At 43.3% G+C, this 72089-nt stretch overlaps 1 protein-coding gene across 1 annotated transcript; it reads right to left on the bottom strand.

Annotated features, from left to right (window-relative positions):
- Positions 1–44941: 44941 nt before the first annotated feature.
- UBN2 (ubinuclein 2) lies at positions 44942–71813 on the bottom strand. The gene is made up of 17 exons (XM_069967326.1): positions 71163–71813; positions 64666–64758; positions 64288–64389; positions 62848–62985; positions 61991–62100; positions 60763–61252; positions 60610–60680; positions 58360–58489; positions 58133–58251; positions 57106–57219; positions 56866–57009; positions 56724–56774; positions 55801–55843; positions 53401–55023; positions 50846–51089; positions 48578–48667; positions 44942–47243 (listed from the first exon to the last, which is right to left on the bottom strand). Exons 1-17 carry the CDS (start codon positions 71568–71570, stop codon positions 47194–47196), a joined length of 4020 nt encoding a protein of 1339 aa, XP_069823427.1. The 5' UTR covers positions 71571–71813; the 3' UTR covers positions 44942–47193.
- Positions 71814–72089: the final 276 nt, after the last annotated feature.

The following is a 72089-nucleotide window of genomic DNA, read 5'->3' as shown; positions in this document are numbered from 1 at the left end:
GATAAGAAGATACTCAAACTCACGGATGCCAATAGTGGCTCTGAACCACCTTATGCCTCCTAGTTGCGAGGTATCTGTACTAGGTGAGTAATACGAGCCCCAGTTGTGGGTTATCTGGGTGTAGTACACTTCCGAGGTTTCCCAGTCGTCCTGCACTGCGCAGTAGGATATGTAGACCTTGCACGGTAGCTTTGTCCTACTGGGGTCAGTTTCTTTTGCTTCAGGATAGTGCCCTGCACTATTTGAGCGGTTCCTGGCGTGAGCAAGGGTATTCTTAGGTTGCTTCTCTCCCCTAAGTTGAGCTTAACACTGCAAACTTGCTTTAGTGTCTAGTAGGGAAACTTTGTAAGAGAGTATTGTCTCACACATCCATCCGCTTGGACCTCCAACTACTAACTACCTCGCTTCCACCCACCAGGAACTAACACCTCCTACAGGGGCTAAAACTAAACCCTTCTGTGAGTGGTGGGGCTAAGTTTGTGTGAGAAAGAGAAGAAAAGAGATACGACAAGGGAGATGAAGCATCTCCGATTGGTCAGCAATGCAAGACATGGCACAAAACAATTAACCCTTGACGATTTCAGCTGTGCAACAGGTTAGACAAAACAGTAGTGACACCTAGTGGGGAAAAAACAGTACTACATCACCCACTCTTGCGAACCTGAGGGAATGACTTACTAAGGTACTCTAGACAGCACCAGTGGTGGGACACCACAAATATAAGTTTAAAGTGACACTGTCACCCCCTTTGTTCATTTTGACATCTCTACACAGGTGTAAAGGGTAAATTTAGTGTTTTTCATACCTTATTTCATATCATATGTCATGGTGCTTGTTCAAGTAAAAAGTGTCCTTTTATCAACTGCAGATTGTATTAAGTGGGCGTGGCCTCGCGGCATTAGCGCCACATAACCCCGCCCACAACGGCACAGTTGGCCCCGCCCCCTCGCCGGCCATTGGAACAGGCTGGCCGAAAGGTCTAGACCCCACCCCCTTTACGTTGGACAACCAATGGGCGTCAAGGGGGCGGGGTCAACCGGGCCAATGTGGGCGGGGTTAAGTGGCGCTAATGCCGCGAGGCCACGCCCACTTAATACAATCTGCAGTTGATAAAAGGACACTTTTTACTTGAACAAGCACCACGACGTATGATATGAAATAAGGTATGAAAAACACTAAATTTACCCTTTACACCTGTGTAGAGATGTCAGAATGCACAAAGGGGGTGACAGTGTCACTTTAACATAAAAACGATTTAAACTGTTGTTCTATGAAAGATCCTCCTCGAAGCTCATTATATGAAAAAATACTGTTTTTGTCAAAGTTTTCTTTTAAATCCCCCCCCCCCCCCCTTTATTGCATTTTAAGGCAAAAAAAATTCCTATAAATTAAAATCAAGAAGATGTATTTGCTATTAAAAGAACAGCTAAAAATGCAAGGGAAAAAATACCTAAATGCCACGTGTGAATCTGGAAGCTAATAGTTTAGATGACCTAACATATAATTAGGTTTGCTATACTAATGTGAATGCAAAAAATGCTGAAACTACAGACATCTCTGAGCGTAATCCATTTCTGAGTAAATAAAATTAATAAAAGTAACAGAACATCCTGGTCCATTCGGTATACGCTCTGTACCTCGAGGGAAATGCAATATTCCGCTTTGACTTTCATCAACATCTGTCCACTGAATGCCAGACCCTTATGTCACTAAGAAGGTTAGATCCCTGCTGCCAAACTTTCTTGTCCATTTTTTTTTTTTTTTTTTTTGCAAAAGAGAAGCTCTTAATGTTTTTCCATCAGGTCATCCAAAGTCAGTGGCCCTGGAATGTATAGCTATCCATCTGTGAAATAACCCTTCATGAGAGCCGGGATGGGAACGTCCACCGCAGCTTTGGAATAAAATAAAAAACGTTTTAATCATTTGGTATGTTATTATTATAGCACGGTGATATAAGAAAACAAAATTGGCACAAAAAGTGAGAGTTGCGCAAAAATTGTGCAGACAATTTGCTAAACTTTGCCACTTTTTGCTGGTACAGAGAATAAATACTGTCCTGAATGTAATCACTTCTATTCGCTGTATGCTTTTAAGAAGAAGCATTTTACCAATATCTCTGTAACAGGCGATGGGTATGGACTGACTATGCAACCCAACTGGTTTGGCTTTGGGATATTATCTTTGCTGCTAGGGTCTACCAGTTACTTCTAGTGGTTATAGCATCGGTGGCAGCTGTTCCAGTAGACCGAAAGACACTGTGATAGGACACGAGGGGTCAGGCTGAAGTAAGTATTGCTGCAAGATGGAAGCTTGAGCTGGCAGTGAAGAAATATACCGTATTTTCTAACGTATAAGGCGACTTCTTAACCCCAAAAAATCTTCCCAGAAGTCGGGGTCGTCTTATATGCCTGGAATGGTCGCCGCATATGGTGGGAGAGCTCAAAAGCAGCCGCATACCCACTGTATTCGGCGAAAATTTCACCTGTCACCTGTTCCCGGCAACCACGCATCTCCCGTCATCTTCCTGGAGCAGGCAGCGTAATGTAGACACTTTGCCTGCGCCGGAGGTCCCCAAAGCATCTCCAAGCTTCTCCGATGAGATGCTCGGCTGCCCAAGAGAGCTTTGAGGACCTCTGGCGCAGGTAGTGTCTCTACATCACGCTGCCTCTGTAAACCCTGATGTGATAAGGCACAGGCGTATAAAATGAACCCCTGAAAATCTTCTTAAAAGTCGGGTTGTCTTATGCGCCAGACAATATGGTAGTTAGGAACCGGCAAACAGGTCATAGCGGAAAGCACAGGTTGTAGTAAACAGTCACGCAACAGAGAGGCAAAACAATACAGGGGAAGAACGAGAAGGGTAGGTAGGGAGCACACGCAGTATATCAAACACTTTTGCAAGAAGGACTTCACTGGGAACACTAGTATGCTATTGCTTTGGTGAGGTGGAGCAGGTGTGGCTGCCTGATATAGCAGGTGATTGGAATGGGATGAATCTGGATGTATGCACCGGTCCTTTAAGAATCTGGACGGAGAGCATGTGCACCCTATGGGCAGGAGTAGCAAACAAAAGCTAGCGCATGGCAGTGAAGAGGAGCACAGACCAGAAGGCATGTATAGGAGGTAATCTTGCGGTTGTGTGTACTAGGAGTAGTACTATGCAGGAAGCATTATACCCTTTTATAATGGAGACCGGCAAACAATGGCGGGAACCTAAGGACCTTATGAAAAGGGGAACATCCGCTGATCGATCATTTTTATCAGTGGTACACCTGTGAAATGAGTGGGCACATTTCCAAAAGTGCCTCTGTCCTGACTACTATAGGTGGATACTACATGGAGAACATATCGATTAAGTCTATACACCCTAATAGGAAATTTCCAGGAATGTTGGCCAAAGAGGACAACCTCCTAAAATAGCTTCATTCATGTTTTGGAGACCAGTCCACTATGATGATACCGCTATGACGGGACATGTTGCTTGGTGATTCTCAGACATTGTCCTCTCTACAGTGTACTGCCAGCCAGAAATGAAGTACCAATTGAGATCTCTCTCTATGTGAGTGTCTATTCTTGTGTTGTCATCATTCTCTTATATAGTTATATATATATGAGATAAGTGTTACCATTTATACTAACAAATCCCAGCTGATCCAGAGAGAAGCTAAAACCAGCAAGTTCTTGTGCCTATAGTACTTTAAGAAAACTATAAGGAGAATGGAGACTTGCAGTGTTTCCTGTTATTGTTGGACAGGACATTGGGCCTCAGATTATGATGTTTCTCCTGTTAGGGGGGGGGGGCTGTCTGTAATATAGAAGAGGGGGGGGGAGTATTTTGTACTATTAGATGTAGTTTTCAGGCAGCTGCTGTAGGCACTGAAAGATGCGGATTGTAGGTGACTAGATAAGCCCTTATAGATATTGTCAAGGAAAAAATAATTCATAGCCTATGCACAGGAAAACCTTTGGCGAGTGCCGACACCAGCCGGTCAGATGTTCAGCACTTGCACTACAGGGAGAATGGGGCCAGGGCAGAAGCAGTTAGCTGTGTACAGGGGCATAACTAGAAATGGCTGGGCCCCATAGCAAACTTTTTATTAGAGTATAACTATATTACCTGTAAAATACTAAGGAAATCCTCAAAACATGACCTATTGGGAGAATTTGAGGACTGGAGTTGAGAAATACAGGTGTAGACCACCAAAGATCTTTATCTCATTATGATGATTACTTTCTTTCAAAAGCCACCAGGGATGCGGAGATTAACCCCTTCACTGCCCTAGTACACTATGAGCCCTAGACCTCATGAATGTTACCACAAACCCTTATTATCTTATGGTGGCCAATTATTTGGTGCTACACAGTAATATTTATCTCTGCTGTTTTAGATGGCCCAGTTTAAAAGGGAACAGTGTCCAGGCTGTATCTGGCATATAAACTATTTGTTTTGCAGCTTTCCTTCTTTTATCATTTGTCATGTGACTTTACTGTAGGAATCTGCCTTTTGCAGATGTTGCTATAATGAGGTAATACAGAAAAAAATAAAGATATGTCGGGCAGTGACCTTATAGAGAAGATTTAGTCATAGTCACGGGTGACCTGGCCATTAGTAACATGGCTCAATATAGAAAGTAGAAGAAGAGAGCTCTTGCACAACCAAGTATTAAGGGGATATAACATTGATGGCTGATATATATATATATATATATATATATATATATATATATACACTACAGTATATATATATATATATATATATATATATATATATTTATTCAAATATTCTCCTAAATACAGTAAGGCCCTATGTGCACTGCCATCATAAAGTAACAGTAGTGTTCTAATTCAAGTACATTGGGCTTCTTCCTTCATTTTAAAATAGCTAATGTTGGGTTGACAATGAGAAAAAACATAGCCCCCTTCAGTGCTGTTACCTGTTGCTGTTTGTTTCCTGATCTTTTCTTAACGCAAAGTAAATACCCCCTAAGCTAATCACTGATCGAGGCGGGTCACTGCTGTACTCGGCCAATCACTGATTGAGGCGGGTCACTGCTGTACTCGGCCAATCACTGATTGAGGCGGGTCACTGCTGTAGTCAGTGATTGGCCAAGCAGGAATTTCCTGTGTGTCAGTAACAGAGCAGGATGTGTTCAACAGCGGCAACTGGTAGGAACAGAATGGCACCAGCAGGGGACTGGTGGCCATAAACAATGACTTAGACTTTCAGTAGATCAAATATTCAAGAAGTAGAAGTCTAAGTCAGGATCTGAAGCTGACAGATAAGTGGGTAACACACTGGATGTAATGTGACACAATCTTTTAAGGCTCTGTTTACATCTTACATTGTTGGTATAGGACAGACCAGACGTAGTAATCAATGTATATTTCTCATCTTTTCCGTACAGTTAACAAATGTGGTATATTTGTGATGGTATATATATTGTACTTGCTATAGCTCAATGTATAGAAAAGATTAGTCTATTATACTTTCCTTTACAGCAAGAAAAAAGTATGCGGACACATACCAGCCAAAAGGACACCGGGGGCCTATGGTTAGTTCAGTAGATGCGGTGGGGGCAGAACGCGCTTACATAACGCGATGTGAACATAGTATAAGTTGCTCTTAGGTTTTTTCTTTCATCTAGAAGCTTTGTGTTGTTGCCATAGAAACTGCTTCCCAGACGGAAGGCTAGTTATCCTATTTCATGTATTCACCAGCTCCGGGAGGTTTATTAACTATTATCCGTCTTCTTTCCTCTAGAGAAAAAGAAATATAAAAAATACAGCAAACGTTTCTTGCTTCAAAGAATTGTGTCTATCCCTAGCCGAAGAGTCCTGATATGGTCAGCTTGTTTGGGACAGTGTTAGAGGACTGCTTAAAGGGACTGCAAATATTCAGAGGGGAATTGAGCCCTGAGAGGACTGTGCATTCCTGGGCATGTACTGTGTCCTCTTCAACGTGTACACTGCTCCATACATGCAATACAATCACTAGTGGCTGTGCAGGGTATTACATCTGTAGCGGCTATGCAGGGTATTACATCTGTAGTGGCTGTGCAGGGTATTACATCTGTAGTGGCTGTGCAGGGTATTACATCTGTAGTGGCTGTGCAGGGTATTACATCTGTAGTGGCTGTGCAGGGTATTACATCTGTAGTGGCTGTGCAGGGTATTACACCTGTAGCGGCTGTGCAGGTATTACATCTGTAGCGGCTGTGCAGGGTATTACATCTGTAGTGTCTGTGCAGGTATTACATCTGTAGTGGCTGTGCAGGTATTACATCTGTAGCGGCTGTGCAGGTATTACATCTGTAGTGGCTGTGCAGGTATTACATCTGTAGCGGCTGTGCAGGTATTACATCTGTAGTGGCTGTGCAGGTATTACATCTGTAGTGGCTGTGCAGGTATTACATCTGTAGTGTCTGTGCAGGTATTACATCTGTAGTGGCTGTGCAGGTATTACATCTGTAGCGGCTGTGCAGGTATTACATCTGTAGTGGCTGTGCAGGATATTTCATCTGTAGCGGCTGTGCAGGTATTACATCTGTAGCGGCTGTGCAGGATATTACATCTGTAGCGACTGTGCAGGTATTACATCTGTAGCGGCTGTGCAGGATATTACATCTGTAGCGACTGTGCAGGTATTACATCTGTAGCGTCTGTGCAGGTATTACATCTGTAGCGTCTGTGCAGGTATTACATCTGTAGCGGCTGTGCAGGTATTACATCTGTAGCGGCTGTGCAGGTATTACATCTGTAGCGTCTGTGCAGGTATTACATCTGTAGTGTCTGTGCAGGTATTACATCTGTAGTGGCTGTGCAGGTATTACATCTGTAGTGTCTGTGCAGGTATTACATCTGTAGCGGCTGTGCAGGTATTACATCTGTAGCGGCTGTGCAGGTATTACATCTGTAGCGGCTGTGCAGGTATTACATCTGTAGTGGCTGTGCAGGATATTTCATCTGTAGTGGCTGTGCAGGTATTACATCTGTAGCGGCTGTGCAGGATATTACATCTGTAGCGACTGTGCAGGTATTACATCTGTAGTGGCTGTGCAGGTATTACATCTGTAGCGGCTGTGCAGGATATTACATCTGTAGCGACTGTGCAGGTATTACATCTGTAGCGTCTGTGCAGGTATTACATCTGTAGCGTCTGTGCAGGTATTACATCTGTAGCGTCTGTGCAGGTATTACATCTGTAGCGGCTGTGCAGGTATTACATCTGTAGCGTCTGTGCAGGTATTACATCTGTAGCGTCTGTGCAGGTATTACATCTGTAGCGGCTGTGCAGGTATTACATCTGTAGCGGCTGTGCAGGTATTACATCTGTAGTGTCTGTGCAGGTATTACATCTGTAGCGGCTGTGCAGGTATTACATCTGTAGCGGCTGTGCAGGTATTACATCTGTAGTGGCTGTGCAGGTATTACATCTGTAGCGTCTGTGCAGGTATTACATCTGTAGTGTCTGTGCAGGTATTACATCTGTAGTGTCTGTGCAGGATATTACATCTGTAGCGGCTGTGCAGGGTATTACATCTGTAGTGTCTGTTCAGGTATTACTTCTGTAGCGGCTGTGCAGGTATTACATCTGTAGTGTCTGTTCAGGTATTACTTCTGTAGTGGCTGTGCAGGTATTACATCTGTAGTGGCTGTGCAGGTTATACATCTATTGTGGCTGTTCAGATATTACATCTGTAGCGGCTGTGCAGGATATTACATCTGTAGTGTCTGTGCAGGATATTACATCTGTAGCGGCTGTGCAGGTATTACATCTGTAGCGGCTGTGCAGGATATTACATCGGTAGCGGATGTGCAGGATATTACATCTGTAGTGGCTGTGCAGGTATTACATCTATAGTGGCTGTGCAGGTATTACATCTATAGTGGCTGTGCAGGTATTACATCTGTAGTGGCTGTGCAGGTATTACATCTGTAGTGGCTGTGCAGGTATTACATCTGTAGTGTCTGTGCAGGTATTACTTCTATAGTGGCTGTGCAGGTATTACATCTGTACATGCATGGCCCCATTCTACATTACACTTATTTATTACTTATAGGTCTATGGTTATGTTCCCACTCTACCCTGTTTTTTCTCTGCTCCTCCCTTCCTGGCACACAACCCCATATAGGATAGGGGTTTACTGTGCAGTTAGTTTAGTTACAGTCAGGGAAGAGAGAGGGGGCCTGTTTTCCCTTGAAAGACTGCTATTACACAGTGTTAAGCCCTTAGAAGTGGGGTAACCATGACCTGGGACAACTCTTATATACGCCCTGGATCTTCTTAAAATGTCAGGACAGACACCCCCTAAAGGAGAGGAAGAGGGACAGATCCCCAGTAAGACAAAGCTGCTAAGTTCCGAGGTATCCTACTGACAACTCTCGTCCACTTGGGGGAATCTTCATTGGGAGCTTAACCTAGAGACAGAGACCTAGGACTCATACTATCCTACCTGGCGGTCTCCAAGTTGGTGGGGCAGAAGGCGGTAATATATGCAAAGCCCATATATATACATGAGTACGAGAAGTTCTTCTTTTTACAGTACAATCCCGGCAGAGTACAACACTAGTTAGGCAAGGGCCCCTACACTACCCTCACTACACAAATTCTTTTTCTACTTTCTTCACCTCTACTTAAAGTTTTCCCTTAAGAGTTGTATTCTTTTTGCACTAGCACCTGTGAGCAGTTTTCCCTATTGTATATCTTTTATATTGCACTGAAAGTTTACAGGTAAAGTATCAATTACTGGTTTAGTGCTGGGCTCTGCCATCTGCCGCACCTGCACCTACACTTAGTGCTAACCCTTCAAGCGCAGTACACGTTTCTGGGGGTGGGTATCGCCACTCCTGGCCGTCATGACAAAACAAGCCAAATGCCAAAAGCCCGCCAGCAGCGACAACACCAGTGTGCAGCAGCCCGGGCCATGGCACAGGGAGCCTAGACAGGTGCTGACACTACTATACCTACACTAAATTCTACCCATGACTTATGGATCAAGATACATGGGACTCCATGGTCAGCATCCCACCATATGCTGCAGGTGTCCGGGTATCAAAACAGGAGATATGGTAGAATGGCGCTGTGCCTAGAAAAACACCCGTCTGGCCAGCCTTGTATCCTACCAAATTACTGTACCTCCTTCTCTGCCTCGCAGATCTGATGTTTTTTATAAATTTTTATTTGGTGTGCGTTGGAAGAGGGGTAGTCTTATATGGCGAGTATATCCCAAACTCTATATTTTATATGGAAAAGATGGAGGGTCGTCTTATACGTCCAGTCGCCTTATATGCTGAAAAATACGGTATTTATATTTTTTCAATGAAGCAGACTGCAATCTCTATACGCTATGATGCACTATTACAACCAAGCTTGTGGGAAACAGACAGTCTAACACAAAAACGTCATAGCGGCTCCAACCAGACCCACAGCCAGCTGTTTCCACAACATCTGCCTGACCTTTACCCCCAACCCTTTCATAGTTGGGCTATTAACCTTTTAGCCTGTTTGACTGATTTTCATACTCTTTTTATTTTTCTTAAAAACAGCCCATTTTAATTAGCTTTTTTCATGGTATTTTTTTACTGCAGTAAAATGGCGAAAATCTATAGAAAAATATTACATGTACGGCTTGTAAAATGTTCTAGTTTATTTTTTTTTTACCTTTATTTAATTTTAAGGGGGGGTGTTGTAGTTTTTGGTACTTTATGGCAAAATCTGGGCATGACCTTTTGTGTGATGTTTTTGGAGAGGAACAATTTCTTTATTATTTGTTATAATGTAGGAACCAAGGGGGGAATTATGAAACCCAGCGTTTTTTTACGCCGGGCTTATAAATGTCCCGCAGCTCCGGAGCTCAGGGGATTTATGTAGAGGCGCATTGCCTCTACATAAATCCCGATCGCACGGAGCTTGTCCATGCGAAAATTTTTAAACCTACCCCAGCTCAGAGCTGGCTTAGGTTTCAGTATCATTTTTTCACAGAAAAAATGATAAATGTGGTGTGCGCAGAGGCCGTGACCCCTCTGCGTGCAGCCGCACCCCTCGTAACGCCCCCTCTCAGCCCAACTGGCGAAGGTATATAGGTTTTTAAGTTAAAGTCCGGTGGGGCAACAAAAATTCAGTTAGGGCCGCATTGCACCGTGTCCCATTTCAGGAATACCCGACAGCATTCTCCAGCTCTCAGCTCTTCAAAGTCACAACCCACTCAGCCACTCAGCCCAAACCGGCGAGGGTTTTGGACGTTCTGACACAGCGATTTGCGGGCACGGGAAGAGGTAACTAGTTGTTGTTTATTAATCCCACCTGCCCCTATGAGCTAGACTTTTCCTTTAATCCCTACATTGCTTCACTTTGTAAACTGTCCTGTGGTTAGTGTAAAATGTTCTAAATGCAACAATCTATTAGCAGAGACATTTTCAGCATTCCCCAGAACAGATTTCCAAAAAAAAAAAAATGTTTTGTTACCATCGATACACAGAGGATTGGCAAAAAAGTGTGACATTAGTCATATAGGCCAAATCATCTGTCTCTGTTTTTAATTGTAAAAACAATAGCGCAAGTAAGTCATCCGCATTCATCATGTAATAGTCACCCCCGCTGTTATACTGAAGCAAACTTGGATTCATAGTTCTGTATAACGGTATAAGTTTGATGCAGGAGTAACTTGTAATATCATAATGTACCACTATGGGTGGTTCGTTTGTCTTTACACATCCAGGTAAAACTAATTCACTCAGGTGCCACAGCTAGTGTAGTTAGTTGCTGTGCCCTACTTAAGCCACTAGGTGTCTCACTCTCCCTGTGCACAGCTGCAGTTCATGTAGAACTGCAGCTCTTTGCTCATACACTTCCTGTTTAGAGTTAGTTGTAGTTTGGCTTCAGACCAGTTAGAACCAGTTAGTCAGAGTAGTGTAGTTCCAGCTCCAGTGAGGGAGACTATATCAGCTATGCACTGCTGAACTTAAACATGGGGTAGCTAGAGAAATAGGAAACACCTTTGCCAACGCCAAGGATCTTCACTTTAGGACAGTCACCCCCTGAGAGAGACAAGAAGAGGGACTGATCCACAGTAGAGCACAGATGCAAGTAAGCTGCTCTCTACTGACAACGCTCGACTACATGGGAAAAGGTTCACTAGTTAGATTCATGCAGAGAGAGAGGCCTGGGACTCATACTACCTCACAAGGCGATCTCTGAAACTGTGTGGGCAGAAGGCGGTCAGATAACACAGATCTATCTAAACATGAGTACGAGGATTACTTTAAGAAACACTTCACACCCACTATCCTGGCAATATCACACATATTTACTGCTTAAATGAAGCCTGCCAACACTCTCATGCTACTTGAACAATGAGTCATGAGAGTGATTATTTTTGCCTTCTTGTTGTCAAACCAGCCTTGATCCCTCCTTGTTTGGGTATAGGGAGAGTTCTAATAAAGTAGTAGTCCGGCAGGGGGTGGGGCAAAAAAATATTTGGGGGCGGGGGAATATAAAAAAGAAGTTTAAGTCACCTGTCCGGTGCCTGCGCAGAGGGCGGGACACCGCTGCAGTCACTGATTGACTGAGTGGGCTAAATCCCACCCATCTGTGAAGTTGAACCTGGGTCGTGACATACCCGGAACCTGGATGAAGATGACAGTAGACAGAGTTCGGGGGCTCCATGATTCGGCGCAGCACGGGCACTGGGAGCAGTAAGCATATTGTCTTTTTTATTTTCCCCCTACTCCCTGGTCGTAATGATTTTTTGCCCCCACCACACTTCTTTAATTAAGGCTGACGAGAAAAATCATCCCGATTACTTATGGTTTAGGCAGCATGAAAGCGATGAGAGGTTCCCTTTATATTAGAAAAGTACATGTAATATCGTACATGTGTTAACAAATATCTGACTGAGAAACACCTCCCAGTTAAGACAAGGAAAAATTGGGAAACTTCATTCTTGGAGCAAGAACTGATGACTATGACATATTCTATCAATCCAGGGTTTGTTTGTTTTTTATCTAAAAACAACATCACACCTGTCCACCGGTCATGTGGGGGGTATTTCAACTTTCCGTTCACGTTAGTGGAAATGAGATGCAGTACCATACACAAACTGGGGACATGAATGGTGCTGTTTCTTTTTCTTTGTTTCACAAATAATTACAATAAACACTAAAATTTATCATTTAAAATTATTGTGCATAATTAAAAAAAAAAAAAAAAAAGGCTACATTTACAACCATAATAACCTGAAGACAGGTTATGTGGATACCTAATGACAGGTTATGTGGATACCTAATAACAGGTTATTTAGTTTATTTAGTTTGAACTCTGAATCATAGAAAACAAAAATGAATTTGCTGTTTTCTATCATTGTGGCAACAAACAATTACATACAGTAAAATATAAAATAATTTGTATGTATTATCAATGGTGCCTAAAAAACACAAGGCCTCCACATAACACAAAGCCTCAAACAGCGACATGCATTAAAAAAATTGTGGTTGATGACATTTTCAGAGGAAAGTGTCCACCTTATTGAGTCCGCTTAGGTGGTCGCACATGCTCAGTTCGACTATAGCCTCCTGCTCTGTCCTGGAAGTATTGGCAGTTGGTCTCCACTGCGCATGCACACAGGGGGGATTGTGGGAAGGTGTGTGCAATGTATCACAATTCAGTGATGACTTTGATTGGGCAGAAGAACAATACAGTGATTTATGTTATTTTACCTAAAAATCTTTGTACTATGTACCTGTCACACAGCTGATTTTTAACAATGTTGTTTAGTGGGAATATCCCTCTAAGGGGTTAAATATCAAAAAGAACTATAGAAACAAGTGAACTAAAACATCCATAGTTAAAATCAATGTCAATGTCATTGTAGTAGGACACGTCTGTAAAAGAAATCACATTAGTCACATATAACAACTGTCTTAGTAATTGCGGGTGGATAATAATACCACTCTGCAGCGGAGTTGATTTGTTAAGTACAGTAATGGTGGTGCAATCGCTTCACACGTTCATGTAAATGTATGTCAGATCTTTTGCAAGTAGAGCAGGGAAATGGCATAATAATGGAGACGTGATTAACTGCTAGTTATCTCCTCCATGAGAAATCCCGCCATTTACCTTTATAGTTTAATTGTTGTGTTTCGCAGAACAGCAGGTGAGGAACAGAACCGAGACTCTGTAAATCTTTTGAAGATTAATTCAAAGGTGTTATTGATTTATTTCCATAGATTTTCAGCGTATTATACATCCGGAAAAGTGAGATGGTTATATGATGATATTCTAATTATTGCAGCGTTCAGTCCTGTTTATTTTCTTTGCATTGAAGAATCTAACAGGTAATAATTGGAGAAAAAAAAAAAAGGAAACAGAACTTTTGCTTACACTAAAAGTGTGGACACTTTGGGGAAAAAAATTTTTTTTTAGAATTGCTTTATACTTATTATGGTGCATAAAAAACATAGGTCTTCATAGGTTTTTATTAAAAATATTGCTTCGTTTCTCTTCTACAGCCCCTGCAGCTTGCTGTGTTAGCTCTATTTTCCATCTACACTTGTATAAAACCTAAATTATGCTTCCCTCCCTGTGTGAGCTATCCTGTGTGAGGTGTCCTCCAAGGATTCTGTCCATCCTGTCCACAATCTGAGCTGGTGTGTATTTGAGAAAGCAGAAGGACCATCTATTTTTTTCTCTGAGTAATGGAAAAATGGTAGAAGATTGTTAAAGTAGACTATTTAAAACGTTTAGAAAGTGCATGTGTGTCGGCTCACCTGGTGGATTAAACTCCGGGCCACATTTAATAAGAGGATGCACGGACCCTAGGTTGTCAGCCTATGTTTTAAGCGAAGGTTAAAAAGAAGGAAAGTGTAGGTCAAGCACTCCAGTAGATGGTTAAAACTTTATTCCATGTCAAATGTTAAAATTTCTATGAAGGCACAAACAGGTAGCAGATGTGTTTCGCGCATTTGCACTTAGTCATGTCATGTCATCCACAACTGCGCAAAATGCGTTGTCCGCTACATGTTTGTTCCTTCATGGAAATTTTATTATTTACCGAGACGCTTAATTCTTAGACCAAGTAAACTTATGCTGCATTTACACGGAACTATTATTGTTCAAACTTTTGCAATAACGATTGCATTTGAGTGATAATCGGCTCGTGTAAACATAGCGAACGATCAAGCGACGAGCGAGAAAACGTTAATTATGATCGTCCAACGTGTTCTCAAATCGTTGTTGGCTAAAAATTCGCAGATCGCTTTGTGTAAACCGTCTTTCACCGATTCACCCTATGTGTGAGATAGGCTTGAACGATCTTAAAGCAATCGCAATAACGATTTTTCTAAACAAGATATCATTCCGTCTGATCGTTCTAAAAAACACATTGTTATTTCGAAATCGTTAATCGTTCGATTGGGGGAATTATCGCTTTGTGTAAACGCTGCATTAGACTAGACAATCTAGGAAAGTGTTAGATTTATTACAGTAGCTCAGGCTGTATAATAGTTTGCCACATCTTTAGATTTTCTAGTCTAAGTGTCACATTTTTTTTCGGTAAGCAATAAGCCTAGTTGAAAAAAATAATGCAAAAGTTTTGAAAACATATTAAACAAGTTTTTTTATATACAAATTGCACCAGTATTTTTGGTACAGGTAATTTTTATTATCTGTTCCCCTATCGTACAGTGCTTTAAGGAGTACTCTGGAGAAAAAAATGTTTTTAAATCCACTGGTGTCAGAAAGTTATACAGATTTGTAAAAAATCTTGTCTTCCAGTACTTATCAGCTGCTGTATGTCCTGTAGGAAGTGGCGTACTCTTTCCAGTCTGTCACAGTGCTCTCTGCTGCCACCTCTGTCCATGACAGGAACTCTCTCCTGCTCTGGACAGTTCATGAAAAGGTCAGAGGTAGCAGCAGAGAGACCTGCATTAGACTGGAAAGAATACACCACTTCCTGTGGGACATACAGCAGCTGATAAGTACTGGAAGACTGGAGATTTTTTTTGCTCAACTTGCAACCTGACTGGAAGATAAGTGTGCAACCGATTGAGTAGAAATAGATTAACCCATTGCAGTCACATCCATATCATGTGCTGTGAGCTGCATACTGTATGTGACAACAGGTTAGATGGAAGCACGTGGCGCATCAGCGTGCGCCCGCATCAGAACCTCCCACAGCACACAATGAAGCAAGCGGCCGGAGCCGCTCGCTTCATTGTGTGAACTGACAGGTCTTTCTGCGGCCGCAATTCACTGAATTGCGGCAGCAGAAAACTGACATGTCAGTTATTTGCGGCCCTGTACGAGATCCCGGCCGGAGCGTATACGATCCCACAGAAGATAAGGCTATGTCCACACCTCACCGATGGCAACAACGGCCGTATTTTTACGTAGTGTGAACATAGCCTAAGTGTATGTATTGTCATGAAGTATTGCACCAATATGAAGTATTATATAATGCTATAGAGCTGCAGGGAAGGGAACTCTGCCATGTGCTCAGGACCTTCTTGGCACCATAGTGGGCTACATACCGGTACCCTACAACGCCAAAAAAAATCTAACTCTTCATGTAACCTCGGCTAGAGAGGACACGTTTACTATATTATTACAGGACACATCCACATGGTAGATACACGGGCTCAGTGTTTTTTCTCATGGAACCTCCTGCCAAAACAAGTCTATTTCACATTGCGGAGCAGCAGCTGGAGAGAGACTGCTGACGTTCTCGTGTCACAGACCTCTTGGTCCTCTGGCAAATTTCCAGTGGGGATTAGGAATACAGATACTAGGATTGAAGGAGCGGAGCTTTTATGGCAGCTGGATTTCCGAGCCTGTGCCATATGAAAGGGAAGAGCTAAGAGGGATAAGAGCAGAGAAATCAATTGCGAGGAGGCAAAACCATAGAGTAGAAGGAGAGTTAGCGGCTTCCTAATTTCCCTCGCATCTGTTTCCTAATGACAGTTCTGTTGGGGCGATGTGCTCTGGTTTCTAAGTGAAGACTATGCAGCCCGGCTGAATCACTCCGCAGCCTCCTATAACCACATTATAATGAAATGGAGACAGCGACGAGTGTAATCCACGCTATCGAAGGAAAGGAAATCTATGAAATGTAAAATCGCTTTTGTGATAGCGAGGAGTTCACCTTGACACCGCGCGGCCAGAATCATGCGCATCACGCATTTCAGCATGCGACGTGGGAAATATTTTTGTCCATCATTGTCTGCTTGTAGTAAATGGATTGGGAGGTGAAACGTGATTATGTCGCTGTGATGACATTACACAGATTACACAGGAAGGGAAGGACATACATCTGGTAGCTTCTCTCCCTAGCTGGGGTTTTTACCAATTTTTTTGAAGACACAAACAAGATTGAATGTAAAAAAAAAAACAAAAAACGGATACATCCAGATTAATGCAGGTTATTTTTGTTGTTGTTGTTATTAGGAATTTGCATCCGGATGAGGTTTTGCTGAAATGTCCGCAGAAATGTAACATGTGTAAATATGAGCACCCTGCAGTATGGCATGTCTGAATATGGCGTTAAAGGGGTATTAAAATAGCTTGTTCCCTATCTACAGGATAGGGGACTAGTAAGAGATCGTGGAGGTCTAACCTATGTACCCCCCACTGATCTCCGTATCAACAGTACGGCACATGACCCACAGCTGTATTCAATACAAAGGAGCCACGAGCTGATACAGAGATCGCCAAGGGGTACAGAGGTTGGACTCCCCCAATCTCTTACTTGTCCCCTATCTTGTGGACTCCTATCTATTGTGAGACTAACAATTCCTTCCATAATTGTTATTATCTATTCAGTCTCTGTCCCCCAGTTCTGAGCTGCTGCTTTCTGCTGAAGACAAGAAAATTGTATGTGAGTTTCTCTCTCTCCGCCCCCCCCCCTCCCTTCTGAGATGGATGATGTAAACAAATCGCTGGCAGGCTTTATCTACAACTTTGTAGCTTCTTTGTAAGGCTGGGAGGGTTAATCTGAGGTCAAGTTATTGAAATCACTGTGATTAATCCTCCCGGCATTATAAAGTTGCAGATAGGGACTTGTTTACATCAGCCGTCTCAGAAGGGAGGGGGGAAGGGTTAAAAGTAGATACAGACTGAACACCTCAGTCCATCTCTTGTGTCTTTAGCAGAAAGTGGCAGCTCAAAACTGGGGGAAGGAGACTGAATGTATAATAACAAGTATGGAAGGAATTGTTAGTTCTCACCATGGGCAGCAACATATCAAAAGTTATAATTGAATACCCCTTTAATTACACACGGTCAGAATTCCTACTGATGGTGGGGCTCTAGGGGAGCGCCTTTTCCTATTTGTTTTATCTCTTTACATAATTAGGCTTGAAAAGGGACAGACTTGTTTTCTTAATACAACTCCTCTGTATGTCTCCAAGTAAGGCAGAGCAAAAGAAACATGGGTGCAGCACTGACCCGCTATGGTGGGTCACTCCCTTGAAAACAATGCAAGATAAAAGACAAAGGCAACAGCATAAAGACATCACGCCAAAAAGGCAAAAACTTCCTATTTTATTACTTCTAAGCTTATACTACACCTGTATGCGGCTGATTATAATAAAGGGTATCTGTACTACTGCCCAAGTTTTTGTTCTTGGGGGAGGGGGGCTGAGGACTATATCCATAATACTCCACTTTAAAGCTTGCATGCTAATGGGGATTACAGGACACTTGCTGCAGCTCAGACCCTCCCCTATGACTTTTGAGCTTAGAAAGAAAACATGATTTTATACCTTTGTAAACAGCCATCAGCTAAGAGACAGGTCTCAGTTGTTTTATCTCCCATGTCTGCAGCTCTGAGCATGATACAGACATGACAATATACAGTATAGCAGTGTCAGCGACTAATCCCAATCTAATGTGCCGTTTGTGAACTGTGTCAAAGACTACTTAGTATATGTCAGCTCCTCCGGGTGCAGAAAGCATAAGGGGGGGGAACAATGAAGACAACAGAGAAGACTCATTTGCATTGTGAGATGTAAGGAGGATACCCCCCAGGGAGGTAGTAGCACAAGCAGAAGACATTGCTGGAAAGGTATGTGTGATGGCGTTCCATCTGCGCTTCCAGGACTTCTAGGGAATATGCTGGATGAGCTTTAATTTGGTTTGCAAGTAGCAATTGAAGCTGCGCAATGAATCATCAAATGAATAGGGAAACAGAAGCTACGAAGCGCCCGTAGGGTAAAATATATCCTGTACGATTTATGCTTGCTCTGGGTGGTAGTGATAAACATTAGAAGAATAACATAGAGGTAGTAAATATTCACCGCTGTGGGTAGCGGTAGTTTTTATGTCAACTATAGTCTCTGGAAGCAGCAGATTCATAGGGCACATAAATGAAATACACAGATTTATGTGGACTAGGCGGTGGTGCAAGCATGCACAGCACGTTCATAAAGTGTGTGGAAGTAAGTAATAGTAGCATAGCAAGTAGTGCTCCACATATAAAGTGAGCTCTACTATGAGAACTTGTTGGCCAGTGTGTACCATGCCAGATCACTCCACCACTAACATATGTAGAGCAAGGATGGGGAACGTTTCACCCTCTAGTTGCTGCAAAACTACAATTCCCATCATGCCTGGACAGCCAACAGTGGAAGGAAGAAAGACTGGGTGCGGCGCCGCTAAGCTGAATCAGCTCGGCATCACTGTCTCTCCCACTGAGGTTATACACATGGCCGTTTCTAGGGGCGGGCGGGCCGGGCGACCGCACGGGGCGCCGAGAGGTTGGGGGCGCTGGTGGCACCCCCAGGACCTCACTTAGCGGCGTGTACTCCCGGCCGTCAGCCCGCCTGCCCCATCACCTGCTCCGACCCCTGTACCGCCCGCTGGACTGCAGCTCCGCCCCCCCCCCCCCCGAACAGCGCTTGGCCGAGCCGAACGCTCATCACCCAGCTGGCTGCTGCCGCCCCCTCCTCTGGGTCCTGGCCTGACCTCCCCATCACCTGCTCAGACCCCTGTACCGCCCACCGGACCACAGCTCCGCCCCCCGGATTGCACTTGACCGAGCCGAGCGCTCATTACCCGGCTGGCTGCTGCCGCCCCCTCACACATCATCTCCCTCCAGCATATGACGTCATCTGACTGTGCTGGAGGGAGAAGATGCGTGCAGGGGCGGCGGCGGCGGCCTGCTTGCTCCTCGCAGGCCGGAGGAGAAGAACAGACAGGGACCCGCTCTATCTACTGAGGTGAGTATAATGTTGTTTTTTTTTGTGTGTGTGTGTGTGTGTGTTTTGGGGGGTGGGGTGCAGAGCACAGGGGGAGATTATTTATATGAGGACAACATGGGGGGATTTTTTACTATGGGGGACAGAGCACAGGGGGGGGATTATTAATATCAGGACAGCATGGGGGGAATTATTAATATCAGGACAGCACAGGGGGATTATTAATATCAGGACAGCATGGGGGGATTATTAATATCAGGACAGCATGGGGGGATTATTAATATGAGGACAGCATTGGGGGGGATTATTAATATGAGGATAGCATTGGGGGGGGTTATTAATATGAGGACAGCATTGGGGGGGATTATTAATATGAGGATAGCATTGGGGGGGATTATTAATATGAGGACAGCACAGGGGGATTATTAATATCAGGACAGCATGGGGGGATTATTAATATGAGGATAGCATTGGGGGGGATTATTAATATGAGGATAGCATTGGAGGGATTATTAATATCAGGACAGCACAGGGGGATTATTAATATGAGGACAGCATTGGGGGGGATTATTAATATGAGGACAGCATTGGGGGGATTATTAATATGAGGACAGCATTGGGGGGATTATTAATATGAGGACAGCATGGGGGGGATTATTAATATGAGGACAGCATTGGGGGGGATTATTAATATGAGGACAGCATTGGGGGGATTATTAATATGAGGATAGCATTGGGGGGGATTATTAATATGAGGACAGCATTGGGGGGATTATTAATATGAGGACAGCACAGGGGGATTATTAATATGAGGACAGCATTGGGGGATTATTAATATGAGGACAGCATTGGGGGGGATTATTAATATGAGGACAGCATTGGGGGGATTATTAATATGAGGATAGCATTGGAGGGATTATTAATATCAGGACAGCACAGGGGGATTATTAATATGAGGACAGCATTGGGGGGGATTATTAATATGAGGACAGCATTGGGGGGGATTATTAATATGAGGACAGCATTGGGGGGATTATTAATATCAGGACAGCATTGGGGGATTATTAATATCAGGACAGCATTGGGGGATTATTACTATGGGGACAGAACGGGGGGGGGGGATTATTACTAATTTGGATGCAGCACGGCGCATACAGGGGGCAACCCACATACCTACTCACTTTACTGCACATGACACAAAAAAGTGGAAATTATAAAAGTGCGGAGCCTAAAAATGTTTGTCCGGCAGGTTCACAAAAGATCATCATGGTGGTCCGGGCCAGAAGGGGAGGAAAAGGGAACAAAGAAGACGTCACCTGTGAGTCACTGAATGACTTTTTTTTGCCCCACGTAGAAAAGGGTTGAATAACACTGCTGTATGCCATGATACACACACTGCTTCCCCCTAGTAACACCCGCACCCCCCTCCACATATCACTTTGGGGGGGGGGGGGGGGGGGGGGGGGGGGGGCGCTTTCAGCAAGATTCGCCCTGTAGTTCAAATTACCTAGAAACTGCCCTGGTTATGCATATATACATATATATCTCTAGGAGACGTGTGTGGGAGACAGAGGTACAGGGAGTACATACTTACCACTCCTGAGGATCATCCCAGACACCGAGGGGTGTCATATCCCGGCCACTGCTCTCAGAGCTTAGAGCAGTGGTCAGGAATCTAAGAAACAAGCCGTTTACAGTACAGGGAGAAAAAAGGGCCAAACTACAAAAGAAAGCAGTTTTGGTATTGCAAAGCATTGCATGCTTTTGCATTCCCTATCACTTAACAAAAGTTTACCTTTAGGGGTGCGCAGACTTGTACCGAGCTTGCAGAGGACTTTACGCTGCAAGTTTCACAGCAAATCCACTGCAATACTTGGTACCATTATAGTCTATTGCTGGGTTTACACGGAGCGATAATTTGCCCAATGGTACGATTCACGATTTCTAAGTAACGATTTTTCTTTTATAACGATCAGCATTTAGATGGAACGATATATCGTACAGAAAATTCGCTTTCCGATTGTTTTGCGATCGCTTAAGCCTATCTCGCACATAGGTAAAATCAGTGAACGACTGTTTACACGGAACGATCGGCGAATTTTTTGCGAACGACGATTTAAGAACAAGTTAAAAGATCAAAATGAACGATTTCTCGCTCGTCGTGCGATCGTTCGCTGCGTTTACACATACGATTATCGTTCGAATTCGATCGCTATCGTGCAAATTCGCACGATAATCGTTCGTGTAAACCCAGCATTAGGCAGTGCAATTTCACAGCAGGATGTAGTGGGACCTTGCGTAACTATTTAACTGCCGTGGGATGTAAAATAATAAACCGCTCATACTTACCCTCACCTCCCACGATCCCTTGTCAAGCTGCTGCTCCCTGCTCATTGACAGCCTACTCAGCCAATCCCTGGCTTCGGTGGAACAGCTCAGTGATTGGCTGAGCAGGCTGTTAGTGAGAAGGGACCCGGAGAATGAAGCAGTGGCGTGACAAAGGATCACAGGTGGGTAGTCACTAGCTGTTTATTATTTTTACTGGCGGCTAATTCGTTAAATCTGGCTGTCACTACATTCTCACAGTGGAATAAAAATCCTCTTCGAGTATGCAGGGTCATAGACCGTATTGTTACCGTAGCACATTTTTATGGAAAAATGAAGGGTGTAAATGGTCCTGTGAAAAAAAAACAACAGACCCTTTATTAGTCTGTGAATAAAAAAAAAAAAATATCCAAAGGAAAAACACAAATGAAAATTCAAAAAGGAATCTAGATTGTGAGAGAAAAAAGAACCGCACTGCAATTAAACAGAAATGTAGAATAAAAAAATAATAGTCCATAGGAGGAAAATGTCACAAAAATGTCACCGCCCGAGCATGCCGCACTGTGTATTTTTGGGGGGGACTGTCAGTGAAGCAATAAAACCCATTCCAGTCTGCCTCTGTGAGCGGCTTTGAATCCAGAGCTGTTGTTATATATGACAGGTAGAGTCTAAATTATAGAGCTATTTATTCCGACATGCATTTTAGGCTTGTTACGCTCCCACTGAGTGTTATGGTGTGGCGGAGAAACCAACCGAGAGGGCTGGGGGCAACCTAAAAGGTACAATAAGCCATAATATGTGCAGGATTAAAATGTCAAATGTGATTGAAATATATACACCTTGTACACATTCATGTGACAACTGGAAAATGTAACTACTGCAAAAACATACAAGAAAAAAATCATAAAAGTTAAACTTCGGCGAGTATTCCCCTTTAAAGAGGTTGTCTAGAATTATAAAAAAAATACAGCAAGGTTCTTGCAGAAACAGCACCACCCCTGTCAATAGGTTGTGTGTGGTATTACAATTCAGCTCCATTCACTTCAATGGAAGTGACCTGCAATACTGCAAGACAGTGGGCCCTAGGTCCCAACCCACCCACTGTCCCTACCTACTTGCTTCAGTCGGCCCTAGGCAGCCACGGACAACCACAAAGGCGTTCCCTATGCTGTATATGTGGAACACAGAACAAGACAGACAGACAAACACAATATGGGATAGTAAACAAGCCAAGTCAAAACCAAACGGGCAACTCAGTACAAAATCAGCAACCAAATCGGATAATCCAAAGTCAGGCGGAAGGTCAGATAACGATAAGTCGAGTAATCAGAGGGAGTTAGGAAGGGAATCCCAGTAATAGACACGGGGGAGCTGGGATCAGGGTGTTAATCTAATAGCCAGCTCTGAGATACCGCCTCAGCTTATTTTTATTTTGACCAAGAGCCCGATCTGAATCCTCATTGGACCGGCGCTCTGATCCTCCAGGCTGCAGACAGGTAGAGGAACCTGTCAATCAAACAGACCACCCAGCTGTGTAAATCAAGTCTCACAGCTTCTCAGCTTAACTCCTGCATTGCCAGGAAGCTGAGAAGCAAGCGGGTGTGTCACACAAAAGCAAAACAGGCCCAGTTCACACCAGGTTACTGCACAATCCTGACAACTACGTTCAAACTGGGGACAAGAGTAATGTTGTTTCTAGAAGAAGGTGGACATTTTTTTATGGGCCTGGAAAACCACTTTAGCGCTTAGAAATGTTTGTCGTCCTCATAGGGCAGGGATGAAGAACCTTTGGCCCTCCAGCTGTTACAAAACTACAATTCCCATCATGCATGGACAGCCGAAGCTAAAGCGTCAGCTGTCCAGGCATGATGGGAAATGTAATTTTGCTGAAGGGACGCAGGTTCCCCATCCCATAGAGCACTAATCATTGTGGGGACAATTTTGTCGCTGTACTAAAGATCAGTGTAGGTCCCGATGGTCAGACCCCTATTGATCACCTTGATAATATAATAATATTATAATATAATAAATTATAATCTATCTAATCTAGTCTGATTTCACTGAAACATCAAGGGGGAGATTTATCAAACTGGTGTAAAGTAGAACTGGCTTAGTTGTCCCTGGCAACCAATCAGATTCCTTTTTTCATTCCTCACAGGTTCTATGAAAAATGAAAGGTGGAATCTGGTTGGTTGCTAGGGGCAACTAAGACAATTCTACTTTACACCAGTTTGATAAATCTCCCCCATTGAGATAATCAAAACTGCCTGGACCAACAATCTGGTGCAATTTGTGCCAAAAAGTAAACAAAATGGCTTCCATGACTTTTTTAAACCTATGACTTTTTGGGCATTTTTGCATCTCGCTCTATAATTGACTGACACTTAGGCTGTGGTTACACATGGTGATTTTTATGATATATTTCCGCAGTAGTTTACCAGCTATTTTACATCGATTGCTCAGTTGTGGCACTATGCAGCAAAAACACATCATAAATGCAAAAAGAAAAAAAAATTCATGTGTGAGTCAAGTCTTTCTAAAAAGTAGGTGTGACATCTATTTAAAGGGTCTGGCTGGTATACGTCATACATGTGCCATTTTGGTGCACATTTTTGGCATAAAGCTACGCCAGTACTGTTGTCTAGATTTCATCATGCCCGGTCCTGGGCTCTGATTTTCACAAGGGGCTAGTATTCTGGCTAAAAGCGAGGCGGGGTGTCAATGAGCGGGTGTCTTCTTTTACAACATGCCCCTGGGCTGGATGAAGGTGGGGAGAGAGGCGCTGAGGGCCTTGGGCATGGCTACTCTAGGCTCCGCCTCATTGACACCCGTCTTGCTGCACAACAAGAATAAAACAAATTTTTAGTCAGAATACCGACCCCAGGAGAAAGGCAGACCCCGGGACCGGACATGGTGCCGGTATTTGGTGAAAAAATATCTTTTATTCTGGCAGCTCTGTGTCAAAGAGGGCATAGAGCATCCGCACGTCTCTATCTTCTTCTTCCCTACCTTTCTTCATTGTAAGAACCTCCCTCAGCTCGATTTCTATCTTCGGCAGGCCTAGGGCTCGGTTGCTCTAGGCCACACCTCTTTGACACAACACAAGGAGGGAGATTTATCAAACATAGTGTAAAGTGAAACTGGCTCAGTTGCCCCTAGCAACCAATCAGATTCCACTTTGCATTCCCCACAGACTCTTTGGAAAATGAAAGGTGGAATCTGATTGGTTACTAAATACCGTCACCAGGAGACCCTGTGACCAGGCATGCATTGGGGGAGGCTACAGAACAGTGCTTTTTTTTTTTTTTTTTTTTTTACATTGTACTGTAACTTGCTGTGAATTTTAGTTTTTTTGTGCAGAATCCACACTACAAATGCTGCATCATCTGAATGTACCTTTATGCCTTTGATTTACTGTCCATGTAAACACTCACTTCCCTGCATGTACAGAACAAGAACACCTCGTGAAAAATGTATAAAGGCTCTCAGATATTGACGTCAACCAGGTATATAAAAAAAAAACAACTCTCCTGCCTTTCCAAAGCAATTAACATATCGCACATATCTAATAGAAATAAATCCAGGAATAGCATAATAAATTATAACCAGAAACAATGTGGTACAAAGAAAGAGACTTCACCAAACTATATTGAAGAACTGAGCCATTATGAACGTCCTTGAAAATCCGAGGACCGTTCTTCTGCAGGTGATTCTGAGCAGCAAAAAATGGTGACAATAGTGACCGTGCTGCTTCATACAAAAATATCAACTGAATGTGTCATCAGAAAATAACATTGTTTAAATAAATTTTTTTTTCCTAATTTTCCATTTTTCTATCTATATTACATAAAATAATTCTGAAATCTTGCAGTTTTCATTCTGACCACTGGGGTCGAAAACTAAGCTGAGACTTCCTGTTCTGTCTGTAGTGATAAGAGGCTGCTGTAAAGTGATCTGTACAGCATTTCAGCGTCATATGACACCAGTAGATAGAGGAGACAATAGCAGCTCCCTGTAAAAGGATGTCTTCACATTCATCCCAAGGGGACAGACTTTCTATTGTTGTCTATGTCCATGAGTCTTGCTGTAAAGCATGTCACTAAATACTATTAAGAATAGCCCAGGCAAGATGGCAGCCTCCATAACAATGTACAAAAAGTGACATTAAAAGAATTAGAAAATAGAAACTGATTAGAGTAAAAGAACAAGTTTTGTATCTGACTCTAATCAGTAAAAGAAAATTTAGGTGACACAGGGATAAGGATGATTAAATCAGGAATGGGAAAACTGCAGCCCTCCAGCTGTTGCAAAACCAAAATTCCCATCATGCCTGGACAGTTGAAGCTAAAGCTTTCAGAGAGGTGCACTTTTAAGGCTGGGTTCACACTACGTATATTTCAGTCAGTATTGTGGTCCTCATATTGCAACCAAAACCAGGAGTGGATTAAAAACACAGAAAGGATCTGTTCACACAATGTTGTAATTGAGTGGATGGCCGCCATATAACAGTAAATAATTCAATATAACAGCCGTTGTTCTAAAATAACAGTAAATATTTGGCATTAAATGGCGGCCATCCACTCAATTTCAACATTGTGTGAACAGAGCCTTTATGTGTTTCTGTGAAATATACGTAGTGTGAACCCAGCCTAAGGGGTATTCTGTCTGGGTCCCCTTTTCTGGTAGAGGCAGTACACTGCTACAGCTGCTGAATGGCTAAGCAGACCTGCAACGTCATGTCTAATGATCAGGCAGCCGCCACGCACCAGGGGACCGGAGCGGCGGAGTGCAGGTGCCAGGAGGTAAGTAGATGCTATTGTTTTTACCCACCCCCTCCCCGGTCATTACCAAAGAAGGGGTCCAGGTTGGAATACATTAATTAATTTTTTGCAATGAAAATCAATGTATGCAGTATGTACTGCATTGATTTGTATTTGAGTGATAAAATTAATGTTTTATTATACTGCATATATATATATAGGTTTGTGTGTGTGTGCTTAAAATTGTTTTTTTTTTTTCCTCAGGCAGATAGTCAAAAGCATTGCTTGTGCAGGGGTCTGGGACAAGTGTCCTGGATTCCCCAGCTAGTGACCACCAACAGTTTATTTTTACTGGCTATTATTATTGCTGGTCAAAATAAAATAAAAAAACAACAAGAACATTTACTGGTAGAGTCACAATATAAATCCTGGCTAAGTGAGTGGTCTAGTGTCTGGAGGGTAAGAACATCAGGCGGCTGCGGTGCAATAAGTTGCAATGTCAGTTGTAATGGAGGCGAGTACTTTCTGAATTTTCTAGGGCACAGTGACCTGGGCAGTAGCCCCAATTGCCTTCACTATAGTCCACCCCCGGGGAAATGAGATAGTTCTCTTCCTTCTGGAGGAGAGTGAATTTGAATATTTTGAATGAATAAGTCTCTGTACTGCAGAACTCTTCAATGAGTATCAGTAACCCCTCCCCGACCGCACAGTATGGAAAACTGACAGTATATCATAGGGGATTGTCCCTAAGATTTATTGATTAACTTATTAACCACTTTTGTATTTCAGACTGACCATGTACCATGTAGAAGGAACATACCATACATAATAATAATCCATACATTGTTGTCTGTATACAAAAGCAGAAACACAGGCGTGCTCGATGGCGATCCTGAGCTATGTGATCATGCTGTTTCTATACAGCCACCGTTACAGAGAAGACCCCGGGGGCCAATCATAGTGGTCTCCGAGCACGTGATCACCGTGACAGCTTGTCACCACGTTCACTCAAAAAGTAATAAAGTTTATAAAAGGCAGCAGGATGTCTCTCCTCGGAGATTGTTACTGTCGCGTGAGATGTCATGCTGGCTTTTGTGTTATCACAGATTAATTTGATGGGATCCCTCCCTTCTTTTACCCCTTCCTGTCCTGACTGTGTCTCCACAAGTAGTAGACGTTCTTACTCGTTCCAGAGGTTTCCGATAGGTCCAGGCTCTGGACAGGCCAGTCCATTCAATAAACTCCACTGTCACCATACCAAGCCATGGTGGACCTTGCAATATGACAGCTGGCGTTTCCTAGAAGTAACATGGGTTCACCCTATAAAACTGCCACAACATAGGACGCACATGGTCATTCAAAATAGTGCGGTAGGCATCAGTGTTGAGCCTACGAGGATTTGCGACCAAGTTTCTGAACTTCACTGTTGGCACAATACACCCTGGCAGGAGGAGTTCTCTAGGCTGACGCAAAACCCAGTCCCTGTCATCTGAACAGTAGAGGTTTAACCTGGATTCGTTGCTCCAGAGAACCTTTTTCCACTGTTCTACTCTCCATTCTTGACATATTTTGCCCCACGTTATCAGAGCAGCTTTTGGACTTGGTGATCAGAGACTTGTGAGCAGCAGCACATTCATAATAACCAAGCAGATGGCCTTCCTTAAGGATGGTATTCATTAAAAAACAGGCTAGAAGATGTGGGCCATGTGATGTGAGACTACACTTCCTCTCCCCATGTGACAACTTCCTACAGGGTGTGTAACAGCTACTGTGAGTGGTGGAGAAGAGAGTGCAAGAAGAAAGAAGGATAGAGATAGGTGGAAGAGAAGAGCAGCTCTCATTGGTGTGCACATCATAGACAAAACAATAACCCTTAGTTCACTACAGCTGTGCAATATACATACATGAATACACATACTACTGACATCTAGTGGCAAAACTTATACATGACTTCATTACCTCTTGACTTTGAGTTACAGGCTTTTGTGAGGGGTGTTCAAGCTAGCAACACCCGTGGTTGGACACCACATGTGGTTCTTACGAATTTCTTTGGACAGCACCCATTGGTCTCTAACTTCCAGTTTCTTGGGTCTTCCTGGACGGGGCAAGTTCTGACAGTCATTGCTTGGCTTCCACTTGCGAATCCAGTAGCCCACTGTCGATTTTGGGTACTTTGGATCATTGGATATGACATGTATGGATTGGCCATTTCTGTGATAGCCATGGCATCTTGCATGTGACTGATGCCGATGTTCTTTTTCACACAATATTTATCAGCTGCGCACGTGACGTGTATCAGGAGCGCAGATGTTGCAGATTGCATGGGTGTCCAATTATTTTCTAGTATATAGTGTATATGTCTCCTTTATTATTATCTATGGTATATACCAGTTGTTTATGTAATATAACCCCATACAGCCAGGATGAGGAACCTGCGGCCCTCCAGCTGTTTCAAAACTTCAACTCCCATCAGGGCCGGGACAGCCAAATCCGTGGCATGATGGGAATTGTAGTTTTGCAACAGCAGGAGGGCCGCAGGTTCCAAATTACTGACTCAGGGTGCGTTCACACGTTTGAAGTTGCAGATTCAATGCAAAGTAACTCTGGGCCATCAAATCTGCTGCAGATTCAAATCTGCACCATTAAATCTGCTGCAGATCCTGTACGTGTGAACGCACCCTTAGGGTCCTATTAGACCAAGCTATTTTTAACGATTAACAATAAACGAAAGGAAACGAGATGGTTTATCGTTAACCTGAAATCATTCAACATATTACACAAAACGATAATCGTTAGTTACATTGATCGTTAGTATGATTATTAGCTCCATCTGATCCCAGCAAAAGAATGAACGATGTTCATGTTGAGGATGTTTCCATGTTGAATATTCAGAAGACTTAGCTCCCTAGTACACAGGACGATTATCGTACGGAAAATCGTTATGTAGTTCGAAATTAAACAATAATCGTTCCGTGTAATTGCAGGCAACGATCGAAAATTTGTTTGTGTGTCGTTGATCGTTCATTTAAATCTGACCCTAAAATCATCGTTAATCGTTCGCTATAAGGGTCCTATTAGACAAAGCGATTGTTAACAATTAGCGATTAACAATAAGCGATTGCAAACGAGATTGTTTATCGTTAATCTGAAATTGTTCGCCATATCACACAGAACAATGGTCATTAGTTACTACGATTGTTTACTCCATCTGATCCCAGCAAAAGAAGGAACAATTTGGAATTACACAGAACGATTAGTGAACGAATGCGGAATCACAGCGAACGATTAGCGATGATTTCAGGATCAGATCTAAATCAACCATCAATGACACACAAACAATTTCTCGATCATTGCCTACAATTACACAGAACGATTATCGTTTATATTTGAATAATATGACAATTTTCTGTAATAGGGCCCTTAGAAGCCATTTATGACCCCTGAGTTTTCATTCGACATCTTGAGAGGAGCAGAAAGCAGAATTAAACAATTCCAATATAGAAACCATTCATTTCAATAAGCTTTTTACGTGTTCAGTTGCCCTGGGGTCTGTTCTGTACCATCAGGTCTCCGATGTTCTGCCGGATAGAATAGCGCACTATGCTATAATACTGTTTTTGGGGGAAATGATGGTAACGCAACAGAAAGGAGCTCTCCACATCCAACATAAGAGATATAAATGATAATTGTTCTGTTTGTTACAGTCAGCATCTGCTTATTGTTACATCTGACAGATTCATCTGATATCTGTGCATGCTCACAATCCTGGACGGGGGCCATAACAGAGTGAGCAGGCGACAGAGCCCTAGTCACTGACTAGAGATTAGAGACTGCAGTACAGCTTCAGATCTTCATACTCTGGATCAGCAGAGAGAACAGAAGAGCTGGTGCTTCACAATGTGCCCCCTACTGCCATAGTATCCTGTGCAAGAGACCTTGGTGCTTCACATTATGCCTCTACAGCCACAGTATCCCAGGCCATGGGTCCTTGTGCTTCACATTGTGCCCCCATCACCATAGTATCTCTAGAATGGGTCTTTATGCTTCACATTGTGCCCGCTATAGCCATGGTATCCAAGACCACAGGTCTTTGTGTTTCACATTGTGCCCCCATCACCAAAGTATCCTGAGACAGGGGTCTTTGTGATTTCCATTGTGCCCCCTATAACCACAGTATCCCTGGCAATGGGTCTTGGTGCTTCACATTGTGCCCCCTATAACCATGGCATGATCCCTGGGAAGGGGTCTTGGTGCATTACATTGTGTCCCTTTAGTGTCCCTGGCAAGGAATTTGTATATTGTGTTGTCTATATACATGTAGGGGTCTGTCCTGGAATCTTATTAATAATGCATAGACCCCTGAATTTCAGGATCTAGTCTGGAATTATTATCTTTCTAGGGGGTCTGGTTCTGAGTAAATTTATTTAGGGCTTAATATGTTCTTTTTTTCTTACCTGTTTCAATTTACTATTTTATTTTTAGTACATTATAAGGGGTGGCCATTTTGCCTGAGCTGTTTTTAACAGCATTTAGAGATATGCTTTACAGCATAGACAACAATGGGCAGGACCTGTCCAATTCACATGAATAGTAAACAATACTGGGTATACTGTGTGACCTTTAAATAAGCCATTCCACAGGGAGAGGGAGACTGAACTGTGAGCTTCATCTAATAAAATTCCCATTACCTTTCACTGTACAGATCACTTTCCAGCAACCTCCTCCTTATCATCACAGACAGAACACAGAGTCTTAGCTTAGCCTTAGGCCTAGTGGTGAGAATGAAAACTGTGAGGTTATAAAATTATTTTATAATATATAACAGGATGGAAAATAAGAAAAACATTCCCTTTAATTTTATACAATATAAGGCTGGGTTCACACTACGTATAATTCAGTCAGTATTGTGGTCCATATATTGCAACCAAAACCAGGAGTGGATTAAAAACACATAAAGGCACTGTTCACACAATGTTGAAATTGAGTGGATGGCCGCCATATAACAGTAAATAACGGCCATTATTTCAATATAACAGCCGTTGTTTTAAAATAACAGCAAATATTTGCCATTAAATGGCGGCCATCCACTCAATTTCAACATTGTGTAAACAGATCCTTTCTGTGTTTTTAATCCACTCCTGGTTTTGGTTACAATATGAGGACCACAATACTGACTGAAATATACGTAGTGTGAACATAGCCTAAAGAACATTATATAAATCTATTGAAACTCCTTTTAATTTTCCTTCTTCTCTTTCCTTCTGTTTTGCTCCGGCTCATGAAGGGAGTAATAGAAGTAACAAAGCTATAATAGGGACTTTATGCCATAGTGCAATATAAAATCATGGGATCGTCAGATTTTTTTTTTCTTTCAAATCAACTGGCCAGAAAGTGCCAGATATCTGTTATTTACTTTTATTAATAAATCTCGTCTTTCAGTACTTACAAGCTGCTGTACGTCCGTCAGGAAGTGGTGTATTCTTTCTAGTCTGACACAGTGCTCTCTGCTGCCACCTATGTCCATGTCAGGAACTGTCCAGAGCAGCAGAAAATCCCCATAGAAAACCTCTCCTGCTCTCCAAACTGGAAATACCACCACTTCTGGCAGGACATACACCAGCCGATAAGTACTGGAATACTTTTTTAATAAGAAGTCAATTACAAATCTCTGGCACTTCACTTTCTGGCACCGATTGATTTGAAAGATTTTTTTTTTTTTTTAAACTACCCCTTTAATTCTTGCAGAGTAGTTCTGAAAGATAAATGACCCTGTCACCATCGAATATTACTTGTAGTGAAAACAGTAATAAGGGTCAGTCTGGTCAACCATGGACTCTAAGCAACACTGACCAAAATGAGAAAAACAACATTTAAGATCTTAATACTTCTGAATGTTTTTCCTGGACTGTCAGGGATATCTGTTAATCAATAACATATACATGAGCATGAGCACCCAACTGGAACATTCTAGAAATAAGCTTCTGATTAATAATTTCAGTAGGAATCATAGAAATATGAGATGACTCGAAATCAGAGGCTAGGTTCACACGTCCGTTTAACGTGTGCGTTTTTAAATGGTTGCTTTTAACATCCACAAAAACGTGCTCAACCACGTTTTTGGGTATGCTAAAAAAAAAAAAAAGGGAGCACATCCATTTTTATCAGTTTTCTTTTTTTTACATGAAAGTCAATGGAAACTGATCTAAACGGATGTTGGGGTTTGCAAAACCCCATATGCTCGACATTTGGCTCTCAGTGTCTTCAAAACATGTAGGCAGCCATAGGGTCGATTAGCTCATCTCTACTTAAAATCTCAAGGTAAAATACTGAGACTATGCATATTATCTACAACTATAACTGACCAGTAAGGTGTTGGACCCTACATGTCCCTGCCAAAAACTGTACAATTCTAAATCTAAAAAATAAAAAAGTAATATACATAATATTAATGATGTTAAAGGGGTTAAGTCTTAAAAGTGCTCTATAATGCGGATTCATACATAAACAAATACATTTCAGTGTCAATAGTTTAGGCAGTCCTGCCCTACTCCCTCCCACTACTCCTCTGAGCAATTTGCATCCCCAACCTGCTCACTCCTCTCTTTCTCCTAGCAGTCTGCATCCCCACCCTGTCCCCCCTTACTCCTCCTAGCAGTCTGCATCCCCGCCCTGTCCCCCCTTACTCCTCCTAGCAGTCTGCATCCCCACCCTGTCCCCCCCTTACTCCTCCTAGCAGTCTGCATCCCCGCCCTGTCCCCCCTTACTCCTCCTAGCAGTCTGCATCCCCGCCCTGTCCCCCCTTACTCCTCCTAGCAGTCTGCATCCCCGCCCTGTCCGTCCTTACTACTCCTAGCAGTCTGCATCCCCTGCCCTGTCCCCCCTTACTCCTCCTAGCAGTCTGCATCCCTGCCCTGTCCCCCCTTACTCCTCCTAGGAGTCTGTATCCTCGCCCTTTCCCCCCTTACTTCTCCTAGCAGTCTGTATCCCTGCCCTGTCCCCCCTTATTCCTCCTAGGAGTCTGCATCCCCGCCCTGTCCCTCCTTATTCCTCCTAGCAGTCTGCATCCCCGCCCTGTCCCCCCTTACTCCTCCTAGCAGTCTGCATCCCCGCCCTGTCCCCCATTACTCCTCCTAGCAGTCTGCATCCTCTCATTTACAATATTGGTACTGAAGTGCATGGTGAATTTTTTGCATTCAGGTCTGATTAACAAAATAAAGAGGGCGTCCATCCAACATAAAAACCTCCTTAGTCTAATTTATGGCAATGAAATAACTTCTAATTGTAAAATTAATAAAGTAATATGAACAAGGCTCAACGATTACATTATGCATTATATATTCTGTACATTATATATTACATTATACATGAGTCCTTAAAGAGTTTAGTTCAGTTATTTCCCCCCTTAATAAGAATCTCTAACGCTGGCAAATGCAAAAGCAGTGCAAATCTTCAGTGAGGATCCTTCCTCGGGTAAATATAGAAATAGCTAAGTAGCTATTTACAGTGGCACAGTCATCACAGAAACGTTTGACATGTCAAACGTTTTTATCAGTCAGGGGTCTGAGTGTTCAGACCCTGATTGCCGCCCGCTCTTTGCCAGTAAAAAAAGACGTGGCTCATAGAATTTCGTTATTATATGTTTCTGATATGTCAATAGTTGTTTGTGATGTCAGTGCCTCTTCATATCAAGCTTTTGAGTTAAACATATTTTTGAAGACTTTTTTGTCATTTTTTTTTCCACTTTACTATCTATTAGGGATGGTCTGATTCCCGCTGTCTGCCCGCTTCGTGGAGAGGGAGGATACAGCCTGAGGACTGCCTGGAAAACTGGGATACAGCCATAGGCTATATCCCAGTTTTCCAGGCGGTCCTCCCACTGTATCCACCCACTGCACGGAGCGGGCAGACAGCGGGAATCTGATGCCGAGCGTTCGGGTTCATACGAACCCGAACCTAGGCAGGTTCGGACCATCCTTACTATCTATATTTAAAAATAATCAGAAAATGTTGCTGTTTCTATTCTCACCACAAGGCCTAAAACTAAGTTCAATTCAGTCTGTGATGATCAGGAAGAGGCTGCTGGAAAGAAATCTGTACATTGAAAGATGACAGTAGTAGATAGATGATACATGAAGCTCACTGCTAAGCCACCCCCTCCATGTGGGAAGACCTCTTTAAAGGCTCTTTTACATGGGCTGATAATCGCTAACAAACATTCCTAGAAACACTAATTCAGATGATAATCAACCCATGTAAGTGTGTCAGCAATCAGCCGACACACAGCAGGCGTGGATCTTTTGTGCAGCTGTAAATTTTATTATTATCGGCCACACATCTGGAAACAGGAGATGTGAGGTCGATAACAATGAATGTTAAAGCGTACCTGTCACTACACCCACTGCCAGATCAGCGGTGAATTTCTCTTGTAATCTGAAAGTTTGGGTATCCATGACCTCTATTCTGATCCTATGGAAGTCGTATGCATTTCCATCACTGTGTGGTTCATTGTCATAGATTCCAGAACTTCTGGATTACAAGAGAAATTCAAATCTAATCGATCAGCAGGTGTGACGGACTATCCAGAATCCTGCTCCACACTGATAAGGGGCAACACCCCAAAACAGCTGTATGTGGATGGATACCTGGCCTTGGTTTTTCCCTTGTCATTACATTGACTTATAGAGCCACTTAATATGGTGGTTTTACTACAGGAGTCACCCCTTGGCTGGGTCCTTCCCGGAGGGATATCTGGCTAGTCCTGTGTTTTGAGACTCTTTAATTAGGCTCTACGGCCTCTTCTTTTGCATATTCATGTTTCCCAGGGAGCAATGCACCAAGGACTTCACTGCATTGAGCGCTTTAACCAGCAGCCAGCAGTATTATCGTTTGGCTGGTCTCCCTGAGATCAGCAATCTGTTTCTCTTATGGATTTACTAGGCATTGCTCCCACTTAGCCAGAATCCTACTCCACACTGATGAGGGGCAACATCCCCAAACAGCTGTCTGTGGATGGATACCTGGCCTTGGTTTTTCCGTTGTCATTACATTGACTTATAGGGCCACTTAATGTGGTGGTTTTGGTGGTTTACTTACAGGAGCCACCCCTTGGCTGGGTCCTTCCCGGAGGGATATCTAGCTAGTCCTGTGTTTCAAGACTCTTAAATGGGGCTCTATGGGCTCTTTTGCATATTCATGTCAGCAGGTGTGGTGAGAGGTACGCTTTAATGGCCACAGGAATGATACGGGCGCACCTGCCTGCTTATCGAGCTTTGTAGAGTCACTGCAAAAGAGCACCGATCTCATTGATTGGCGCTCATTTCGGTCGGTACACTGCCCTCTTATCAGGCCGTGTTAAAGGACCCTAAACGTCACTCTAGTAATGTTTCCTACTCCTGTCAATAGGATAGCTCCTGTCCATTGATGCCTACGCCCATGGGGACTGCTGCAATGTATAATACTGTTAAAAACAGCTTGGGCAAGATGGCTGGCCTCATAATAATGTACAAAAAAATGAAATAAAAAAAAAAAATTCAGAAAATAGAAACAGATTAAAAAAAAAAGAAAAAAAAGGGAACATATGATAAAGGGGTACTCCGAGCAAAAACAAAAAATTTAGTGCGGGCAGGGGGTGGAGGAACATAATAAAAAATGTATACTTACCAATACACATGCATTCTCCTGCAACGTCATGACATGGCTGATGGATGTCCCATTCGACCAGTCAGTGACTGGGGCAGAACACCCCTGCAGTCACCGAGTGCTGACTTTTTTCCAGGCCTTGAAGCAGCAGGAAGCCGGGAGAAGATGATATCCGGCAGAAGTTAAGGAGTCTGTTGATTGGTGCTGTGGGGGCACAGGGATGGGTAAGTATACATTCTTTATTATGTATCTCCCCACCCGCATTGTATTTTTTATTTTTGCCAGGAGTTCCCCTTTAAAGAGACCCACATAAAGATCAAGAACCTCCATTATACTTACTGTATTCATCACCATTCTCTCTCTATCCGCTCATGGCTGGCACTATTCAGGCTCACTAAGGTCAGAGGTTTAGTATAGAGCTTTGTACTTTGTATTATAGGAATACTTACAGTATTATAGGAAGCTTCTGTTTGCACTTATGATGCACCAGGTTTTGTTTTTTCTTTTACGTCGGTGATGTGATGTTATAACCAGAAATTGTGTCTTTTTGATTTCGCTCAGAGTGACATCTCATATCGCTATAATGACACAGTATTACAGCTGCTTTATATGGAATAAATCATTGAACTATTACTAGAGAATATATTAAATGCCTCTCCATCACATGTGTATTGTACAGGAAAATACAGCTAGAACCAAGATGACATCTGTAATAGTTGTTCAGGAAACAAGGTCATCTCAATGCATTATTACAAGGCGGTGACAAGATTTATCCATTTTTTTTAGGGTAATGTACCCGCTGATGTATATGCTGCCTCGCTGTCTGTTCTATATAAGAAACCATGTCATTTGTATAATTACATTTACATCATTGCAGAAGAAATAACAGCAATGTGCTACTGCCACCTATTGCACATAATAGCACAACACAGTCACTACTCTATAGAACATGCTCACTGCCATATCATCCTGGCTGTAATACGGTGCTGCTCACAGACATGTATGGTGTCTTACTAAACCTTTGTTTAGTGTATAAAGCAAATCTGCCTTAAATAAGGGCAACAAAAACTAGTGACAGAAATGCTGAAAAGACCAATGTATTACATACATCATTCTACCCGGCCGTTCTCCTAATATGCAGAATGGGCTTTGTGCCACATCACTCCCTCCGCCTTCCAGCTGCTTGACAGCTGTCTGCCTATACAGAGCATAGATAGACAACTGCCAATCAGTGGCCAGTAGGCAGAGTGCTGGGGCTCATGAATATCCAGGACTGCTGAGTGCATGCACGCAATGGAGAGAACTACTTATTGTTCATGTTATGTCTGAATTAACTGCACAGGAAAAGGTAAGTGATACATCAGTCTGTTCAGCTTCTCTGTCACTAGTTTATGCTACTCTTAGATTGGACAGTATAAACCTACTGACAGTCTCTTTAAGACTTCATAGAGGAGATTTATCAAACATGGTGTAAAGTGAAACTGGCTCAGTTGCCCGATGGGGATGGGGAGATCTGAACCATCGTGGTAAAATTTTGGACAAATTTTCTTGGGTGGTAATGGAGGTTGAGGAGCCGTGTAAATGGTAGAGTATCGTTTTGACATCTTGAGGGGTTAGGGAAATATTTCATTGATCTTCCCAAGCAAGGATGAAACTAGATTTAGTTGAAATTTTAGCTAGTTGGAATTTTTAGGGTTAAGTGTTTTGTAGCTTGTGGGTGTTCTCAGGTCATCTGAAGACATCATGGTCTTTATATAAGAGATAAAGTCCTGGAGGTGCAGAAAAGGCAATTCTCGGTTTCTGCTAGTTCCAAAGGAATCGATTGAACACCGATTTTATGCTCCTCAGAAAATTTTAAGGGATTCTAATAGGGATCATTTGCATCACATATAACAATTTAGGGAGTACATGTGACTTAAAGTGACACTGCCACCCCCTTTGTGCATTCTGACATCTCTACACAGGTGTAAAGGGTAAATTTAGCGTTTTTCATACCTTATTTCATATCATACGTCATGGTGCTTGTTCAAGTAAAAAGTGTCCTTTTATCAACTGCAGATTGTTTTAAGTGGGCGTGGCCTCACGGCATTAGCGCCACTTGGCCCATTGTCCCCGCCCCATTGGTTGGCCGACGTTAAGGGGGTGGGGTCTAGACCTGCCTGTTCCAATGGTCGGCGAGGTGGCGGGGCCAACTGTGGTGTTGTGGGCGGGGCTAAGTGGTGCTAATGCAGCGAGGCCCCGCCCACTTAACTTAATCTGCAGTTGATAAAAATTACTTTTTACTTGAACAAGCGCCATGACTTATGATATAAAATAAGGTATGAAAAGCGCAAAATTTACCCTTTAACCAGGAAAGGAAGGGGATACAGAGAGAGCTAAGTTGGTTCTTAATGTAAACGGCTAATGGAGGAAAGTTGGTTGAGTACAGGTTTTTTTAGGGTCTTAGGGATATGAACTCCCAAGAACTTAATATACTTTGCGGGCCATTTGAGCGGGGTGGACTTTAGTATGTGCAAGAGAGTGACATTGTTCAATGATATATTGAGGGCTTTTGATTTATCATGGTTAATTTAAAATTGGACACTCATCCAAAGTCTTCAAAGATTTGAAGGGGGGAAGGAAAAGATGTTTTAGAGATGGTGACAAAGACCAAGAGGTCATCCGCAAAAGCAGCAGTGTAGGGTTCAAGAGTGGTCAGGAACTTCTTATAGTAGAATGCCAGCAGACCTTCTGGTCCTGGAAGCCGCTAGACGGCAGAACGCATGGGGTGATTCCTTATCCCATCTGACTCTCATTCTGTTGGACTGTATATGGTGATCTTTTCCAATTTTCTTTTTTTCCCTATGCTCCATTATTTGTGGTTATATTTTGTTTTACTGGGTCTCTGTCTAGGTAGAGATGTTGGATTTGTGTTATTGTACATACAGTCCAGAGTCAGAGTGGTAGATTAGTCCCGGCTGGAACACCAGCAGGACTTATGGTGACATTTTAGTGTTTTTAATGTAGAGCAGTATTTGGGGTATTGTCTCCCTCATTTTACTACTCCTGTATATTCATATATTTATGTAGTACTTTTGTATCTATGTCAGTGTTATAATAAAGATTTTTGTGATGTGCTACCATTTTTTGTGCAAATGCTTTTTTTTTCTTTTGAGAGGATGATAAACATAAATGTGGCAACACAGAACTCTGCCCCTGAAAGTGGGACACTTTAGCAGCAGGAAGGGGGTTGTTCGGTAGGGTGACTAGTAACATAGTAAATAAGGTTGAAAGAAGACAAGAGTCCATCAGGTTCAACCTAGGGAAATCCTACTGTGTTGATCCAGGGAAGGCAAAAACCCCCATGAGGCAGACGACAATTGCCCCATCACAGGGAGAAAACTCCCCGCCCGCCTCCAATGCTTCAGCCCAAGCCTGATGGTACATTCCCTTTAATAACAAACGAGTTGCAGCTTGAACAATCCACCAGGTCACAGCTCTTGGGAACAGAACAGATTCCAATAAGGTCTAAACTGTGATTCTTTATTTGTCACTGTCCAGCCACAGCTTCACCAGCCAGGATACAAAGGGTTACTCACTCTTTTGCTGCTGATCTACACACCAGCGTCACTCAAGGTTTCCAACATGGAGTAGCAGTAATTAGGAAGGATCTCAGAGGGAGTGGGTGGCAGGATCCTCCTAACTGGACACACAGGAGCTGTAGGGTCCTGTCTGAGCTCAGTCCTTCCTCTCTCAGCTGTCAGGTCTCTCTATTACTTGCACAGGAGGGGATCTCCTCTCCTCAGACCATGTTGCCCACCAAGCACTGTCTCCCGCTGGCTTTCTTCCTCCTTCGACATGAACAAGTGACAAACGACTAACTGAGTAAACAGGCGGAATTCCGCCTTAGTGTTTCATAGCCCGTCTATTGGAGAGCGCGTGCTCCTCCGGAGCGTGCGCCCTCTCATCCACTCACAGCGGGACACTGAGCACGGCGGCATTCCGCAGCTGAGAAATCCGCTGTGAAATTCCGCTGTATTTGCTCAGTGTGAATATACCCTTATATACTGTAGCAACGATCTGCTGCAGTCACCCTGTGGCACAGGGGCTTAAGTCTGCAGGACCATTCCTTAACAGGAAGAGAGGAGAGATGAAGCTGATCAGTGATTGGGGCGTGATCAGAAATCAAAGATAATTACAATAAGAGTCGGATAGAAAGAGATAAGTGGTAAGATTTGTGGACATAACATTAACAGGAGTAATACCTACTATCTGGATGTAGAGTCCGCCATGTACATCTCTCTAAAGTTTTTTTTTTTTTTTTTTAAAGCTTTCAACGATTTTCTAATCCTGGATTGCACCTTTAAAGCAGTCAAGGATTAATTTAAAGGGGGTATTTCCTTCTCAACTAATATAATTATACGTATAGGGCTCACCAAGTTATATATTTTAGCAGATACATTTAGTTAGAAAACTTGTTTCCTTCTCCCGATATGCTGCTTCATCCCTTCCATTGTAGACAGCTCATTGTCTAGGTTACCGACCACCAATCTGCTCTAAACACAGTGGTTTGGCTGGTATGTATATATCTATAAAGTATGGTGTGTATAATATATATACACATACAGTAAAATCTATATAAATATGTATACACCAGTAAGACCACTGGTTGTAAAGCAGAGCGGTGGTTGGCAGCCTAGACAACAGGCTGTGATGTTATATGTATTCCAGTACTTTTCAGCTGCTGTATGTCCTGCAGGAAGTGGTATATTTTTTCAAGTTTGACAGTGTTGTTAAAAAAAATATTTTAAACTGGTGTATAGTGTTTTTTTTTTCTTTACACCATTAGTCGTGGAAGCCGTTTGATAGACAGCATCCATTACTAAGCTGAGGCTCAGTGTTAGCCGGTAAAATAGCTAACACTAAATCCCCCCGTTATTACCCCAGTCCCCAGCACACCAGGGGTACTGGGAAGAGTGGGGTACCAGTAGACCCGGGGAGACAAAATTTGAGCTTCTGGACTGAACAGCAGCAGGCTGGTATTATTAGGCTTGAGAGGGCCAAAATAAATGGCCCTTCCCACCGTGGTACTACTAGGCTGCTGCTGTGTGTTTTGTTTTCCTTACCTAGCTGGTTATAGAACTAGGGGAACCCTACTCAATTTTTTGTTATTTAAAAAAAAAAAAAAAAAAAAAAGTCTCTGTGTACCAGGTGAGGCACCCACCCCAGCAAGGAACTAAACCCCTTCCTTTCTGGTGCAGTGCATTCATCCATCAAGGGAAAAAAAGCTTGCTTGCGGGCAGTTTCCAGGTATAATGTTTCTGCCAACACAGGACAAAGAATTATATCAGTAGGTATATTCAACCAAGAAGAAACAAAATGAGACAAAAAATATAACTTAATTTTTTTTAATTTTAAATACTAAGTTTCTGGACATTCCCCCCCCCACCCTAACCAAATACCCTCCCCATCCCACCCCAAAAAAAAGTTTCCACATGTATTCTTTCAGGACTTGCACACACAGACAGAAAATAGAGAAATCAAACTATAGAAAATAGAGAAATGTAGATTTCTTGTATCTTATAATGCCTCACAGGAAAAAAAATATTGCCTTAATTTTATAGAACAGGGGCAAATGGCACCGAGAGTACCATGCCATCTGCAACTAAATCATGAAAGTAAGCGACTAGTTAAAAGTTGAACATGAATACAGAAACAAAAGGCACTTAAACTTATCTTATTTGCAATTGTGGAGTGTGAATACAGACTTCAGGGAACGGAGGATAGCCATCTTATATAAGAAAATATACACATCAAGTATTTCTAATTACAGCATTTGTTTCCACCAAATAAATCTACCCTTAAAAAGGAGCTATTCAGGACTTTCTTCCAAAAACAGCGACACATCTGTCCTCAGGTTGTGTGTGAAATTACAATTTGGTTCCATTTACTTTAAAGGAGAACCATCAGCAGTAAACAAATCTAACTGGCTGATATGTCCAAGCTGCACAGGAGTTGCCGAACTCAGAGACATACCTTCCTCCTCAACGTCTCTTGTGCAATAGGGACATATCAGCAGGTTAGATTCATCTATCCCTTTGATAGTTCCCCTTTAATGAAGTTGGGCTGCAATACCACACACAAACTGAGGACAAATGTGGTGCTCTTCCTGATAGAAATAATTTTTTTTTTTTTAAACCTCGATAACCCCCTTTCACACAACACTTTTTGAAATGTCACTTTTTTGGAGCCAAAATGGATTCATAAGGAACGGGTAATATAATGTGAGGACTCCTACTTCCTGCAGGATCCACCTTTAGCATTGACTCAAAAAAAACTGCATAAAACAGTAATATTTTTCCTAAAAAATAAAATAAAAAATTAAAATGGCCTGGCTGACAGGGCATTTTGGTGCAGTTATGTTCAGCTAAAGCAAAGGCTAAATCCTGAAGAAAAAGAAGTGCAGAGGAATTTTTTTTATATATATATATATATGGCAAAAAAATAAATAAAATCAAAATACTAGAGCAAAGTCATGTTTTCCCCTGTATTGTTGAAAAGGAGGAATGGATCGGCAAGGAACAGGTTGAGCTACCCAAACGACATTCTAAACTTTTGGACACTATGAAAACTGGGGAAAAAAAACTGCAAGACTGGTTGGGATGAGGAACCTTCGGCCCTCCAGCTGTTGCAAAACTACAACTCCCATCATGCCTGGACAGCCTTTGGCTGTCCAGGCATGATGGGAATTGTAGTTTTGCAACAGCTGGAGGGCCAAAGGTTCCCTATTAGAGATGAGCGAACCTCAAGCATGCTAGAGTCGATCCGAACCCGAACTTTTGGCATTTGATTAGCGGTGGCTGCTGAACTTGGATAAAGCCCTAAGGCTATGTGGAAATCATGGATATAGTCATTGGCTGTATCCATGTTTTCCTTAGAGCTTTATCCAAGTTCAGCAGCCACCGCTAATCAAATACCGAACGTTCGTGTTCGGATCGACTCGAACCCGGTTCGCTCATCTCTATTCCCTATCCTTGCTTTAGAGGATGCTAGGCTATAACTAAATACAGACTGAAAGGACAAGATGAAGGGTAGTTACCAATATTAAAAATATTTTCTAATGCAGAAAGATGATCTCAGCCATAGCAGCAACATGAATTCATATAATAGTCCTAAACTAGCCTAAGTTCTCTCCTAGACAGCACGCAGGGTCTTCACACGTTCAGTCAACCCTTCCCAATGCTTTCCCAACTGGAAAATGAGTTTTCTTGTGCTATGCACCACGAATGAGAGACAGTTCTGCTTGGCTGGCTATAACAGGATGGGTATCGAGACCAAATGTATATACAATGTATTCTTTACATTTGGCATTAAAGCGTAAAGAACATAAAAGTGTTCAAAAGACACAAAGGTGGCAAAATACATGGGTGTTCTATTATTGCTTGTGAGCAGGAGGTTGTGATGAATGAGAAGACAGATGCTATTCCCTTGATTTCCTCTAAGAATCAAAAATCAGGAAAAATAAAAAAATCTGCACCAATTTGTAGGGATAGGATCACGCAAAAAAAAATAAAAAACTGGACTGTTGTGAAGCTGTACTCTGCAACTAATATTGCTTAAAGATTTTATTGCAAATTAGGGAAAAGTCGTAACATGCTATAGAAACTGACACGTCCAAAGGGGTACTCTGGAGAAAAAAAGATTCAACTAGTCTGGTATCAGCTGCTGTATGTCCTGCAGTAAGTGGTGTATTATTTCCAGTCTGACACAGTGCTCTCTGCTGCCACCTCTGTCCATGTCAGGAACTGTCCAGAGCAGTAGCAAATCCCCACAGAAAACCTCTCCGGCTCTGGACAGTTCCTGACACGGACAGAGGTGGCAGCAGAGAGCACTGTGTCAGACTGGAAAGAATACACTACTTTCTGCAGGACATACAGCAGCTGATAAGTACTGGAGGGCTTAAGCATTTTTCTAATAGGAGTAATTAAATAAAATTTTTTAAAATCAATTCTTTTTCTCCAGAGTACCCATTTAAACCTCCCAAGCTTTGTGCCTATGTCCTCAGAAAAACAAAAACAACAAGGTAATGGAATGTGGCGCTGTGAAATCTCAGCCATGGCACTGCAATTAGTTGTAACCATTGCCCGTACAGGTAAAATCTGCACCGATCTGGTGGTTAATAAAACAAGGAGAATATATCCCGCTTTCTGTTACTAATTTGTTGCCTTTTTTAGCATACTGTAAATTAGAAACCTAAAGAATCAGACGCTAATATGGAAATTAAAGCTAAAACACACAGTATATTACATAAAGCTACAACTAATAAGAGCTATGCAAAATGTCCCACAGCTTAAAGGGGAACTCAGGCAATTTTTCTCTTTCAAATCAACTGGTGCCAGAACGTTACATAGATTTGTAAATGACATATCTCAAATCTTCCAGTACTTATCAGCTGCTGTATGTCCTGCAGGAAGTGGTGTATTCTTTCCAGTTTGGCACAGTGCTTTCTGCTGCCGCCTCTGTCCATGTCAGTAACTGTCCAGAGCAGCAGATGTTTTCTATGGGGATTTGCTATTGCTCTGGACAGTTTCTGTCATGGGCAGTGGTGGCAGCAGAGAGCACTGTCTGACTGGAGAGACTATACCACTTCCTGCAGGACATACAACAGGTGATAAGTACTGGAAAAGTTGAGATTTTTGGATAGAATTTATAGGATATATACAACTTTCTGACACCATTTGATCCGAAAAAAAGAAAGAGAAAAAACTTTCGCCAGAGTACCCCTTTAAACATTGTATTATGCAGAACAAATCATGTGATTTGTTTAGAAATCTACATTGTAAGAGCATTAAGGTCAGAATGTTTTCTGTTCTGTAAAGTGCCTGAAACATTGGAATATATATATACTGCCATCGGGAGCTCTTATGTACTGGGAAAAAAAAGAAGCCATATAGTCCAAATTATACCTAAGACCACTTCTATACAGCTGGAGCACTATTGCATTTTCCCATCCATATTAAAAAGGGTATACTGGGGTACAATTTATTCCCCCCCCCCCCATCCACAGGATAGGGGGATAGGTGGCTGATGGTGGGAGGTATGACCTAAGTCTACAATGAGGGGCCTGCTCCTTGTTGTGAATAGAGTCATCGCTCTATGCATTGCCTATGGGAGCTCCTCAGCTAATCTGTGCGACTTGTTGCTCCATTCCTAATAAAGATCTAAGAGCCGCCATGTCCTGACACGTATCCTGAGGATAGGGGATAAGGAATTTTAATGCTAAATACCCCTTTTAGCTGCAACTCCCCAAACTCTCACAGTTGATCTCAATCAGAAATAGTTTAACAATAACAAGGCCTCAGAGTGCTGACCCCAACGCAGAATACTGATTGGCTGAGCGGGGCGTCTAGCCGGGAACCACTAAAGCAAGCTGGATCCTGGAGCAAATCAAGTATATGCTCCGTCCAGCTGGGGGTTAACGGGGCGGTCTGCTTACATACTCCCACTGCGAGTATGGCTTCCCATACAAAGTACAGGACAGGGATCCGCCCTGTGTGTTCGTACCCTTAAGGTAGGTGACTGTAACATGGACAACTACAGAAGCTGTATATTCAGTGGTAAAAAATAAATAGCACCCATGAGGAAAAAAAACGCAGGGAAACATTTATCATATATAAAACGGACAGGACACAAGCCAATCTTGGAACTTAATATTTAGATTCAGTATGGAGCCGTATGAGAGCCATGTCTTAAAGGGGTATTCCAGATGAATAATTGTATATCTAGAAAACTTCAGAATGGCATCAAAAATTCTAACTGTATTCGCCTACCACTGGTCCCCTGCAGGTGACAGTCATCACTGTCAGCACTTCCCGCTCTTCCTCCTGACATACAGGAAATGCCCACTCAGCCAATCAATGGATGGGACAGGCTGCCCGCTCAGCCAATCAATGGATGGGACAGGCTGCCCGCTCAGCCAATCAGGAATGGAAAGCATAAAGCACTGAAAGCAGGTACAGCCACCACCGGAACGGCTCTTGTTGGGGAATAAAGGCAGGCAAGTAAAGGGATTTTTTTTTTTCTCCCCCAATTCATACCACCTTGAAGTCTTCTTCTAAGTAATGCATCCAGAATACCCCCTTAATAATAAAATACAGCCTTGAATATAAACCAACAACATACAATAAAAAAAAGAAAATACTGGGTTAGGCATTAACAGAACTGATTCACAGACTTATCAGGTTACCATCCTTTTTAGTTTTCAACCAAATTGTTATAAATATTCAGAGAAACAATATAAAAAAAAAAAAAAAAAAAAAATCTTTTTTCAAGTATTAAACACTGGTGGAAACGGTATAGTTTAATAATTTTCTCTTTCCTTTTTTTCTTTTTGTTTCACTTAATACTTTTATCTTGAAATGCTCGTAACCAGCATTACCGTGCCACTCGCACCAACCCTTTGATGCCTTTAGTACTCCTCGATGAAAGCGAATCTTACCATCAGTCTCATGATTTCCTTTAAATGCTCCCTCCCACAAAAAAAAGGTATCTACTATAAAAAAAAAAAAAAAATCAACTTCCCAAGACGGTATCGTTTCGAACCTTTGTGCAAGAATTTTTTTAAAAAAAGCTTTAATCCTACGTGATTTTTTTTTTTAAAGTTTTTTTTTCCCGACTGTTAAATAAAAAATAAGGCAATTAATTATGCTTATAGACCATCTGGAACAAAAATGAAAAATAAAGTCCCACTCGAGTTAAATAATGATCTGTGAGATTCCACAAATATAAGTTTCTTTGACAGTGGGGCACAAGGGGTGTATTCCGGATTTTATTCGTAACTACGTTTCGCCAGCAGCCTTGTTCTGCAATTCTCAGTAATATAGAATGGAATGCAAACTTATCCACTTCACGTGGTTTATGCTCTATGATACCTGCAACAAAAATAAATATAAAACAATCATTTAGCCCAGTGATTATTTAAGGTTATAAGAGGGGGGGCGCGGGCAGGGGGGGGGGGGGTTGGGAACCTCTTCCTCCCATCGCCCCTAGAAGAAATCCTTTTGTGGCTTGATAGCACCAACTTATAGCCAGCCATGCTCGTGAACAGTCTCCCGCTGCCTTCTTCCTCTCGCTTTGATCAAGTATTCGTTCTGCTTTCCACAGTGCTTAGGATTAATGTAAACATAGACAGCACACGGCAACTTTTTCTGACGGCGAAGCGCTTTCCCATAGGACTGTCCGAGCCAACCAGAAGAATAAATTTTAAAATCGACTTGTCCCGCTTAGTTCCGTTGGTCAGATGTCATGGGTTTTTACGTTGCAATTTAGAGTCCCCTTTACTTTGAGCTGCATCTTGAATATATAAAAAGGGAAATAAAAACAAAAATCTCCTTAATAGAGCCAAATCTGAAATATACTTTTTTTCTTATTTTTGCGAGCTGTATATCATAAATGAGGATGCAAATGGTTGACAAATCTGTTAACCCAATGCCTCAAAATGAGTCAAAGTTTCCCTATTTAAAATACATAAAAAAGGTATTAAAAAAAAAAAAAGTCTCCATTAGTGATGAGTGAATACTGTTCGATCGAATAGATATTCGATCGAATAGATATTCGATCGAATAGTAAGGTACTCGACAGTATCGAATAATATCGAATAGTACGCCGAATATTCGATAAGCGTTCAAATCTCCTTTCCTTGAGGTGTCATTGTGGACTTGGTGAACCTCCAAGTGGTCGAATAGTTGTTTTTCAATAATCGAATACTTGTTCCCATAGACTTTAATGGGATCGAATATTCGATCGAATAGTCGAATATCAGGGAGATATTCGTACGAATATCGAATATTTCACTATTCGATCACTAGTCTCCATGTATGAAAAGGTCAGAACTATTAACGCCTAAATGACCCATGTAGCACTGGTATGGCATAGCTGCCTGTTCCCAAATGACCCATGACGTACCAGTACAGCATAACCTCCTGTTTCCAAACGGCCCATGACATATCGGTACAGCATAACCTCCTGTTCCCAAGCATCCCATGCCGTACTGGTGCGCCATAGGGTTTAGGGGGCCCTATGACGTGAGCTCAGGAGCTGAGCCGGCTTCATAGAGGGTGAGGACCAGCTGGTATCACCAGTCATGTTCTCACCGTTGTTGACAGCCGCCGCCGCGATCGAAGCGTTACAAGTATCCAATAGGGATTTCCATAACTGCCAGAGATATAGTACTTACCTCTGTGCAGTCCGATTCCTGATCTTCTCATACCCATAAAGGGTTAAAAAAAGGGGGGGGGATTCAGTATACGCACTAGGGGAGATTTATCAAACATGGTGTAAAGTGAAACTGGCTCAGTTGCCCCTAGCAACCAATCAGATTCCACCTTTCATTCCTCACAGACTCTTTGGAAAATGAAAGGTGGAATCTGATTGGTTGCTAGGGGCAACTGAGCCAGTTTCACTTTACACCATGTTTGATAAATCTCCCCCACTGTGCAAAGATATAGCCATATGTTCGGATCCACCTACCGCTGACATATTATAAAATGATACAGTATATAGTGCCTGTATCCAGGAATACTCTAGCTATAAATTATATGTCCTCCTAATCTTTGTATAGGAAACTGCTGTGTAATCCCTTTGATACATTTTGGTGCAGATGAACATTCAGTAACTGCGTCGCTTACCTTTGTATCCTTGTTGCAAGTGAGGAGGCAAAGCGGAGTGAGAGATGGTAGGTGTGTGCGTTGCGGTGGTCTGTAATCCTTTTAGTATATCTGAGAGTGATAAAGAGAAAACTGAAGACAAGAAAAAAAAAATACACAATATTCTGTATGCAATATTTTCTACAGAGATAAAAGGATTACTGTGTTTTCTACAGAGAACTGTTCACACTACGGAACAATCGCGGAATCTTCAAGCAGAAGCCACACAGCGGTCTCCGCTTGAAGTTCTGTCTGTCCCATTGACTCAATGATATCCTCAGGCTCAATGTGCAGTCTGCCCAAAGAACGGACATGTCGGGGGCAGCCAATGTGTAGGGAGGGTGTGTGTTCAGCATTTATAGCATAGATAAATGCACATCTCCGCAATGGTATGTGCACACTATGGAATACGCATGGAAATTTCCACCAGTCCCATAGATTCTCAAACGAAATCCGCCATCTGCCCAAAGAACGGACATGTCAATTGTTTGGGTGGACTTCTATACTTCTACATATACTGAGCCCCCTGCTGGACCCTTCAGGTATTAGACCCGGTCGTGAAATTGAAGCCTGCCTGATCTACTAAATTGAGGGAAATGTCAGTATATGTGCATTTCCCATAATTAATGTATGTTAGGAATTTGTTTAACTTTGCTTATGTAATAACATATTAAAAAATAGATTTTGCCTGGAGTTGTCATTTAAAGCCAGTATGGTTTGTACCCCTAAAAATAAACAAATAAATGATATACCAGTTGAACCAATATACCGGTCTGTCAGATTTTTGCTGCCCAAACCATAGGCACCATGATATCACAACAGTCTCCCAACTTCACAGACAACTAAGTTTTGGTCTGAAATGATGCGGAAAATTTAAGGGCAAGTTCACAAGGGCGGAAAAAAAAAAAAACCCAAAAACTGTACCATGGCTCTTAAGGCCCTATTGCAGCCAGATTATCTGACAGATTTCTGAGACGAAAGCCAGGAATGGATTTGATAAGGAGAAATCTCAGTCTTTACTTTATGACCTTTTCTGTTAATAGTCTGTTCCTGGCTTTGGCTTCAAGGATTTGTCAGATAAATCTGTGTGTGTAATAGGGCCCTTCGCCTTGGATAGTCCTGAAGCTATCACTGACTTCAATGGGAGCTACAGTGAAAATAAGTGACAATGGGGGATTTGTGACAGCTCTTAAAGCTATAGGCCCCAGCATTCACTATAACCAGGGCTGGTAACACATTTTACATCAGGATAAGTAATCAATGTTTATAGGTTAGAAAAAGCTGCAATGGTGTCACCAAGGGTATTAAAAATCATTGTCAATCATGAGGACACTAAAACATAAGAAAAAAAAAAAACTGAGGTCCAGTTCACATTTCTGCTCCCATCTCTAGTCGTTTCTTTTGACGTCTCAGAGATTTTGTTCTCATGACAAAGAGCATTAAGCATTATGTGATAAACCTCTTACTGAAGTAACAGTGCTATTCCCCTCCACAAGGACAATATACAGGTTTGTTCACATTATGTTTCAGCATTCAGTATAATTTTTGTCGAATGTAAAGTTTTTACAGAAAGGCTTTGACATTGGCTACTGTATAAACATAATGTGACATTAGCAGGCTACACTTTTCTATACAGTTAAGGAAATATATTACAGCCATATTTCCTGGATGACAAATGCCTGTCTGTTGAAGTCATAAGGATATATTCAGCACACGTGACACAGTCTTTTCAACATTATGATGTAATGAGAGCAAGCCCTTAAAGGGGTACTCCGGGCTGGGGTCCTTTTTATTCTACAGTCGGCAGGAGGTGGATATAGAAAGCACCTGGAGGTGGTTAGGAAGCCGAAAACAGCTAAAGGCAATTTGCGTTACTCCCACTGACTTATCGGGAGTGTCTCAAATTGAGTCTCCCCATGAGCTACGTCATTGACCTTATGACAGGAGTGTTCAGCAAACTGCATTAACTTTAATGGGAGTTACGCAAATGACGCAGTTATGTAAACTATACAGCTCCCAGGGCTATGCAATGGAAGGTTACGCAAATTGCGCAACACACCAGTTACAAGCTTTCAGCTTTCTTATGGCGTCCGGCAGCCACACACAGGACTTATAGGGCCTGAAGCCCAACACAGGGAAGAGAAAACCACTTTAATGAAGGATAACCAGTGTAAACTCCTGTGACATGCAGATAAACAAGTCTTTAGTATATTTTACAGGAGCAATAAACTTAAGAGGAACGATTCTTACTCTGTGTGAGATTGTGGTGGAAAGCTGCTGAGGTAGGACCTGGGGACGTGACTGCACCAGCAGTGTCACTCCCAAAGTTGAGCAGCTCCAAAGGAAACTGGAATGGCATGGTGACCGGTACCAGTCCGCCCAACATGCCAAATGGATTAAGGGAGGTTGCCGTCACATTTGGGTTTGTTACAGATAGCGGTGATGTCATGAGCGTCAGCGGTGCCGTATTTGCAAGGAGAGATGCTGCAGCAGACTGAAAAAGAAATCGTAAAATTAGAAAACACATTACCACACGGGTCTAATAAACAAATCACAGGACATCAGGCGGAATGCTGCATCACTGCCACATGGCTGCTCATCTGGTATCCCATCCCCTGTTTACACTACAATATGGTTAGATTTACAAGATTCCAAGACAGGGCGAACAGCACATTCTGGAACAGCATAAACACATTGAAAACTTTTGTAAGTTCCTAAGATTTTCCATTCAGACAAGTCAGGACAATTTAACCCTTTCACTCACTACAGACCTGCTATCATGAGCAGATGCCTAAATAGATGCAAAAGAAAGAAAACCTATATAGACCTGGCTGAAAGTGTATCAAAGCTGAAACTGGGAACTTTGACTGCTCATCCTGCCTGTGTGGCCTCCGCGCCATTCATCCAAGGGCCCCATTGAGAATGAATGGAACACAGGACACAGTGAGTGCTCCTACTATGGATGAATGAATTCACAGTACTTCACTAGGCCTGGATGGGTGCCTGGAAAAGCTGGATCCAGTCCTGGGAAACTTCTCACCGTAAAAGGAAAGATTAGCTGTGTAATCTTATCAGGAAATAACGCCTGCTCGTCTACTTATTAGGCTACTTCGCTGGCTGTCCAGGTACTAAGGAATGTTCACATTTAACGAAACTGGGCCCTAGCAAAGCTCTCTGCAAAACTGGATTATTCTGCGCTGATGTGCAGAGAAAAGCTCAGAAGGTTCTTACAATACTAGCAATACACCATCACCTTATTAGATGGAATAATCTTTAAATATGTAGTTATTTAACAGTTATATAACCTTGCAATGTCACTTTTACAGCCATAGAGAACCTCCTATACTCTGGACAGTTCCTGACATGGACAGAGGTGGCAGCAGACAGCACTGTGCCAGACTGGAAAGAATACACCACTTCCTGCAGGACATACAGCAGCTGATCAGTACTGGAAGACTTGAGACTTTACTTTTTTTTCTTTTAGTATTTACAAGTCTGAACAACTTTCTGACACCAGTTTAAAAAGGAGTTCTCCTTTAACGACAGAATCAGAAACACTGTCCTGAAAATAAGCTGCTCATATAGTTCACTTTTTTTTTTTTACAGGTTCCAGAATCCAGGAGAAGAGAAGTACAAGTGCCTTTCTATAGCACCAGTTGACTTCAGTAATTACTTATTAGCATAAGGATTAAACTAATACCATGAACATGGTGCAGAGGATGAAGGTAAGAAAATTACTTTACCAGGTTCATAAAGAGTTTCTAAGTCCCTGACAATGACAGATCAGAGTTCATAAAGATGCGGCCGGTCCACATGATCGCTGTATTATTTGTGTAGCCATTAAACACATTGCTATCAGACGCAATCACTTGTTTAGACAGAGATGTGCAGCCAACAATGCTTTTTCTGGCTGCATAAAAGATCAACTCAGCCAACGAGCGGGTGTTTGTTGCTGCGTCAACCGATTGCTGTCCCTTTTACACAGGCCGATTATCAAGTGAATGAGTGTTCAAACAATAATCAGCCCTTGTAAACGGGCCTTTAAAGTGTCACTGATCAGGTAGTTATCCCGTGGATAAGGAATAACATTCAAAGCGTCACTGTCTTTTTTTTTTTTGCAGAAATCAATAGTCCAGGAGATTTTAAGAAACTTTCTAATTGGGTTTATTAGGCAAATATGCCATTATCTGCATTCAAAAAGACTTTCCCCAGGTCCCCCCCCCTCCTCTCTCTCCTTCACTGCTCATTATCAGGAAATCTCAACTCTTTTACATCAGTCGGGCCCTGTCTGTTTTATGGAGAGGGGGGAGATTAGTCGGCAGCAGAGAACAAAGGATTACACAGCGGAACCTGTGTAAAGCTGTTATTCAGTGGTCAGTGCTGACTTCAAAGGAGATAGCCGGTGATGTAGCTGTAAATTAACTCTTTGTTGTCCTGTTTTGGTGCCTCATCTCCCTCCACTCCTCCCCTCTCCATAGACAATCATTAAGACAGGGGGGAGAGCTTCAAAATGCATTTTCATGATAAAAATGCATTTTTGGCTAATAAACCCAATTATAAAGTTTCTTAAATTCGCCTGTACTATTCTGCAAAAAAAAAAAAAAAAAAAAATTTAAAACGGCAGTGACACTTTAAATAAACTGCATAGAATGGCCTGTAAGCTGCTTTTAGTTTTCTGACCACCTCCAGCGTCTGCATATCCGGTGGGCCTCGGAAATAGGCGAAACCTATATTCATTCAAGATGTGAACTCCATTAGGTCGTTTATTATTTTGCTTTGATGAGCATTAGTTTTTGCCGACTCACCTGTACAGTAGCTGCTGCAACAGGAGACCCTGAGGCAGATGGTTGTCTGTGAGGCATTGGCTGTTTAGTAGCACCCAGTGCTCCGCTCCCTGTTTCCCCGGATATATGAGTCCTATTTGAAACAATTGCATTCTGATTGGCTCTGCTGATAGGCACATTTATAACAGAGCTGGGAACTGAGGTCTTAACAGGCCCGGGGTGTGTAGAGTTTACTGACTTAGGCGAAGGGTTGGGGGTCTTTACAGGCTGGTTAGGTGGCTTTGGGGATTGACTTTGTACTTTCGGTGACTGACTAGTCAATTTAGGAGAAGGGACGGGTTTAGGAGAAGGGACAGGAGACTGTACCGGAGAAGACATAGATATTTTTGGAGAGGGGTTTGGATGCCTGATAACCGGTGAAACTAATTTGGGAGAGGAGCTCGGGACCTTGGGAGGTGCAGAAGGGTTTCTTACTCCCTGAAAAACTGCGGTGCCTCGTCCAGTAGGGATCGGGCTAACTGTGGGGGAAGGACGTCCAATGTTCATTCCACTTGCCAGTTTATGATGCGGAGTGTTCTGGGATACAGGAGAACATGAGCTGGAAGAACTGGGAGAAGTGGTAGGTTTGGGTGAAGGAGCCATGGTATAGGGGGACTTAAAACCTGGGTTTGTACTGTGAGAGCCAACATTTTTTATTAAGTTACTGGAGGTAGAAGAGGCAGCTGTTCGAGACACTGGTGTATGCTGGCTGCTCCCTGGAGAAGGTGAAGAAGAAGGCGGTCTGTAACCAACTGGTTTCTCGGGTGTCTTGATAATGGGCGATGTGGAAGTGATCAGGGGGCTGCTGGTCAGGCGTACGACAGGGTTAGTATGAGATTTGCTTATTGTAGCTTGCAAAGGAGTAACGTAGTTTTGCTGAATGGGTGGATTGACCTTGACTGTCTGCAAGGAAGAGTTCTGTACTTGTGATGAGGAGGAAGAGACGTGGGCATGTGACGAGGAGGTCAATGGCACTGAAGATGAAGATGGTGACGTGGAAGAAGGAGCACATACTGTTTTAGGCTGAGAAGCAGAAGATGCTTTCATTTTAGCAGGTGTAGAGGATGAGGATACCTCAGCTTGCAAAGACCTTTGCAATCCTTGCTGAAGCAGCTTAGCCGGCAGTGGTTCCAATGACACTTTGGGATTCTGAATGGAAGAACCTGCAATGAGCCCAGACACCACTGTTGAATGGGCTGTTGCATGATCTTGGGGCTTCTTTGGTACAGGGGCTGAGTGTCCTGCAATGAGACTAGTGGTGTGCTGAGGGGTATCGGCCTTTTTAGGACCACCCAATGGCAATTTGCTCATGATAGAAGCTAACTTTTCTTCTCTCAGGGTTACTTTTGGCCGGGAGGTTGGGGTTTCTGTGTGAGAACTGGATGATGGGCCAGATCCGTTCTTTAGAACAGCCAGTGCTTCGGAGATGGAGTCCAGTGAAGGGGTTTTGAAAGTAAGCTGTTCATCTAAGGAATCATCCAGGCAAATAGTCTCAGAGAAAGTGGTGATGGCCGGACCTCCGATAGGTGTAGCATTCAGAGAAGGTGCACGAGGCGCATTAGGGAGAGGCGTAGAAATCTTCTGTTCCTTTTTAGGACTTGATTCCTACAAAAGGAATAAAATCAAAAACTGTAATAAAATGCAATGAACGAAGAAGACGTTAACGCTGCTTTTACAACTGTTGGAGCTGCTGTGAATCTTAAAGTGGGTTTCCAATTTAACCTTTTTTCCACAGGATAGGGGACAAGTATAAGATCGGGGGGGGGGGGGGGGGGGGGTGTTTCGACCTCTGTGCTCTCCATGGATCTCTAGATCGGCGCCCTTGCTCATTTGTTATGAGTGGCTCCCTTCATTTTCTATTGAGCTGCTGGAAAGAGCCAAATGCTATTCTGCTACTCCATTCATAAGCCAGAGTGCGGAGGTTGTACCCCCCACACTCTCATATGGATAGGATAGGAGACAAGTTTAAAGGGTAAAACACCTTTAATGCGAAAACCCCACAGTTTCTTCACATACCAATATTCTGTCTAAAACCCCCTTGGGATAGTAATCTGTCAATACTTCAGAGGCGAATTTACTTTTTTTCTAAAAGTACAAGTTTTCCTAATTTGATGTGGATTTACATGCAGTCTAGAAAACCTACATGAAGTAGTGACATGAGGTGTACGCTCCTTAGTGCAATGCACCCGTAATCAATGCTGCCGAATGCAGGTACAGGACTAGGGTGCAGTCAAACCAATACTAAGTAATGTAGCACTGAGGGATCCCACAGACCTTATACACAGTTCTGGGAAACTAAAACACATCCATGCTGGTGAATCTGTGTCCCACAACATGGAGACCGCTTCCCTTTAGATGTAAAAGCAGAATATAAACCATTACCTTAACTTTGGGTTTTGGGACCAAAATAACTTTCTTCTTTGCTCTACAAGAAAAGCAAAAAAAAAAAAAATACATGAAGTTAATCAGACACTGAATTAATAATTCTAAATAAAGAAATAGTTTATTTTATCAGTTTCATAGTACCACAGCAAAGACTTTATTTTAAGCTCCTAAAAATGCATCTATTTTGGGCCCCAAGATTCTGATTTTTTTCTGTACAGCATTCTGCAAACCCCACCCTTTTTGGCATTTTTCTGATGTTGCCCAATAAGGTTTGCTATTTTATTTGTATCATCACTAGTACAATTGTGGCGCTTATACGCTGTATTATGGGGTTGAAGGGGATGTCCCTTTGCACCTTTAAGTGATACTGTACTGTAGACTTACTCTATGTGCGGTTCTGCGCATCAACCACAAGCTTAGATGCTTCACATGTAACATATACCTATATAACACTTGTCTATGTCTTCTTTCGGCCCTGAGATCGCTGGTGGATAGTGTCGACTAGTCGGGGCTTCACGGCAGCTGGGTCCTCTCCCTAGCGAGGAGATGGGGCCCGACTGCCGTAAAGCGCCGCCTAGGTGACACTGTCCACCGATGAAATGAAGCAAGAGTATGGGTGGGGGTGGGTGACAGTATCAATTTAAAAGGCATAACATGGTGCTCACTGAGGGGCCAACCGCTTCCCAGCCTCAGCGCACATACGTGGCCATCGCACAATTTATTCTCTATGAAGCCACTGAACGCTTCTGAGTCCAGCACTCAAACGTTTGCCAGCCCCACAGAGGGTGAATGGAGCGGCAGATTGGCGGAGAGGTCAGGCCCCCAGCAAACAGCTTGTTATCCCCTATCCAACAAGCCCAGATGAGAATACCACTTAAATCTCTGTAAGAGGACCTGTGCGGACAGCTGTATATACTTACGGATTAGAAGTAAGGTGGTTATGTACACTGCGACTCTCCTTAAATAGAATCCTATTAAAACAATTTAAAAAAAAAAAAAGAGTTAAAAATAGTTAACCCAAAATGTTGCATTGACAATGTAGTAAGCCTGTGTGACTATTACCTGGATTGCATCCAGCCTTTTGGCCATAAGGGTTTTACTTCTGTCTCCATAAAGTTCTTCAGGTAATCTTCAGCAGGCTGACTTTTATTGGGCTCGAGCTCATAGCATCCCAATTTAATCTTCACTAGATTACACAGTAAATTCCTACATGACATAGGTGGGAAGTTATGTTACCGGCCACAATAATATATATATATATGTAAATCTGTCTGTTAGTCTCTGCTTGTAATCTCATATTACCTTATAGTGTCATCCCAGAAGAACTTTTTCCTTGGACCCATTACTCTCTTTCCAGGTTTCTCTTCATCTTCCTCCTCTGAAGGGTTACGGTCGCGATCATCATCAGCTTGATGCCTACAGGTGAAAGGTGGTAAAAAATTGTTTCATTTTCTCTCAAGGTCTCCATTGCTCTGAACTTGTTTCTGTGGATTAAAACAATTTTGGCAAGTCCTGCTTCCTCATCTAAATAGTCTTGCTTTATCATATAAAACATAAGCATTGGGAGACCCAAATTGTAATTTACTTCTATAAAAAAAAAAAAAACAAACAAGTATTCCAGTACTTATCAGCTGCTGTTATGTCCTACAGGAAGTGGTGAGTTCTTTCCAGTCTGGAGAGCTGGAGAGGTTTTCTATGAGGATTTGCTACTGCTCTGCACAGTTCCTGACATGGACAGTGGTGGCAGCAGAGAGCACTATGTCAGACTGGAAAGAATCCACACTTCCTACAGGACATACAGCAACTGATAAGTACTAGAAGACTGGAAATTTTAATAGAAGTAAATTACAAATGTCTGGCACTTTCTAGCACCAATTGATTTGAAAGATTTTTTTTTGTTGTTGAACTACCCCTTTAAGCCAATTACTGACTGAGGTGGATCACCTCTACCGACAATGATAGAACACTGGATTTTTGTTGGGTCCTGGGTACTGTATGAATCTGCACCAAGCTTATGGTGAACCAGGTTCGTGTATGCATATTATGGGGACTACAAATTTCCCCCACACTGCACCAACATATTGAAATTTGCCCTTGTTTTGATGGATATAGACAATTTACACCGTGAGCCCCAATGGGGCAGGGACCCATAATATATCAGTATTCCATTGTATTTAGATTGAAAAATTTTTTTTACACTATTGTGACTATTACACTAGTACACATGTGCATAGAAACCTACATATGTGCTTTTAAAAGTTAGAATTTGTGTAGTCAAGAAATAGAAACAAACACAGCTCTTGGATGATAAAATGGCTCATATACATACTTGGCATTTCTAGCTTGGTTATAAGCCTGACAGTCCTCCTGGTGTCTGTTCATCTGGCCGGGCATCACATTACTGATGGCAGTCTTTAGTTTTTGCAGTGGTTCTTTCAGTCGGTCATCCTGGTAATAGAACAAAAGGAGTAAATGTTTCATTACCAGATGCGGGCCTCTTCCTACCTGTGCTGCATTGGTGACATTACTATAGTTACAGTCTCAATATAAGAATACCTGAATGTGGAGATGAAGTTTCTTGAGTCTTTTCACAAGGGTATCCTTACTGCACGGTACAAATGCTTCAATGTAACCATAAACCCCATTTCTATTCTCTGGGCCGAGCTCCTGCAGCTGCAGCTCAATGCTGTCAGGGAATAACTAAGGTTCAGATTAATGGATTTCTGCAGTGTCACATAGAAACTGCGACTACAAACAAACATATAAGCCATATTGCAGCAGTCTGCACATCTTATTGTGTGACAGAGGATCAGAACTCACAAAATATTCAGATATTACTGCACAAGTTTAGAGAGGAAAAAAAAAAAAAAAAGGTTAGATGGTAGCATCATGTACATTGTCCAAAACAATAACAACAAGGAGACAAAGAAAAAAAAAAAAAAAAAACTTAAAAGGGAACCTGTCATTTTCATGTTGCTTGATCATTAGGGTGGCCCCTTTTACCACCATCTAGACCAGACTTGTCAAACTCAGGCCCTCCAGCTGTTTTAAAACTAAAATTCCCATCATGCCTGGACAGCTAAAGTTTTGGCTGTCCAGGCATGATGGGATTTGTAGTTTTGCAACAGCTGGAGGGCCTGAGTTTGACATCCCTGATCTAGACTGATGAGTCCAACCACAGTGGGGATCCCATGTCCCCTCATTTCAATGATGTAGAGGGGCAATTATGCGGAGTGATTATCAGCCGAAACAGACCTATTCAGGCAGATATCGCCCCTTATAATAAGGACGACCAGCCGTGGAGCTTTGCAAGTTCAGCCATTTGTCAACACGCACGTTTTAAGTAATAGGAGGTGTGTGGCAGACAAAGGATGAAAGTGTGTAAAAAATAATAAAGCCAGTGTGCTTCGGGTTTCCCATCGCAGCCGCTGCTGAAGCTTCCGAAATGACAGGACACTGCACTGTCTTGTCTCGGCCAGCGATTGGCCTGTCAATTCAGAGACATGTCAGAAGTGCCAGCGACTAGGACGACACCGGGGAGCGTGGAGGGGTTAAGTATAGCTTTATTATTCCCTATATACTACATGGACACAATGCTTGCTGAACGATCGTCAAGCCACGTAATAGGCTCTGTAGGCGAGCGTCAATCTAGCAGATCAACTGTTCACACTACACATCAGGCCGTGTAATAGAAACATAGAAGATTGTCGGCAGAAAAAGACCACTGGGTCCATCTAGTCTGCCCTTTTAGTATTTTCTTTCTTATTATCTTAGGATAGATATATGTTTATCCCAGGCGTGTTTAAATTCTGTAATTGTGGATTTACCAACCACCTCTGCTGGAAGTTTGTTCCAGGTATCTACTACTCTTTCAAAAAAATATTTTCTCACATTGCTTCTGATCTTTCCCCCAACTAACCTCTCACTGTTTCCTCTTGTTCTTGAGCTCAGTTTTTTACTAAAAAAACTTCCCTCTTGAACCTTATTTAGTCCCTTAACATACTTAAAGGTTTCAATCATGTCCCTTCTTTCCTTAAGACTATACAGAGTCAAATCCTTAAGTCTTTCCTGATATGGTTTATGCCTCACACCCTCCACCATTTTTGTAGCCCGTCTTTATACCCGTTCTATTTGATCAATGTCCTTTTTTAGATGAGGTCTCCAGAACTGGACACAGTATTCCAGATGTGGCCTCACCAGAGCTCTATACAGCGGGATCACAATCTCCCTCTTCCTACTGGTTATACCTCTAGCTATACACCCCAGCATACGATTTGCTTTCCCCACAGCCTGGTTGCACTGGTGACTCATTTTAAGGCTGTCAGAAATCACTACCCCTAAATCCTTCTCTTCTGAAGTCTTTTCCAACACAGTACTGCCGATGTGATACTCGGATAGAGGATTCCTCCTCCCCAAGTGCATTATTTTACATTTGGAAACGTTGAACTTCAATTTCCACTGATTGGACCACTTATACGGCTCTAAGGCATTCCCTCTGCCCTAACGCCAACCCACTAAAAGCTTATTGGACTGATGGCGACAGAAGAGCACTGTACTTGTCTATCATTGTCAGCCTAATAGACTTTAAATGGTGTTGGCTTTGTGAAAAATCTTAACCAGGGGTGTCAAACTGTGGCCCTCCAGCTGCTGCAAAACTACAATTTCCACCATGCCTGGACTGCTTAAGCTTTGGCTGTCCAGGTATGATGGGAATTGTAGTTTCGCAACAGAAGAGTTTGACACCCCTGACCTAAACCAAATGAGCACTTTTAATTGCAAATATAAATAAAATAAAGTTCTACATACTCTAACAAAATGTTATTCATTTCTTGGGTAAAAAACTTTTTCCGACCTTCTTCGTCAAACATCTTCGCAGCCTAAAAGGTAAAACAGAGTAACAAATGAAATCACAAAAAAATAAGCCCCTTCAGGAGATAGTGGAGTGTCTTCACAACTTACCACCCGCAGGTCTTCGATTCGTTTTTCCAGCAGAGCCGGAAGACCCTCGGGAAGAGGCGGGACTTGTTTCGGTGTCTGCACCTGGCCCGAATTGATTGACTGCACCACGTTACCATTCTCACCATGGTCCGAAGCGGCAGGACTGTCATTGGATGCAGAATCCAATAGTTTATCAAGGTCAAAGTCCCCGAGCATTTCAAGGGCACATTCTGCCTCCTGTAAAAGCTCTCGCTCGCTGCCGCCACCAAAGATAGCAAGGACAGGGTCATTGCCGAGCGTCAGGTCAGACAAATCGTTAGACACAGGGGCTGGGTTAGGCTTTGGAGGGGCGGAGACCACCGTTACTGTCGGTGGATTCGGTTTATTTTCATTTTTTCGCATTGCATCTTTTTCCTTCTGAAACTTCTGGAGCATTGCGGCGAGCGCCATGGAATCTTTGTACAGTTTCTTCTTCTTTTTGTCAGGTTTATGTGCATTAAAGGCGACTACCCTAAAATGAACACACAGACTAAAATGAAAATCTTAGCCAAGACCTATTTTACATATAACTCTTCTCTGTTATTTTGACGCCCTAAGACATTTCTGTCATTTTAACATTGTGCAGAGACATGTTAAAAGTTTTCATTGTTGAGGGGAGAAGGGAGAATGAGCAGGGAGAAGTAAGGGTCCTTTTACATGGGCAGATTATTGGCCAAGAGCATTGCTAGAAATGCTCCTATGGCTGATAAGTGGCCTCTGTAAAAGTGTCAGCGATCAGATGAGGAACAGGAAAATGCCCGATCCTCGGCTGATTGCAACTTTTGGCAATTTGGTAATTTTATCAGCTGCACATCTCCCTGTGTATTTAAATGGCTGCATGTATGATGCAGGGACCATTCTTGTGATCCAGCAGCGCACTTGATCGTGTTCTCTAAAGGCACTGCAAATTAGCACTAATCTGGCTGATAGGCGCTCATCTGCGTCCTTGCACGGCCCCACATCAGGTCGCATAAAAGGACCTCACGCAGATGTGCACTTAACTCCCGAGCTCACAGCATGAGGCAGGCTCCATAGACTTTCACTGGATCCCATCTCCTGCAGTGAGCCAGGAACTATAAGATCCCCATGTGTGTATGACAGAGTACGTGGTAAAGACACAATCTATTGCTGCATGCACTGAGCAGTCCACATTACAATGCTTATTGCTCTTCCAGGTATAAACATAAGAAAAACAGCCGTGGCACAGTACCCCATCGATTTGGCGACTTTCAGTTTTCTTGATTGTTTTTCCTTTTCCCCTGGTTCTTCTTTCCTTTTACGTTTTTTCAGTGACCGATCATCATCTTTCAACTTAGATACCTAAACAGAACAAAATGGATCAAATACACATATTGGGGTATCTGAGGTTCCATGGGCAGTTTCTAATGAATATATTTGTGTGAAAAGGCATTCAAAGGCACCAGTGTACACAACTACAGCTCAAATGGCTCCATTAGCCAACAGTGTGTTCTTATCCTCCATTGAGCCAAATTATTTAAAGGGGTACTCTGGAGACTGGCCAAATTTATTTTTGTGCCAATACATTGTAATCTGACTTTATTTTAAAATATGTATCATTTTTGTACATATAGACATCTGTTGACTAGCAGCAGTAAGGGGAGTCCTAGCTCCCTCTGCTGCCACCAATGGTTTTCTTAGGGACTACAGGCCTTTTTTAAGCCAGATCCCAGTCATCCCATACTGCTGCCAGTCAACAGAAGTGCAAATGTAAATAAATCCTTTTTTTTCCCTTTTTTCTAAATAAAGTTATATTACAAAGTATTATAACTTTATTAAAGCAATGTATTCAAAACTTTTATAGTCTATGGAGTACCCCTTTATAAGCAGGGAAACACGAATGGAATAGTACACTATATATTCCACTCAACAGTATCCAGTAAAAAGAATGTACAGGTGTTAATGGTGTGTGTTATACAATGAGGGCGTGTGTTATACAATGAGGGAGTATGCGACTGTACAGCAGCTGAAAGCCCCATCAAGCAATGGATTCCTATATGATATCAATTAGACATCTTAATATAAACGCAGCCGTCATTTCACACTTACCTTCGAGGATTTGTGCTTTTTACTTTCAACAAAATCTTCAGCTTCAGAATCGGAGGCCTGACGGAATTGCAGTGTTCCTGTGTTTATATAAAATCCTCCGTATTTTGTAGTCAATGAAGCTGGAACCAACTCGTCATACTAATATTGAGGGAGAAAAAAAGAAAAAAAACATTTGTTGAGCTAAAGTTCATTATTACATGTAAGAGAACATGAAGAACGCAGTAATGTTTTTTGAACAAAGATTAAGAAACAGAAATAATTGGGGCAAGTATACGTCACAAAGAGAAAATACTATACATCTGATCTCTACTGCAGTAAAGGTAAACGCATCCTATGGTCGTCCTCACATGTCCATTCAATGTGGGAATTCCTTAATTATTTATTTATAAAACACCCTTGATTCCAGAGCACTAATTAGAATACATTTCCATATTTTCTACTTAAGGGTGTACTCCAGAAGGAAAAAAAAAACACCTTTTTATCAACTGGTGTCAGAAAGTTACATAGATTTGTAAACTACTTCTGTTAAAAAGTCGTCCAGTACTTATCAGCTGCTGCATGTCCTGCAATAAAGTGGTGTATTCTTTCCAGTCTGACAGTGTTCTCTGCTGCCACCTCTGTCCATGACAGGAACTGTCCAGAGCAGCAGCAAATACACATAGAAAACCTCTCTTGCTCTGGACAGTTCCTGACATGGACAGAGGTGGCAGCAGAGAGCACTGTGTCAGAATGGAAAGAATCCACCACTTCCCGCAGGACATACAGCAGCTGATAATTACTGGAAGACATGAGATTTTAAAATAGAAATAAATTACAAATCTGAAGAACTTTCTGTAACCAGTTGATTCAAAGTTTTTTCACCTCTGGAGTATCCATTTAATCTCACATCCAGGGTCTTTAGGACGCACCCCTCCCATTCTGTACCTTTTTAATTCCGCGTTCTGTCATTTGGAGTACATTTTAGGATAAGCTGTGGTGTGTACATTAGGAGCAGCATGATTTCTGGCCATTACATGATTTGTATATACCATTTTCCGTACCACGTTTTCAGTTGTCCTTGAGCTAGAGGATGAAGCCTAGTCTCTATAATGACTCCCGTATAGTGCACACACACAGAACTAGAGATCCTATTTATTGAAGGCCTTAAGAAGCAGCAGCATAGAGAGCATTATAGAGAAGCATACAGCTCCAGGATGCCATCTATTGCAGCTTGTGTAGTCTACCTGTGTCGCTGCCTCTAATCACTACAAATCCCTCCCCTCTCCATCAACTCATATGATCAGCACAAAATGTGATCTCTCCGTGAGTTCTGTAAATGAACGGTTATGTGGTGGGAGGAGGGTTTGGACTGGATCGCATACTACTGATTTATGCAAGGCTTTGCTGAAACTACTGAAGATTTAAGAATGGAGTTAAGGAAAAAAAAAAAAAGTATCTTACAGCCTCAGAGTTATCAATAAAGGGATCCGTCTCATCGTAACCATAACCTATGTCTATCAGATCCTGCATTCGATCCTTCCGATGGCGATGACTTTTCACGCCCTGGAAAAAAAAAAATTCACATTTTCAGGAGCTCCGCTAAAGAGTGGCCGGGCACTAGGATGCTAGGATATTCCTCGTGGTCAGGGTCACTGCACCAAAGCCTCTGTACACTCTACTGTAAAAGCTGGACCCCATTGATCAGAAGACCTATCCTGAGGATAAGTGAACAATACATTTACTCGTTCAGGTCTGTCATATTTTGGCCCTCCAGCTGTTTTGAGTACATGTTAGTGTAAGGACTATAATAGCTTTTTACCCGTCACCTTCCCCACTTACGTATTTTGCTTCAAATTTCTTTGCCATTCTTTCTACTTCAAGCCTTTCCCGTTCTTCGTCATTAAACGGATCATTAGACGGAGGAATCTTGGCCTAGAAGGTAACATGAGGCAGAAGAGAAGATTACGGGATTATTACAATACTTCTTATTTATGTCATACACGACTGTATTATATTAATGACATAGGGAGCACAAGTCTAAGCGACACACCCAGAAGCTGCGCAACCCGATCATTTATAGTTACATAACTTACCGGCCACAACCCTACTCATCTAAGGGTGACGGCTACAGTGTAAAGTCAGAAGAAACCACAGACCTGGCCTCTAAAGAACCATCAGACCTGTCATTAAAGGGGTACTCTGGGGATTTTTTTTTCTCAAATCAACTATTGTCAGAAGCCTTTTCCCTTTTAGAAAAAAAAATTATCAAGCACGTTGAAACCCAATACTCTATCCTCCTTTACCCCACAGCTCCGATCCCGGCCACTTCAGGGTCTGAGAGGGGACCTGGGACAGGACGTGTTAGGCCCGCTCAGCCAGTCAGCAGCCAAGGCAGGACCACACTAAAGCCGCTGTCTGGGTGAGCAGGCCTAACACGTCCCAGGTCCTTACTAAGACTGGAAGCGGCGGGGACTGGAGCAGCAGGACACCCGCACAAGTACTGGAGCAGGAAAGGGGAGAGCATGTTACTTCTTTCATCCTCCCCAGCACTCTGCCAAACATCAGCCCAACCCAGAGTTCTCCTTTAAGAACTGTGCAAAAATAGAAAGAATCCAACATGGAAATCAACTGATCACCTCTAGTCTGGTACACGGTGTTACTGAGATTGGGAGCCCTGAAAGGAATATGTAGCAGGCGGCCATTCAAATGTATGGTCATACAGAACCACCTAGTATGTATGGTGGCCTCTAACATAGTTAAACCTATTCTAGAAAAGAAGCTGAGCTGTATAACAAATAACAGAGCCCCATGAACACCGGCTGCAGCTTTCTAGCATTCACTAATGTTGCTTCATTGTGTCATGCTACCGTACAATACAGCTAGGCAGCTATGCAGACCCCACATCCCCAGTACGCCTTGTTATTGGGACCATGTAGAGTTAGGGTCCTATTCCACGGGCCGAGGAGGGCCTGATCAATGATGTAAACGAGCGACGATCTGCTAGGCCACTGGGCCTATTCCACGGCCCGATGATTGTTGAGCGAGGGCTGCAAGGACATGGTTACCGATGTCCTTGCAGCATCATACATTACCTGTTCAGGCTTCTTCTCCGCGCTGTCTTCATCCCCGGGTCCCGCGCGCTCTATCTTCAGAATGGCCGGTCACCTGACAGGCCACACTCAGCCAATCACAGGCCGCGGCCATTCTGGTCAGCTGACCGGCCATTCTGAAGATAGAGAGCGCGGGACCCGGGGATGAAGACAGCGCGGAAAAGAAGCCTGGACAGGTAATGTATGATGATGCTGCTGCTGCTTTTCAAATCGTCGGTCACCCGCCGCGCACCGCTATTCAACCGTAGCGATGCGCGGTGGGGGAACGATGATTTTAGGTCTGGCCCTAAATGAACGATCAGCCGATGACACAAGCATCGGCTGATCGTTCTCTCTATTTCACCGAGCGATAATCGCTCTCCTGTCATCTTTGCTGCTGGAAGGGGGGGGGGGGGGATCCGTGCCAGGCAGCAGGGGGGCTCCAGCTAGGGGATCCGTGCTGCAATCCTCCTCCGGATCACGGCACGGATGGTTTGAATAAGGCCTGACATGAAGAATGATCACAGCGCAGCACATGTACAATGGTCATTTATCGAAACTTGTTTAATTTTCAGATCGGTGTCTTCCTCCCTGTATGGAGCGGCCATTGTCCGCACTCCCAACTACTGAGCATAGGGACATCGTATTATCTATGATAATCCCCTCACACCTTCAATATCTGATAGGGGAACAATCACTTAGCTGTCAGTTATCTCGCCCGTCCTCCGCCGCACACAGCAGGGTGTCCCTGTGTTCCCTAAGGGGAGGGTTAGGTAAGTCGCAGCAAGAGCTCTGGCTGCAGCTTATCTTTCCTGCAACAAAGGGGTTTTCCATCATGCGGTACCCCTATCTCCACCATTAAGTCAGTGGTTGCCCGGGAAAGCCCCATACACCTTAGAATGACGGCCAAGGCCGCCATAAGTCACGGGTACAATCAAAGTCTAAGGTGTATGAGGACCTTTAGTACACTTACTGACAGGCTACTATGTGCACAAACATACACAGCAGCCTGTTAGTCACCTGTCTGGTAGAGGGTGAAAAGAGGGGGCACACACCTCAAATAAAAACCCCACTGTATTCTTTCAGTGCTTCTATAAGTCGAATGGCACAAGTAGATTTGGCTACCGCTCCTGATCTGGCCACACATGCACACTCATATCTCCCAGAGAACAAAAGGATCAGACACTCACAGTCTCACATGCCCATTATCCCTTTCCCTGAGCTCTGCCATCCAGGTAGTGTACAGAGGTCACTACACAGTAACCAGCTGACTGGTACTGCAGGGAATGACTGACACTGAATGACATGATGTTTCATACATATTAAAGTAGTCCAGCGAAATCTTTAATTAAAGTATTGTATCCCCCCCCCCCCAAAAAAAAAGCTATAAAATCCCCAATATACACTTATTACAGGAAATGCTTATAAAGTGCTTTTATCCCTGCACTTACTACTGCGTCAAGGCTTCACTTCCTGGATAACATGGTGATGTCACTTCCTGGATAACCTGGTGATGTCACTTCCTGGATAACCTGGTGATGTCACTTCCTGGATAAAATGGTGATGTCACTTCCTGGATAAAATGGTGATGTCACGACCCGACTCCCAGAGCTGTGCGGGCTGTGGCTGCCGGAGAGGATGATCGCAGGGGGACACTGAGGGACACAGGGCACTGGAGGGACACTGAACATCCCTCTGCCATCATCCTCTCCAGCAGCCACAGCCCGCACAGCTTTAGGAGTCGGGTCGTGACATCACCATGTGATCCATGAAGTGACATCACCATGTGATCCATGAAGTGACATCACCATGTGATCCATGAAGTGACATCACCATGTGATCCAGGAGGTGAAGCCTTGATGCAGTAGTAAGTGCAGGGAAAAAAACACTTTATAAGCATTTCCCGTAATAAGTGTATATTGGTGATTTGGATAACTTTTGGGGGGGGGGAAATACAACTTCTCCTTTAACCATTGCATCCATTACAACATGTGGCAGATAAACTCACATCTGAATGTAATAGATGACACAGCACTAATAAGAGGCAGTGATGTGGCCATGTGTGTCACCGCTCACTGTCTATCAGTGACGCCTCCACTATAATACAAAGCACGGCCAGCTTCAGAGAAGCATTAGGTTAAAGCTATAGGGTGATCTGGGTCAAAACTCACTGTGCTTTAGAACAATACTAATAATAATCATAAGCCACATAGAAATATAATTAGTTAGCCTCTGTCCCTCTGCATGATGAACTATCTTAGTTCACACAAAACAAAAACAAACAAAAAAAAAAAAACTTTTCTTTAAACTGGTGCCAGAGATTTGTAATTTACTTCTATTAAAAAAATCTCCAGTCATCCAGTACTTATCAGCTGCTGTATGTCCTGCAGGAAGTGGTATTCTTTCCAGTTTGGAGGGCAGGAGAGGTTATCTATGGGAATTTGCTACTGCTCTGGACAGTTCCTGACACAGACAGAGGTGGCAGCAGAGAGCACTGTGTCAGACTGGAAAGAATACTAGATCGGCGCTCGTTTACTAGGACTATTCCACGGCCCGACAATCGTTACCGATGTCCCTGCAGCCCTTGTTTCATACTTTACCTCACCAGGCTGCAGGTCGTCTCCTTCCCCCGGTGCTGCACGGCAGCAGCTTCAGAGCGGCCTGACTGAACTGACAGACCGCTTAGCCAATGACTGGCCGTGGCGGTCCCGTCCAGTGATTGGCTAAGCAGTCTGTCAGCTCAGACAGGCCGCTCCGAAGCTGATGCTGCCGCACGGGACCGGGGGTAGGAGACGACCTGCAGACTGGTGAGGTAAAGTATGATATTTTCATGATGATTTTAGGTTTGAACCTAAATGAACGATCAGCCGATAACACGATCATCGGCTGATGGTTCTCTCTATTCTGGCCGATTATCGCTCCGTGGAATAGGCCTCTAAGGCAGTGAAAGAGTCGGGGGGGGGGGGGGGGGGTGTTTGTTTGTTTGTTTGGCAGGCAGGGAAGAGATGCTCCCTCCCTCCGGCTGTATCTCAGGATCAGCAGTGATACCTGCTGCAGTCAGTAACTTTCTGCATGTCTGATGACGTGTCAAAAGATGTTACAGATGAAATTAATGCTGTAAGGCTATGTTCACACATAGTATTTCCGTCAGTCTTTTTTCAACCAAAGTCAGAAGTGGCACTGACAGGGCAAAATTACAATGGAAAGAAGTGCAGTTCTTGTTTTTTCAACCCACTTCTGGTTTTGGTAAAAAAAAAAAATGATGGAAATACTGTGTGTGAACATAGCCTAAGGGTAGCTTCACACCTACCGGATTCACAGCGGATTTCACATTGTGACTTTGCAGCGAAATCTGCTGTGAATCTTGGTACTGTCACTTTAATGGGGTTACATACCTGTAGCGAAATTTAAAGTTGAAATTTAAATGGGGTTACATACCCGGCCCCTTTAACCCCCCCAGCATACATAACCTGCTCGGAGTCAAGGCTGCATGTGAGGCTCCCGACTCCCGTTGGTCCTGCTCGGCCAATCAATGCACTGATTAGCTCAGTGGGACTGACGGAAGCCTCACATGCAGCCGCGGCTCCAAGCAGGTTATGTATGCTGCGGGCATGGGCTGCGGGGGATTAAAGGGGCCGGGTATGTAACCCCATTAAAGTGACAGTACCAGGATTTGCAGTGGATGTCGTTGCAAACTCGCAGTGTGAAATCCGCTGTGAATCCGGTACGTGTGAAGCTACCCTAAAGGTGATTTCCCACAGAAAACAATCATCCATTCCACAGCTGGGAGCCCCCACAAATGATGAGGACGGGGTCCCACGTCTCCCTAACTGAATACAGAAACAGACGGACTCTCCTCCGCCACCTTCACCCTGCCCATAGCGTTACAGAGCAGCGGCGCACACGTCCTCCCAATGCAGTGAACGTCTGACCCTTATCCTTGTGATCGGTAGAATCCGCAACACTCCGATCCCTCTGAGCGGAAACTCATCACCTGTGCACAAGATGGCCGAGGACTGTTTTGTCAAATTAAAACCCTTTTAAAAGGTCCAGTAGGCGGACCTATTCACTGAATGACAACCTTCTCTAAATAACCATAGAGATGGATGAAAATCACAGATTAGCCTATCCCCCCAAGACAAGAATAATCAGGTATTTAAAGGGTTTTTCTATACTTAAAGGGGTACTCCGGCAAAAGTCTTACTTTCAAATCAACTGGTGTCAGAAAGTTATATAGATTTGTAATTTACTTCTATTTAAAAATGTCCAGTCTTCCAGTACTTATCAGCTGCTGTATGTCCATCAGGAAGTGATGTATTCTTTCCAGTCTGACACAGCGCTCTCTGCTGCCACCTCTGTCCATGTCAGGAACTGTCCAGAGCAGCAACAAATCCCCATAGAAAACCTCTCCTGCTCTGGACAGTTCCTGACATGGACAGAGGTGGCAGCAGGGAGCACTGTGGAAGAGACTGGAAAGAATACACCACTTCCTGCAGGACATACATCAGCTGATAAGTACCAGAAGACTGGAAATTTTTAAACAGAAGTAACTTACAAATCTATATAACTTTCTGAAATCAGATGATTTGACATAAAGAGTACCCCTTTAACTGTCATTCAGGTGATCAACGAGGGTCCCTGATCTCCTAGCCCACAGATCAGACACTTATCACCTATCCTGTCCCCTTAAAGGGATTATTCAGCGCTATAAAAACATGGCCACTCCCCCCCCCCCCTTCTCGTCTCCAGATTGGGTGGGGTTTCAAACTCAGTTCCATTAAAGTAAATGGAGCTTAATTGCAAACTGCACCTGAACTGGAGAGAAGAGAGGGGGAAAACTAGTGGCCATGTTTTTGTAGCGCTGGATAAGCCCTTTAAAAAAGAGATAGGGAACCTGTTTGTTGCTTTGTGGCTGCTGCAAAACTACAATTCCCATCAGGCCTGGACAGCCAAAGCTTTAGCTTTGGCTGTCCAGGCCTGATGGGAATTGTAGTTTTGCAGCTGAGGCGGTACCGCAGGATACAGGGCTGAGCTCACACTGAGGCGGTACCGCAGGATACAGGGCTGAGCTCACACTGAGGCGGTACCGCAGGATACAGGGCTGAGCTCACACTGAGGCGGTACCGCAGGATACAGGGCTGAGCTCACACTGAGGCGGTACCGTAGGATACAGGGCTGAGCTCACACTGAGGCGGTACCGCAGGATACAGGGCTGAGCTCACACTGAGGCGGTACCGCAGCTCTCACCTCGGCCTTGGGCCCCGCCGCGCTGCTCCCCTTCTTCTCGTTCTGCAGCAGCAGCCGGTAGCTGAACTCCGCGCAGCTCTCCTCGGTGGGGTCGGTGAGGGTGAGCTCCAGGCGGATGGTGTCCTGGGGGCTCGGCCTCTCCTGCTCCGCCTTGCTCTCGCAGGTTCCGGCCTCCCGGACCGTGGTGGAGGAAGTGGCCGCTTCTCTCTGCGGCCGCGGGAGCGGGCTCTGCGGGGGAGGCCGCGGCTGCATGCCGGGGAGCTGGGGTCGGGCCGCCTGGGAGCGCTGAGCCGCCGTCGGGGCCGCCGTACTCCGCTGCGGCTGCTGCTCCGCTATCAGGCTGACCACAGTCTCGCGTGGCTTCACGGGTGACAGGCTAACAAACGGCACCCTGCGCGGCTCCGCCATTCTTCCCCCACACACGGCCGCCTCCCGCCGCACCTCTAACCCGGCGGTCTATGAGCCGCTCCGCTCCTCCCTGTGCTTCTAGCCGGTGTAGCCGGAGCGCTGGTGACGGCGACCCTCCTATGTCCTGCTAGCCGCCACCAGCTCCGTTAAATTAACTATCCTGTGCGCCGCCGCCATCTTGGACCCTCACATAAATAATAACAGGGCCGCTTTCCAGCGCGCATGCGCTCAGAGGTCGCCTAGTCTGGGCGTGAGCTACGACGTCGTCACGTGGTTTATTCTCCTGGTTTTGCATTTGTTTGGACGTGTTGACGTCACCCAGCGCCGCCTCCTGACGCTGAGCACGCGTGCGTTGTCAGGGCAACCGGGACGCCGCGCTTTTCGCTTTTTTTTTGCAAGTGACTTTGCTGACAGACACTTTTTCCCTGCAAAACTGACATTTACTAAAACTATAGGGCCAGGGTTTATTGAGGCTGGGTTCACGCAACGCATGCTGGGAGTTGTAGTTTTGTTGAAGAG

Source organism: Dendropsophus ebraccatus, chromosome 4 (assembly GCF_027789765.1).
Source record: "Dendropsophus ebraccatus isolate aDenEbr1 chromosome 4, aDenEbr1.pat, whole genome shotgun sequence".
Taxonomy (NCBI): Eukaryota; Metazoa; Chordata; class Amphibia; order Anura; family Hylidae; genus Dendropsophus; species Dendropsophus ebraccatus.
This window is presented reverse-complemented; position numbering and strand designations above follow the sequence as displayed.

What these genes read in the sequence shown, in the direction of transcription:
- UBN2 (XM_069967326.1), bottom strand. Translation starts at nt 71,570, where the DNA reads ATGGCGGAGCCGCGCAGGGTGCCGTTTGTTAGCCTGTCACCCGTGAAG. An exon ending in CGGCGGGGCCCAAGGCCGAG is followed by an intron (nt 64,759 to 71,162) that starts GTGAGAGCTGCG and finishes GTTACCTTCTAG; the next exon opens with GCCAAGATTCCTCCGTCTAA. An exon ending in AAAGTCGCCAAATCGATGGG is followed by an intron (nt 61,253 to 61,990) that starts GTACTGTGCCAC and finishes TGTTCATTTTAG; the next exon opens with GGTAGTCGCCTTTAATGCAC.